The 53,950-nt window shown below is 50.7% G+C and overlaps 2 protein-coding genes across 3 annotated transcripts; one reads left to right on the top strand and one right to left on the bottom strand.

Annotated features, from left to right (window-relative positions):
* The first annotated feature begins 5,903 nt into the window (after positions 1-5,903).
* DLX4 (distal-less homeobox 4) lies at positions 5,904-11,529 on the top strand. 2 transcript variants are annotated; one of them, XM_029212960.1, is made up of 3 exons: positions 5,904-6,319; positions 9,740-10,005; positions 10,345-11,529. In XM_029212960.1, exons 1-3 carry the CDS (start codon positions 6,055-6,057, stop codon positions 10,585-10,587), a joined length of 774 nt encoding a protein of 257 aa, XP_029068793.1. In that variant the 5' UTR covers positions 5,904-6,054; the 3' UTR covers positions 10,588-11,529. The 2 variants fall into 2 exon arrangements, with proteins under 2 accessions (XP_029068793.1, XP_029068794.1); XM_029212961.1 differs by having other exon boundaries at positions 6,055-6,319; positions 9,740-9,936; positions 10,345-10,587.
* A 13,557-nt stretch (positions 11,530-25,086) lies between these two features.
* Positions 25,087-30,288, bottom strand: DLX3 (distal-less homeobox 3). Its single transcript, XM_029213005.1, has 3 exons — positions 29,743-30,288; positions 28,512-28,702; positions 25,087-26,937 (listed from the first exon to the last, which is right to left on the bottom strand). The coding sequence occupies exons 1-3, from the start codon at positions 30,065-30,067 to the stop codon at positions 26,590-26,592; spliced, it is 864 nt and encodes a 287-aa protein (XP_029068838.1). The 5' UTR covers positions 30,068-30,288; the 3' UTR covers positions 25,087-26,589.
* Between the last annotated feature and the right edge of the window lie 23,662 nt (positions 30,289-53,950).

Raw genomic sequence — 53,950 nt, 5'->3', positions numbered from 1 at the left:
AGGGGAGGGGAGGGGAGGGGAGGGGCAAACTGGTCCCAGAAGATGGAAAGGATAACTCAGCTCAGTTCAGCTCCCCTTGGAGGCCACGACCAGTGCAGCCCCCACCCCGTCCCGCAAGAACAAACCCCTCCCCCTCTCTGCCCACTTCTGTGTCCTCCAGCCTTTTCCAGGCAGCAGGCGATGAGCCTCTAGTGTGTGATCCTTTTCCAACGGGAATTAATGAGGGTGATTGACGACGAGGGTAGATGTGGGCGGAAGTAGCTGCGCGAGCCCCCTCCCCGTCCTTGAACAGATGGGAGTGGGCTGGGCTCCTGCTCTCGGCTTCGTGCCCCTGCTCCCCTTAGCTGTGGCGGGTGCAGCAGGGTTTGGAAGAGCCTGGAAGAGTGGGGCAGGGACTGAGCTGCTTCTCACCCTCCCACCTCGTCCACCCTCCCCCCACACCAGGCCTGACACCTGGAGCCTAGTGCGGTGGTACCCAGGCTGCGGAGTTTGGTTTTGGGGGGTATTTTTGGTACTTGTGATTATTTCTCTCACTTTGGGGGTGCGGGTGCGACTGCGGCGACCGTGTGACGGTCCCGCTCCACCCCCCAAGGCAATATCCCCCTCATTCTCCCAGGCCGGGCCCAGCAGAGGTAAGGCTGTCCCGCTTCTCCCTGACTCGGCAGCCCAGATGAGACGCGGGGACAGGACCTACCCTTTTCTTATGAAAGAAAAACACTCCGGACCTGAAAAGGGTCTAGTCCCGGAGTCAGAAAGTGAAACCAATAACCCCACTGCTTAGACCTTCCACCAGATCCAGGGGGTCCAGAGGGATGTGACTGAGTAACATGCGTGTGCCTGTGTGGTGGGCGTGATGTGGTTGTGTGTGTGTTGCTGGTGTGGCGTGGTGGCCTGCGGGGTGAGCGCTGCGGCTGTTGGGTTATGGGAGTGTGTGTCGGTGTGCGCCCGTGCACGCACCCTCTTCGTCGGTGCTCTCTAGAGGCTCGTTCCCCCTCCAGCCACGTCCTACCAGCGGCTTCCCTCCGGGGTCGGGCGACGGAGACTGGCGGAACGCCCTAGTTTCTGTACAGGGGTCTGGAAAGGTCTGGAGAAACCGGCCGAGATGCCTTCTTCCCGGGCGCGCGAATTCGTTGCAGCCGGGCTGGCCTTGGGGCCTCCCGCCAGCTCTCCGCGCTCCCCGCGGGCATCCGGCGCGCCGTCCCGCCGTCTGTCCGCCAGACGAGACCGGCTCTGGGACACCCGTCCAGAGCTCCCGCGCTCCCCAGCCGGCCGTTTCCCGCTCCCGCGCGGGGCCGGGGCCAAAGCCAGGAGCATGGCTCCTTCATCGCTGAGGGCAGCGCCTCTAACGCATCTTCAAAACCTCTCCATTTTTTTTTTGCTGTTGTTGTTGTTAACCGTTTTCTTTTTTTTCTGGGGGGGGGGGGGGGAGTTATTTGGTCCAAGAGTGGTTAATGGTTTTGTTTTGTTTTTTATGTGTTTGGTGACTTCATATATGTGTGTACTTTAAACGTCTCAGTCAAACCCCAGCTGAAGACGTTTCCCGGAGCGGGTGTGAAATTTGGAAATAAAGCAAAGACGTGGGGAGAGTGGCTGAAGACCGAGTCAGCCGGAGACCCTCGTGCGGAGCCCGCCTGCCCAGCGATGCCCGGGCCTCGAGGTGGCGCTGACCCCAAGGCCTCCCCCTCCCCCTTCCTGGGAGCTTCTCCCAGGTGATCTGGAAAATGAGGCGGGGACGACAATCACAGAGACAGCTCTCGGGAGCGTGGACGTGAGCGCACCCGGAGCGCGGCGGGGCGGGCAGTGACCTCAGGAGCCAGCATGCCGCCCCGCCCGCGCCAGCGCTCATTCACTGCTCCATCACGAAGAAGAAAAGAGACAACAATTCATCCACATCTCAGGAAGAGTCAAATCCGAGTGTGTGTGTGGCGGGGCTCGCGAGCCTCTACAGACTGCCCCTTCCGCGGCCTCGTGGGCCTCACAGAGGGTGGGTCCTTAACCACCTCGCTCCCCGCCCAGCGGAGGAAGGATTCCTCATCCCCCCCATCCCCCCCAAACCGAATTATTCACAAAGTTTCCCCAAACCGAGTTACTACGAGAGCCCCGACAAATCGTACTTAAATTCCACGGAGAACAGACGAAACTAAACTAAAATTTCCTTCGGGGGTCAGTGTGTGGGATGAAGGAGAAAGGGAGCTGATAATCCCGCAATGGCCGCCAAGGGCCTTGGACTGGGGTCGCGATGGAAACTACTCCCCAGGGCAGATCCACACAGGTGCTGCGCGGAGAGCCTGCACCAGGTTGCAGACCCGACGCCCGGCTCCCCTCGCAAACGCCCCCCACTTTGCTCAGAAGCGCGCGGTCCGCCCGGTACCGAGTCCAGGGACTGTGCTGTGAGCCCTGAACCCACCAGGTGGCTGGGGTGTCGGGAAGGGGCACTCGTTCGGATGGAGCTCCCGTCTTCAGGGCAGAGTCCGAATTCGGGGGAACTGCAAGTGAGGCATACATCCCACCGCCTTGGGCGCTTATTCTGAGCCAAGAATCAATACCGAATCGGGTGGGATTGCGCTTGCCGGGCGGCTGCGAAGAGCCTGCAAACCACCGTGCACCGCACGGATCTTTCGCGTCCACTCACGAGCCTCGGCTGACTCCCCAGACCTCGGCGGCGCCGTGTCCCCCACTCGGGACCCCGCCCCACTGTCGGCTCCCAGCCCCTCACTTCGGTGCTGGGGCTCTCCAAGCTGGCCCCTTTTCGCTAAGGGAGAAGACCCGCGTGAGAAGGAGCTGGGAGAGCCACTTCTGGCTTTTGTGACAAACAGTGGGTTGAGGTATTGGTAGTGACAGGAGACAGTTCCTATGTTTTGCCTGCCTTCCTTCCTCCCCTCCTCCAACTCCCCCTTCTCCTTCATCTTGGTTTTATTACGTTTTGGGATTTTGGGTTTTGCAATTCATTCTGAAGCAAATGACAATGGCTTGGAGGTCTTGAGCGCAGCTCCCTCATTTTATGGGATAAAATAAGTCTGAGAGACTGTAAATGGCTGACCCAGGCTATCACAGCCAGCCAGCTCGTGGCTGAGCTGGGATGGGAACCCAGGCCTCAGGCCTCTCAGTCTCGCCCTCCCTTCCTTCTGATCAAACTCAGATTTACAGCCCTTCCTAGCCCCCGTGCCTATCCCTTCCACCTTTCCCCACTGTCCCTCCAGTCTCCAAAGTTGGTGAGATGTGGCACCTGTTGGAGGGGACCACTCCCTGGGGATTCTGCATCTGAGGAGACCATGAAGTTTCCCAAAGAGGTGTCGCAGCCCCACACCCTCCAGCATGTGGGAAGAGGGAGCCCTGAAGAGGGAGGTGGTGATGGAAGCAGAGATTTCCTCATCTGTAAACTGGGGATACTAACAGTACTCACTTCACAGGTTTTGGGTGAAGATACACAAGGTTTGTATGCTGTGAGTGTGCTTCATAAATTCTAGAGGGCTGCAGGATGTTTCCTACTGGTACGTGGAGGTGAAGATCCTGCATGAGTTCAGCCACGCCCCCTGAGCTTAGGAGATGCCCTCACTATGGGTCGCCTGGCTTTGGAGGATGCCCAAAGTCACTGCTTTAGGGGCCTCTGGAAAAGCTGACCCTGCCCTTTCTTGCTAGGTCTAGCATGGAAAGGACTCTGTGTACATGGCCCTGGGAGGAAGAGTCCTGCAACCCAAACTTTAAGTTCCACCTCAAAAGCACCTCTTTTGTGAAAGCTTCCCTGACAGCCCACCCCACCTCAGAGAGTGTTCTCTTCCTTTGGTGCATGCTGAAATGCAGTCCTTGAAACCCATCACGGTACTGTTGTGTGGCTGCCTCTCTCCAGAGGAAAATGGTGGTGGCAGGAAGGAAGATTTGGAAGGTGATATCCCTATAAGTTCTTAGCCCCAGCTCTAAGGAGGTGGTGGTGGCATGGCTAGAGTTGGGTAACAAAGGGGGAAGGGTGATCCCACGTGGAAATAGCATTTCTCAACCATGCAAACCCTGCACACCCTGTTGGATGAGAGGGAAGTGGGTTCCAGATATCCAGGGAGGGGGCTCCCTCACAGAGTTCCTTCTCCTGAAGCTCCAAGACTTCAGGCGAGAGAACTCAGAGTCAGGTGCCAGAGGAGTGGTTTCTTGGAAAAATTCATCTCTATACATTCCAGCAGGGCATCCAATTTGATGCCGACTTGCTCTTCCTTCCCTCAGGACGCTTGACTGCACACCCTTCCAAATCTCTCTGTCTCTCCTGGCTACCCCCACCCCCGAGTGCCTTCTCTTACTCTGCTAAGCTTCCCTCTTTCTCTGTTGTCCTCTCCTACTCCCCAATTCTAAGACTGCTGCCTTCACTCTGCACCCTGATAACGAGAGCACATGTGTGTACAAACACGAATTATCTGCACATTCTAGTGACAGAGGGTTTGTATGTGAGTATGTTGGGGAATCTGTGAGGACTGACAGGTTTCTGGGCGGGGTAGCTGTCCGCTAACATGGAGCAGCCTAAATGTGTGAGAACTGCATACAAGTACATAAATGTTTGTATGGTTGGGTTTTCTGTATTTTAGAGTGTGCACCAACAGTTTGGGTCTGTCGTGGGTCTGTGTAAGACAACCATAGTGCTTTTATTCAGGGGTGTTGCTATTCATCTTTGGGTGTGTAGGTGTGTACACATCACAGTCTGTGCTCTGCATTTGCAGATCCATAAATGAACTTCTGTTCATGGAGGGATGCTAATGTGAACATCGTTGTAGACACCTGTGTGCTGGTAAACGCTAGTGTTATCTGTTGTATTTGAATGGAGTCTCTGTGTAGTTGTGTACCTGTGGCCACAGAGACACCCACCCACCAAGATCTTAGAGGAAAGCCCTGTACACAGACTGGAAGATTTGGCCACGGAGCCCGGCTTGCCGTATTTCCTACGCCCTCCGAGGAGCCATCAAACTGGACTTGCCTCCCACTTTCGGATTTTGTCCGGCTTCGTGCGAGGCTTCAGTCTCAAGCGGCGCCAGGAAAGGCGGGGCGCCGCACTGGCAGAAGCTCAGACGGCGGACCCCTCCTTCGGCCTCGGGGGCCTGCGGAGCTGCGGTGTCGCAACCAAACCCTGGCCCCTGCCGGAAGCGGAAGCGACAGGGGCGGTGAGGCTCAATCGCGGCGGTCGCGGCGTGCCAGGCCAAGGGCGCCCTGCGGGGGTGTGCGCGCCGCGCGCGTGCAGGCCGGCTGGGCGCCGGGCGGTACCGCCTCCGACCCGGCGTCTGTTTACCAACAAACTGCCGGCGCTCGGCAGCGACGCATTCCGACGCGCTGAATAAGCTGCGGGGCTGGCTGGCTGGTCTCGACTCCTCTGCAGGTCCGTGGCGGCGGGATCACAACCGCCGCGCAGATCCCCCAGAGTCGGAGAGCGCGACCGCAGGTTCCTTGCGCCCCCGCAGCCGCAGCGCCTCCGCCAAGGCTTCGCGGCCCTGTCAACTTCCTTGCGTTTCTACGGTTATGATCGGACTGCCCCAATCGCCTTGCAACCCCGGCATCCCTCTCGGAGCTGATCCCGAGATGGCTGGGCCTGGGCCGTGCGCACCGCTCTCCTCCCATCTCCGGGTTCTGAATTTCCCTACCCAGGGCTGCCCCGGAGGGGCGGGCCCCGGCTGCAGCCCTCCGTGAGGTCACCGCGTGTGGTAGCCAATCCGCGGCGTTTAAGTGGGCGGGGACCCCGTCGGGTCCCGGGAACCGAAGCCAAGAGCGAGCCGGGGGCGGGGGGGGGGGGGGGGGGGGGGGGTTTGGGGGGGGGGGGGAAAGGGCGGGGGGGGGGCGGGGGGGGGGCGGGGGGCATGGATTTGGGGGGGAGGGGAAAAGCCATGGGGGCACCCCCCGGAACCCCTTTCCCAGGCGCGCGCTCTCCGCTGGATGAGGCGCAGAGAGACACTTTCCCCAGGATAAGTGTGGGGGAGGCTGATTGGGGGCTCCAACGCCCGAGGCTCCGAAAAGAGAGAGTTGGCGGAGGGAGCGGACTCCGTGCGGGGCCATGGCCTAGGCCCTTCGGCCCCGGCCCCGGCCGCAATGACCTCTTTGCCCTGCCCGCTCCCTGGCCCGGACGCCTCCAAAGCCGTCTTCCCGGACATCGCCCCCGTCCCATCGGTAGTGGCTGCCTACCAGCTTGGCCAGTCCCCCGCAACCGCAACTGCCTCCGATTTGCCCTATTCTGGGCCGTATGGCCACGTCCTGCCCTATCCCTACTCTGGGCCGGCGACCCCCGGAGACTCCTACCTGCCCTGCCAGCTACTCACGGCGCCGTCTCAGCAGTCTCATCAAGAGCGGCAGCCAGGTAAGTACGGCCGCAGCGGCTCTTCCCACCTCCGGGGTCCTGCTCCAGTGAGCCCCTGAACTTCGCCCTCGCCTGGTTGGGCGCAGCTGGCGGGATTCAGACCTTACTCAGATTCCACGGGATCTGGGGTTGGGGGGAGGGCGAAGGGATGGGGCGGGAGACAGGGGGGAGGGGCGGGGGCGAGTTGATCTAGGTCTCCTTTCAAGACCGACCTGGTTTCCATTTGCAGTTATGTGAAGGCGGGTGGCAGGACTCCCTACCCCACCCCCTTGGAGCAGCGGGGTTGTGTACCTACTTATAATGGAAAACTGAAACAATCCAGATGTGGGTATAGGTGCCTAGCCCCTTCCCTAGGATTCTCTCCATCATGCACTCCTTCTCTCCTCCATGTCGCCCCTCTCCGCGTTCTTGTCTCAGAAAGCAGTGCTCAAGCCACAGCCTGATAAGTAGAAATCAGGTCCCAGCTGGAGGGCAGTAGAAGTGGGGGTTTATTCGGGGCCCCTCCCCCTCTCCCCAGCTGGCACCCGAATGTGCCAGACCGAGACCAAAAGCTGACCTGGTAGAATCTGGGGCTAAATCCTACTACCCATTGTTCTAAGAATGTAGCCACAGGTGGGTCAGGCAGTCTCTCCTAGTAGATCTCAGCCTTCCAGCCAAAGGAACTGGCCATTCCTGTTATCTCCACCCCTTGCCTTTGGGGTAGGTCAGGCCCCAGTTACATTGCCTGGAGCAACTTTGAGCTCCTAAGAAAGTGCTCACTGGAAGGCCTCAAAGAAGCCAGGGAGCTGGCCTGTCTTCCTGGTCCTGGGCCTTGCACAGGCTGTACCCATGCAACACAGTACATACATCCATCTGTAGTGGCTTGGGTTTAGAGCTCAGTTCCCCTGCACTCCCTGTCCCCACCTAATTACCCCACAATTGTCCTTGGCACAGTTTCCTCTAAGGATGCACATCCACTGGGTGACTTAGCTGGACTCAGCCAGGACCAAGATGTCTCCCTCCCTTCCCTTGTTGCTCTGCTGAGACACATGAGTTCATAAACATCAGAGCCAGAAGTGACCCTAGAGATTTAGGAGCTTCTTAATGTAGAGATGGGCAAACTGAGGTCCAAAGAAAGGGTGTGCATGGGTCAAGGACACAGACTGTTTTCCAGGCTTGGCGCTTGCAAATTGGCTTTCACTGCATGAAGCCAGAAGAGAGGATTTTAGGGAACTTCCTCAAAGCCCCCAAAAGTTAACTGCCTTCTGTGCTAGAACTGGGGCTGCCTCTTTCCCGCTTCTGGGTCTGTGGTTGGAAGAGGAGCAGTTGGGGAGGGGGTGTTTCTACAAATGATCTAGTTTCTAAAAAACGAATCCCTTGGCCTCTTCTCTTCAGTATATGCTAATGTGGTACATTTGTGTGTGCGTGTGTGTCTGTTTAGTGGGGTGGGAATAAGATAACTTTGTCCTTAAGAGAATTCTTGGAATTGGGGTTGGTATTTTCAATCCTGTCTTCTACACTCTTGCCTTCCCTTTTCTTGGTTTAAGGACAAGAGAGTGGAGGGTTCCTTTTCTTTACAAAGTTTCCCCGGATCCAACGAAAACCACACATGTCCTTAGATTAGATTATAGCATTTACCTACTGAAACTGGGGCATTGGGCTCACTCTAGATTAAATGATTGGGGTGTGAGAGAGGGCTTGGGGGGTCTTCCTTTTGCCGCCACTCTTGTCCACCCCAGCCTCAGGGAGAGGTTTGGCTCCAAGTGAGCTGCATGCCACCACCCCGATGAGCAGGCAGGTGCCGCTATGGTTCAAGGGAGGCCCTTGGGTTCCTGAATCAAGACCTGGGCAGATCCAGTCGTGACTTCTGCAACTGCTGTGGAGAAAGCAGCTGTCGGGAAAGGAACTGGGAAGGGTCGGGGGGTGTCTGCTGGCAGAGTTAGGGCGCGGAGGGCTTTGAGAGCTTAGCAGCTGGGGTAGGCTCCCCGCTAGCTCTGCCTCACGGTCCGAATTGTTTCACGCAGCCAGAGAGGCACGAGTGGTCGCCGGGGCGGCGAGCAGACGGGTCTAAGCAGGGGAGGCCCGACAGGCGCGGGCGGGAGCGGAAACCCAACGGTTTTTCTGGGAATTGGCTGAGGCGGGGGTCGAGGGGGGTGGATCTGAGAAGCCCGCAGCGCCTGAGGCCAAGGTTGAGGGATGCGGGGGAGGTGAAGGCACAGGGTCACCGTGGCCGGTCGAGGGCGTGGAACCTGAAGTGCGGGGTGAGCCCGACCGGAGGAAGGGGGTGGGGGACGCGGTCGGACCCCCGCTGCGTCTGGGCACCCGGGCGCAGCGCTCTGTCGACTGAGGTCGGCCGGCAGCCCTGCGAGGAATGCAACGAACCCTAAGCCCTCGGGCATTTCGGCCGCTCCGTCCTCCCCAACACTGCTCTCTACACGAATGGTCCCAATGTCCCCGTAGAGTGGCGTAGTTGGGGCCTCCCGGATCGGAAGAGGGGAACCCCTCGCCCACCCCCATCCCGGGGCCGAGCTGTTCCCAGACCGAGATTCCTCGAGAGGCTGGGCCGGGAGGCCGGAGGTGACCAGATCTCCCGCGGCGGCACCGCAAGCGCGATCCAGCAGCGACCCAGAGGGCCTGCGCTGCCGGCGCTGCGCTCTCTCCGAACCCCGGTCACCTTCCGTGCTAGCCGGGAACCCCTCCGTGGGTGCGGCCGGGCGGAGGAGGGGGCTGCCTTGCACCACCGGGCTTCTAGGGCCCCTGAAAGCCACTACTCTAGCCAGCCAGCCTTGGCGGATGGAAGAGACGGTCACTTTTCTGGAGGCTGTGCCTCAGGAGAGGGAGGCCCTTACAATAGGGGAGGTGATGGCAAACCCTGGGGCACTTTCCATACTCTGAAGCTGGGAGGAGTGCTCATCCTGGCGTTCAAGGCCCACTCTGCCGGGCCCCTCTGACCACCCCTCTTCCAGCAGCGGGGAGGCTGCCACGCAGACGCTGTCTCGGGTCTCCGAACAATGCTTTTGAGTTCCCCCTCGTCCGGAACGCCCTTCCCCCGTGCTCTCCTGGCCTCAGCCCAGCCCTCGACCCAACCCTTCTTCCCCGCCCCGCCCCAAGCTGGCGCCACCGCACGCGGCTGAACTCTGTCATCCCGCCGCTGGGCGCCGCCCCGACCCTCGCTCCGGCCAGTGACGCTGTCCCCCTTAGGGACACATGAGCGTTAAGAGTGGGAGCTCCCTGAGGGCAAGAACTGCGGCTAGTCCCACGTGGCACACAGTGGACGTGTGGGGTTTGAAAGGAGGGTGGAGCGGAAGGTAGAGAAGGGCCGAGCCCCAAGCCCGAGTTTTTGCTAACCCGTGGCCGGAATGCAAACGAGATGCAGATGAGCCGTGAGACGGCGCGTCAGCCCCTCTATGCGTGCACACATCGTCTCGGGCCGCCCCCCAGACTCGGAGAAGCCGCCGCTGTCCCCGGAGCCCTCGGAGCGGCGCCCGCAGGCCTCGACCAAGAAGCTCCGGAAGCCGAGGACCATCTATTCGAGTCTGCAGCTGCAGCACCTGAACCAGCGTTTCCAGCACACGCAGTACCTGGCTCTGCCCGAGAGGGCCCAGCTGGCCGCGCAGCTTGGCCTCACCCAGACACAGGTGGGGCCAGTCCCATCCTTCCTGCATGCTAACCCTCCCCAAGTGTGTTCTCTGGGAACTCACCCTCGGGTGTGAACGACTCATGAGTCCCCAAGCCCTGTTTTCACAGTTCTAGCTGGCCCCCAGGAAATTGGGGGAATGTGTTAAAAGGTGTGTGCGGGGGGTGCGGGGGAGGTAGGGCGGTGATTCAGGGGGTAGAGGAGGGTACCCAGACTGGGAGAACTGTATTCTAACTCAGATGCAGGAACTCAGGGCCTTCAGGAGCTTATGGAGGGCTGGAGCAGATGTTCCCAACTTCTGCTCTTCTCCCAGGACGGCTCCCTCCCGCGGGGTCCCTTTCCCTTCGTCACTCCCTTCCACAGGCACACTCCTCCTGACCTTCCATTCTTTCCCCTTTTCTCCCCATAGGTAAAGATCTGGTTTCAGAACAAACGTTCCAAGTACAAGAAGCTCCTGAAGCAGAACTCTGGGGGACAGGAAGGGGACTTCCCTGGGAGGTCCCCCTCCCTGTCTCCCTGTTCCCCACCCCTTCCATCCCCCTGGGATCTACCCAAGGCAGGGGCCCTGCCCGCCAGTGGCTATGGCAACAACTTCGGAGCCTGGTATCAGCATCACTCCCCTGATGTCCTGGCTCCACCTCAGATGATGTGAATCTGGGGAAGTGCAGGTCAGGCTCCCAGCCCTCCTATAGCGCCCAGGCAGGACCCAGCCCACCTGCACCCCTCCTGGGCCAGGAGGAAGCCAGACCCAGATGGGTTTTCTCAGGAGGAGGAGGAGGTAGAGGAGAAAAAGGATGGGGTGGAGTCCTTTCCTCCTTGCCTCATAACCCAGACAGCCTTGGCCATTGCCCCCCACCACCACCAAGGACTGGACACCTTCCCTCCAGCTGGTCAGAGGCTCTGGAGAGAGACTCATTGGCTGGAGTTCAGACTTCCCAGGACCCCTAGTCTTGCCACTCCTCCTTGAAAGGACTGCAGTCCCACCACAGCCTGGGGTTCAACCAGCAACAAACACTGAGTGTTTTTTCTCTTTGTGTGCCTTGGGCCCTGCCCAACCCATGGGTGCGTAAAAGCAGAAGTGAAGTGGACACCCAGAGTCTCCAAGTTGACCGCCATCGAGACCCACCCACTGATTTTTCCTGATTTTTCCCCCATAACTGATACACCTACTCACCATCCTATGATGTAGATGGGATGGAGTAGAGTTTTGTGCACCTATGGGTAATTTTTACCCTCTTCCTAAAAAAGCCCCTTTTCCCCATGTCTACCCACTATGAGTAGATAATGGACCCAATTACCCATCTGGTTCAATGAGTATTTATTATTAAGCGTCTGGTTCCTATTCCTAATACCTAAACAAACCCACATGCACACACTCTCTGGAAGCCAGCAGGGTAACACTTTGGGGAGAATGGGGACAAGTGTAGGTAGAGATGCCCCCAGATAGGTGGGGTGAGCCCAGCAGTTTAGCTCCTCACAGCTGTCTCTGTCGAATAGAACTGCTCGTATTTATAACCAGTCTGACTAGCAGCCCCCCAAGCTCTTACCAGCCCCATATCATAAGCACCCAGAGATTAAAGTCTGTGCAGAAACCTGGGCCTTGGCTGTGAGGTATGTTCATCTCATGACTTCTGCTCAGCTTTCTCTTCTCTCCCATCTGACCCTTCCAGCACTGAACCAGAGGCACTGGATCCTCCTCTACCACTAACTGGCTATCCGGTTCTAGCTCTGGAATGTTCTAGTAATATCCATATTTTCAGACACTCCAGTGTGAAACCAGAAGATGCTAATACAGGGAACGATCAAAGTCTGAGTGATCCTCACAGCAAATTCTCTCCTGGCCCAGTTCTGGAGGGAGCCAGGCACTTCACAGGCCCCTGTGCCCACCTTCAGCCCAGGGAGAGCACCTGCTCACCTTGGGGGAGGCCACACCTACTGACCCAGTCCAGTCCTCCCCTGGGAGAAGTGAGCTCCTTGGGGTGGAAAGGCCCCAATTCACCTAGTGGAAGGGGGAGCAGGAGGGAGAGGAGAAGGAAAACCCCAGAAGGAACTGGACTTCTCCATCCAACGAACATTTGTAGAGCCGCTGCTCTGTGTTAGATCCTGGGGATATCAAGGTGACCTAGGCAGGGTGGCAAATGGCACAGGGTGGGTCAAAGACAAGCTCTAGGAGCAGTGAGGAATGAGGATGCCGGGAAGAGAAACGCCTTCCTCTTCCTCCCCACCGATGCCTTCTCCTGCCCCTCGCCACACACCCCATCTCCACCGGCTCTCTTGGTAGCCCCAGCCCCAGATTCCTCCTCTGGGTCTTCTCTGAAGGCCACAGGTCCTCAAGGCAGCTGTTCCCTCCCACGGCAGGTTGCACACTCTTCTTTCCACAGACCTGAGATAAGATCTACCGCTCCATCTCGGAAAACCTCCAAAGGCGAGATTAATTGGACAGCCCGACAAGAGTCGCATCGTTAAAACAACAGCCCAGATTGTAAACTTAAGTAGCAGAAGGAGTGTAATTACTCTTCCAGCCAGCGGCCAGCTGAGCTGACGGTGCCCCCTCTTCCCTACACCCATCCATCCTCCCTTTTCAGTGGAAACAGGAACCCTTGTCCACTTGGGAGCTGGTCCAGTTTCCCTGGGCTCCTGACTGCTGATGGAAATGAACCCCAGTGGAAGAGGTACCCCATTCCCTTCCCACAAACCACTGGAGCTGCAGAAAGGGAGGCTGTGGTTTCTTCCTGTGAGGACACCCCTCTGGGAAAATTGGGTCAGTAAGGCAGGGGGGACACTACTGAATGGTTTAGAACTGGGGTTTTGGCCTCCAAAGAGTCCTGCTCTGCTGTGTGACTTTTGGAAAGTTGCTTAACCTCTCTCTCCGCCTCCTTTCTCTCCCCCCTAAGATGGGAACACTAATAGGACCTGCTTCCCAGTGCGGTCGTGATGATGAAATGAGATGGTGCTTGTAACATGCTTGACATGGTACCTGGAGCATAGTAAGCACTTAATAAGTGGTGTTCATAGTTGCTGTGTGATTATCGAAGAGGAGAGGTCACAGCGATGCTGAATTCATACTGCCACGGCCATCCATTCACCTCCTGCCTCCAGCCCACCTGCCCCCTCAGGGCAAGGAGGAGAAAAGGGGCTGGAGATGAGAGAACTCCACACATCCCGGGTCATCACCTTTGAGAGCAGGACACAGGCGAGGACCTAAATGCAAAAGCGCCGGGATCTAGAAGCAGCTGAGCCTGGAGCCCACTCTCTCACCTGCACGGGTCTTAGCCACAGGAAAGCTGACTGGGAGCTGTCCTGCCCTCTCCCAACGTGCTATTTTAAGACATGTCCCCCATCTCTCCCCCCAACAAAATGAGATTCAATTAATTCAATTAAAGCAATTTTGGGAGCAGCTCCTGAAGGCTTTCAATGCGAGATAATTACAAGTAATTTGCCGCTGTGAAGAGGAGAAGGGCACACTGGGTCTGGGGGGAAGGAGTCAGCCCCCTCCCCACCAATCACACACAGATCTAGAGGGATTCCACACTGCCATCTGAACTGCCCTCCCATTGGCCAAATTACTTGCAGGTGGGAAGAGGGAGCTTGCGGTGGTGGGAGGGGGCTGGGAAGACCGAGTGACAGACCGCCCCTCCCCCACCACACATCTGCCCCGCAAGGTGGGGTGCGGAGCCGGCTGTTCCCCCGACAAAATGTCTGCATAGCCCGAGTAGCTGATTACTCAGCTCCAAGCCTCACTTGAGTTTGGATGCCTAAACTTGCCTCTGGGACTGTATCCAGAGTCAATGGAATGTTATCCGGGTAGCTGAGGCCTGTGTAGATGAGGCCTTAGAGATCAAGGACTTCCCCAGAACTTATAAAGGATGTGGGTAGAGTGGGGAAGGGCCAGAGGAGACATACACTGACTTCTTGCTTCCAAGGAGGTGATGATACACCCACTCTCTCTCCTCCCCTGATCTGATAATCAGCTTTTTAGTTCTGTCTGGCATCTAACCTCAACTCTTGCCATTGTAGTGGTGGCAGATCTCCTCCCAGCTTTCTGTCCTTGGGACCACTGAAGCCTCTTCCTTCAGAGAAACATCCTGCAGGTGTTTCCCACCCCTAATTCACCTGGGATAACTCTTTCCTTGCCAAGGCTCATTTGTCCTGGGAGGAGGTGGAGGTGGGTATGGTGCCTAGAAGGGACTGGGGTGGAAGGTAGGAGGCTGGGACCAGTGTGTGGGGATGGGCTTCAGGCCTCTGCAAAAACTCCTCTGAACCCTGTTCCCAAAATACCTGGTTTTCAAGGGTCGAAGGTCCCCCTTCACCTGGGATCCCCTGTTCCAAGAGATGAGTAATGTTTTAACAATAAGGGTAGAAAAGAAAAATTCACTGACCCTAAAGTATCTCTCTTTCATATCTTCCCTTCTCTCCCATCTGTCTCCTGGCTTCTGCCATGCCAAGGAGGAGTGAAGAGGAGGGGCCCTTCAGCTCTAGTCTCCCCTCTCCAGCCCTTTCTCCCACCCCTTCTCTGAGTAGCATTGCTGTTGGACCTGGGACAGCCAGGGAGAAATCCTATCAGCGAGTCCCTGGGCAACTGCTGTCTCTCCCCTTCCAAGATGAAAAAAGTTAGAGAGAAAAGTGGCTGCCTCCTCATGCCTCCCCTTCCCCCTTTCCTGGCCAGCTCGGATTGGTTAAAAGGGGGGGAATTAAAGTTTCTTCTATCCCAAACCTCAAAGTACAAAGGCCCCAGACAAATGCACAGAGACAGGCAGATGCAAGGACCCAGGCACAGGGACATCATAAGGGCACACACATTGCCATAGAACAAAGTGCATGCACACACACACCAGCATACGTGGAGTGGGCAGAGCTGCATGCAAGACACACGTGAGCATGTGTACAGGAAACCTTCCATGGTTGTACATGGACATATACAGAGAGGTACACTCCCAGGTTATGTATTCACAGACTGAAGCACAACACAAAGGGATGAACCAAGAGGAAATGCCCAGGGACTTAAACACATGCGAAAATAGACTGAAACATCCCCAGAAATGCACAGACTGGCTTCCCTATGTGTGAGCTTCTCCTGCTCCCTTCTCGTTCCCACCCCCTTTTCCTGGCTGTCCATCTCCTATTTTCTGAGAATATTTCCCTGGTAAGCAGTTGGGGAGAGAGACTGAATGGCCAAGAACCTGATAATTTGATTATAACTTTATTTTCTTTGTTCCCTGAAGCCCTGCCTGATTCCTTTCCTGAGCTCCAGCAAGAGCTCCCGTCCCAGCCCTTCCTGGCACATCCTGTGGCTCCCAGATGTAGCCATAGATTCCAGCCCTGGCACAGAAACCCAAAGGCTGTCCTCTCGGAGGGCTCCACTGAACCCTCTGCGCCCCTGCCCTGACAGCAACTCAAGGAAGAGGGATCTCAGGGGTCACAGGGTGGTGAGGAAAGCACTGCTTTGGTTCCTACTTACTGTGTAACCTTGGGCAAGTTACACACCCCCTCTGAAGCTTAGATAATTTCTCTTCCTAAATCCTCTGTGTGTGTGTGTGTGTGTGTGTGTGTGTGTGTGTGTGTGTGTGTATAAGGGGTTGATGTGTATCCACCACCACTTTTCACTCCAGTCTGGGGCATTGTAAAGCACAGCCTGTCTCTCCCATCAGACTGGAGGCTCCCAGAGTACAGGGCTTTGCTTCTCCCACCAGAATGGGTGCCTTCTGCAGCTCTTTTCAGTCCCCATAGTTTGATGTCTCTAAGGTACTCAGCCCCAGTGGCATCCTGGGAGACGTGTCTGCCAGCCCAGGAAGGGAAAGGAGTTGGCTTCAAGCTTCCTCCAAACACCAAGGTTTCTGATTCAACTCCGCGCAGTGCCAGGCCTTCAGTCTCTCTGGCCCCAAAATGGAGAGGTTACTTCATTTCCAGGGGACGGTTCTACTTTCTGTGGAATATATGTGGAATATATTCCTCCGAGCTTCATCAGAACCATGCCCTTTCAGAGTCAGTTGAATTTTGGGTCAGGTCCTTTGGCCAGCCTGAGGACTTCCACTCCGGCTCGTGGCCCCGTTCTCTCCCTCTCCGCACTTCAAGCTGATAAATAACATACAGGCCAAATCGTGAGGCCAGGAGCATGGCATCTAGATGATCCCACCCCAGTCATGAGGCTCCCTGGAGGGCATCAGTCCTTCCCCTCTCTGCTCAGGAGTCCCCTTGGCCTAGAAGCCTATGGCCGCGATCACCTTTTCTGTCCTGTTCTGCTGACCCATCGGGACTAGTGCTTCTTCCTCAGACTGGAGGTTGCCAGGGAGCAGGGCACTGGCCTCCCCTCTCCAACTGGGGGGCTCTCCCCTCGGTGGTTCATTTCTCTGCCTGACCACCCCTTCCCCAAGCCTGATGCTCCCACTCTCTTTGGGGTGGAGGGCCTCAGTGCGTGGGGCTGGGCAGAGGACTAAGTGTGAGTGGGGGCATGGGATCCTTGCCCAGGTCCCATCCCTCCCACCTCCCACCATGTCTGTCACAGAACCACCAGACCACTCCTCTCAGGCTGGCCCCAGGAGCTGCTTTTTCTGCCCCTGCAAGCTGGGGCCTGCTGCAAACTCCTCCTCCCAGCCCTGGAGCCACCGGGAATTCTTTGCTCCAACAGATTCTGGGGGAAGCCAGACTGTGGGAGGCTGCTGACATGCCTCTGCTGGGCTCCTGTCACATTCCCCAAGCCCAGGGGGATCAGCTGGATCCACCAATGCAGGATTCTTCCACCCCTGGTGACGTCCTCAGGTCCTCTTACCTCCTTCTCCAAAGCCTGAATCTGCCCTGGGACCATCCCTGGCTTCAACTTCCTCTCACTCGCAGCCCCTTGGCAGCCCCGTCCAAACAATAAGAATTATTCCCCCAGCCCCTTGGAAAGTAAAATGTGTCTCCTCGTCCAGAGAAACTTCATGGAGTCTCTGGAATGCAGATGCACAGCTGAGAGGCCTTGGGCAAGTCCCTTTACCTTTCAGGATCTTTATTTCCTCACTGTGCAGTGGGGATAATGATCAGAATGATATCTCAGAAGGTCATGGAGGGGCTTCCCTGGTGGCACAGTGGTTGAGAGTCCGCCTGCTGATGCAGGGGCCACGGGTTCGTGCCCTGGTCCCACATGCCGCGGAGCGGCTGGGCCCGTGAGCCATGGCCACCGAGCCTGCGCGTCCAGAGCCTGTGCTTCGCAACGGGAGAGGCCACAACAGTGAGAGGCCCGCGTACCGCAAAAAGAAAAAGAATCTGCCTGCCAATGCAAGGGACACAGGTTCGAGCCCTGGTCCAGGAAGATCCCACGTGCTGCAGAGCAACTAAGCCTGTGCGCCACAACTACTGAAGCCCGCGTGCCTAGAGCCCGTGCTCTGCAACACAGACAAGACACCGCAATGAGAAGCACACACACTGCAACGAAGATAGCCCCTGCTCACGGCAGCTAGCAAAAGCCCGCGTGCAGTGACAAAGACCCAACGCAGACAAAAATAAATAAATTTATTTAAAAAAAAAAAAAGGGAGAAGGTCATGGAGACAGGGAGAGTGCACTCTTGGTGCATTGTGAAATACACCAGGTACGCCAGGGATTCACCAGGTATGCCAGGGGATATGGTGACCTATTCCTTTGCCCCAGTTCCCCCATCTGCCTAAATCCTCCTCTGTCCCACCAACTTACCACATAAGGGTGAAGAGTATAGCCATCCCCAGGAACATGCACACAAGAAAAAAATGAAAGCCAGAGGCCATAGTTCAAGTCCAACTCTATGACCACGGTCAAGTTCCTCCCCCCGCCTTTTTCTTTGTTCTAATTGAGGTAACATCGGTTTATAACATTATATAAGTTGGGGACGTTTCCTAACCTCTCTGTACCTCACCTTCCTCATGTGGGAAATGAAGATAATAATTCATAGCATGTACTTCTTAGGGTGGTGAGAACTAAATGAGTTAAAACAACAAAAGGCACTATAACACAGTCAGGATTCAGCCAGGATTAGTTGTTAGTATTATCTCTGACTGCCAAGCGAGAAAAACCTTCTCTGTCCCTGAGATGTCTTGTGCAGATATCCCTGTTCCTCTGTTGGTCTCCACCTGTGAGCAGAACCCTAGTCTGACTGTCTTCCCCAAACACCCCACAGCGAGAGGGGTGGGCTGGACAGAAGCTGCTTTGTGAAGAGGGGAGGAAGTTGTGCAGGACACTGGCTAAAGGGTGAGGACTTCTGACTGTGCTTCCAGGACAGCCCTCTGAGCAGCCCAGGTGAGAAGGTGCCTGAAGAGGTGAGATCATCCCATACCTGTCTGGATCAGAGTTAATGCAGAGGCAAGTGAAGTTCCCGACTTCTTCATTCATGGAAGATTACCTCTGCTATAACCCCAGAATCCCTCCTGCCAGACAAAAAAATCAGAGAAAAAGCAGAGAAAAAACAAAAAATTTCTTTTTAATGATATTTGATTGTATACCTAGAAAACTCAAGACACCTTAGGGGGGAAAGATCTTCCAGAAGTAAGAAAATTTTGGTATAGTGGCTAGATACGAGATAGATACAGGATGCTGTTCACTAGTCTTACAATAAATGAGGGGAAATATTCCTGTTACAGTGGAAACACAAATTAACGAACCACTGCAAGTACGGAGATGTGGAGAAGCAGCTCTTTAGCTGGTTAGTAACTGAAAGGTACAGGCGTACCTCGGAGATGTTGCGGGTTCAGTTCTAGTCCATCACAATCAAAATGAATGTTGCAATCAAGCGAGTCACACAAACTTTTTGGTTTCCCTGTGCATAGAAAAGTTAGGTTTACACTGCACTATAGTCTATTAAGTGTGCAATAGCATTATGTCTAAAAAAATAACGTACCTTCATTTAAAAATAATGTTTTTGGAAAAATGGTGCTGATAAACTTGCTCAACTCGGGGTTGCCACGACCTTCAATTTGTTAAAAACAAAAGATGGCAATATCTGTGAAGTGCAACAAAACAAGGTGTGCCTGTGTTAAACCCTGCCCTCTTCCCTTCTGCTGGTGCTAAGGCCCAGCACATGGGTCTGTCCTGGGTGGCTGTCCTTCCGTTACATCTGAAGCATGTGGCAGACTTAGGTTGGAATCAAGAAAGGACTTTCCCAGTAGAGGGAGGAATTCTATATGAGACTCCCCCTCATTAGGAGGAAGGGTCAACTTTGGGCCCATTGAGGGCACCTAGAACTTGCAAGGTCAACTGAGGAGTGTCCTAACTGCATAAAAGCTGGTTTCATCTAGAACCGACAGTATAGTTTATTGAGCTCCATCACTGGGCCAAGCTTTGTGTTAAGCCCTTTATATGTGTTATTTAATTTCCTCAGAAATCCTGAAAGATACATATGATTAGCTCCATTTTATAGATGAGGAAAGTGAGCCTCAGAGAGGGCAAATGACTTACCTGAGGATACACAGTGAATAAGCGTCAAAGTCAGGGTTAGAGCTCAGAAGTATTCATACATGTGCCTGGGTGTTTGCACATGTGTGTCCTACTTTATGACACCCTGGTGTCTCTAAGGGCAGAGGGCAGATCTGGGAACAGGAGGGAAAGCTGAGCCTGGCCCCCTCTCTGCTTCCTCTCCATTTCAGTCTTAGAGGCCATGGGGTGGTGAGAGGCCCACAGGCCAGGGATTCAGAAGGCTAGACTGGAGGACTTTAGGGGAAACTACTGAACCTCTTGAACCGCAGTTAACTCACCTGGGAAGTGGGATAATAATGGCACTGCCCTTGCCAGGCAGTTGAGACGGTGCCTATAAAAGCACCTGGCTTGGGGCTTGGTGCACAGTAGGTGCTCCATTAGCATCTTCACTGCTCAGATCTTGGGAGGATCTGAGACTGCACTTGGGAGACTTCCCTTCCTTACCAGCCAGCCTCCTGCTTCCTCTGGCCTCCTGCTTTCCTCAGCTTTCCCCCTTACCCTCCCTTAGCTGAGGGCATGTCACGCCCCCCTCCCCCATTGGTGATTCCTGAGCTCAGGGCAGGCCTGACTGGCCCCAGGGGTGGGCATGGGACAATGCCACACGCATTGCATGATGTGGCCAGACGCCCTCAGTGCGAAGGGAAGGACACGCTGCTGCTTCTGCCACTGCCATTTGCCAGGTGCAAGATGAACTGCCCAGAGTGGGGGGATACCCCCTCCCCCGCCCCCACTAATCCTCCAAGGTGCGGAGTCTCTGGTCCCTGCCTACTCAGCAGACATTGCCAGTCCTGCCCCCATTTGCTCCAGGAGACAACCCAGGAATTTGGGCCTTGAGGCCCCGCCCCGTCTCAGTCCCCTCCCCAGCTCTGCCTCCTACCAGGGTGTCTATCCCAGCTGCCCTGGGTCCCTAAGTCACTCATTCTCTCAGACAGCCCACCTTGGGGCTCAACAGGCCAATTCCACACTCTCTCCTCTGCCAGGAGGTCTCCTAAATTCACTGCCCCTCCTTTGCTGTGTGACCTTGGGCAAGTAACACAGTCGCTCTGGGGCCACTTCCAAAAGAGATGATGCCTAGTGAGGGTGCAGTCACTGTTCGTTCCTTCAGTTGCTCAGAAGCAGAGATTGGTGATTGGGTGCTAGGTGCTCCTCTCCTTGTCTTGGTTGACCCCTAACAGCCAAGAGAGGGGGGCAGTTACCATTCCCCCCTCAGCCCCACACTCCCTCATCTGATGGGAGTGGGAGGGATTGTGTGAGGGGTCCCAAGAGCTCTTTTCACTTACTCATCTGGGCAGTTGATGTCCACTGAGTATCCTGCTCTCCAGTCAGCGCTACGCGCATGGGGTGGACACACCAAAGCCCCTGCCCTCATGCTTGATGTCCCAGTTCAAACCCTGCCCAGCTCTGCCCCCAGGGACCTTGGTATAAAAGACTTCCCCAGGCCCCTTGCTCTGCAGCCCAGCAACCCTCCCCAGGGTGAACAAAAATTCTCCACGTGGTCCATGCCCAGTGCTATAAGCGGGGGACGAGACAGTAAAGGTGAGACACAGGCTCTGCCTCCACAGAGCTAGGACTGGGGGCCTGGAAAGAATCACTCAGCTAGCAGTGACCAGCATGGCTGAGTGACAAAGGAGAAAGACAGGGGCTGGCGACCCGGGCTGGAGGTCCAAGAAGGTTTCCCTGAGGAACTGACTTCTGGGGGCGGGGGACTGGGCCCCTGAAAAGAGCTGGAGGCTGGCCTTCCTGACTCCCTGGCTCCAGCCTTCTCTGCCATCCCCCCAACCTGTTCCCTCTGGCCCAAGCCGCACCAGGGCCCCCATAAACACGGTCCTCCCGCCCCCCCTCCCTGGGGCCAAGGAATCTCATCTCCAAGCACGTTTTGGCTTCTAAGCCTCCCAGCCTCAGGCTGCTGGGTGGTTGGTAAACAGCTTGTTAAGGTGATTAACGCTGCAATTAAAGCTGGAAAAACCGAGGCCAGGGTGCTGGCTGAAGGCTCTCCCTTCCCCTCCCCCTCTCTGTTATCCCCCCCGCCCTCCTCTTCCATCCCTGCGGGGCTTGGTTGATGCAACTCAGCCTGACTTGGCAAACCAAAGCCCTCCCCTAGGCTGGGAGGCTGCACATCAAGTGTCCGGTTGGCCTCAGCTGCCCAGAATCCCTTCCCTGCGGAGGTTGGGGGCTCTGCTGGCCCGGGGAGTAAGTGGTAGTGAAGGTGTGTTGCTCAGGCGGGTGGTGTGCAGAGGCTGATTTGGGGTGAGGTCTCTAAGATCCACTAGTACCTGGGACCCCTTAAAGGGAGGGGCCTCAAGGACAGGCCTTCTCTTCCACTTCCGCAAGTGAGAAGGGCAGGGGCCGTCTCCTTCCAGTAGAGGGGCAGGAGTTTCCTTTCTCCAGGCTCTCAGAGTCAGGGTGGCTCCCAGCACATCTGAGGGTCTGGAAGTGCCAGACTCTGAGCCTTGCATCCGGGGAAGGTTTTAAGGACCCACTGGGTCCGTGCCTCCCCTCCCTTCAGCATCAGCTCTAGCCAACCCATGAGGGCCCTCGAGGCTTCTGCTCTCAGGCTCCCCCACAAACCTTCCTCTGCACCCCGTGAGTCCTAGGACAGGAGTTATTCTGCAGTTGGGGTCTCCAGGGAGTATGTTCGCAGACCCCCATCTCTGCCTGTCATGCTGCCATCCTTCTTTCAAGGCATAATTCAAATCCCACCTCCCCCGTGAAGGCTTTCTACATTTCCTTCCCACCCACCACCACCTGCCCCTGCCCTTTCCTCTGACAACCCATCCAGTCCCTCTGACTGCGTCAGGTTTGCCCAGCTGGGGGCCTGTCCAGGGTGGGCCCCGCTTCTGGCCATGGAGCTCGTAGCCCAGGTCTGTGCCTCCCTTCCCCAGGCTTCAGTCATCTGTGGTACCAGCTCCTAGAACAGTGCGTGGAATAGAGCAGGTGCTCAATAAATGTTGGTTGAATCCTTTTTGGAGCGCACCTAGAGATCGGTGGATCGACCAATGGGGTAAGTGCAGCCAGGGGCCTGGGTCTGAATCAGGCACATTGAGGGTGGGATGGGGCAGGAGGCTAGGTGGGCAGTAAGCCCCATCTCCACTGTCACCATCGTCAACAGCAACTTTGATACACCGAGCAGTACGCACCATGTGCTGGGTGCCTTGTGAAGCGTTTTACACATATTATCCATTTAGTCCTTGCGACAACTACCTGCCAGGCAGGTAGCATTATTCCTATGTTACCGATGAGAAAACTGAGGCTTAGAAAGGTTAAGTGACTTGCCCAAGATCACACAGTCAGTAAAGCAGTGGAGGCAGGACTGACTCCAGGTCAGCTGACTCCAGCGTGCACATTCCTGACTACAGCATTAAGCTTTTCCAAGCATCAGCCCTGAGGAAGAAGCCCAGCCCCTCCCGCCTCCACTTCTCCCAGGGAAGAACTCAGGGAGGAGGCCTGGAGGGTTGCGGTGGGCACAGCTGCCCAGCTCTCTGACATTCTGCCCTGGCGTCTTAGTAACCTGAGCTGCAGAAAAGCCCATGAAGAGCACGCATTCTCCAGACAGACCAGGGTTCAAATTCCCAGCATTGCCATGTATTAGGTAGGTGAACTTGACAGAGATTGGACCTCTCTGAGCCTCAGCTTCCCCATCTGAAAATTGAACACTATACCACCCCCTCCCTGGCTGTTGCGAGGATAACATGCAAAGTGCCTGGCATGGAGTAGGAGTTTAGCAAATCCAGCCCTTATTAAGGTTTGGAGAACAGTGATCCTCAGGGCAGACTGGGGTTCCCTCGCCCCCCTCTTCTTCCCTTCTTCCCCCTTCCCCCTCTTCTTCCCTGTCACGAGGCAGCGGGTGTAGTCAAGAAGCACCTGGCAGAAGATGGGCTCAGCTGCCCCACCTAGGCACTCTGCCAGGCCCCCCACCCAAGTCCCTGTCCTCGTGGCTCTCCTACCCACCAGGGCTGTGAAGAGGGCCACCTGCCTGGCCTGGAGGTGAGGAAAGGAGGAAGGGGAGGTGAGGGGCGGGGCTGACCCTGAGGGAGGTCACCCGGGCAGTTAATCCAGCCTGACAGAGCAGGGATGAGCAGGGAGGAATTAGGGAGCTTACAACATCCTTTCATCCCGCAGCAGCCCGCCCGCCAGCCTGCCCGCCCAGCCTCCCTCCTTCCTTCCTCTCTCTTTCTGCCCTTTTTTTTCCCTCTCCCTCCCTTTGCTGGCAGCCCAGTCCTAATAAAATGCAGTGTCTCCAGTAAGTCTGCCCGGCTGCCGCCTCGCTGCTCCTGCCTGCACGCAGCCCTCAACCCAAACTGCTCAGCTCAGCCCCGCCTGGCAGCTGCCACTTAACCCTTGCCAGCCTGGCTGGCGTCCGTCCGTAGGCTGGAGGCCCTCCTCCCTTCCACCACCCTCAGGCGTGGTGGGAGGGGGGAGGCGTATTTTCTGAGAGGCAGAAGGGTGAGGTGAGGGCTGGAGGGCCCCCACGTTCTGGAGCCCTGCTGTTCCACAAGGCCCTTCTGTCTTCTGCCTTCTCATCCTTATTCTGCTTTGTGCCTCACCGTAGCCACAGAGGCCAAAAGGGTCGGGATTGTTGTTCCCATTTGACAGATGAGGAAACTGAGATTCTGACGGAGAGGTTCCAGGCTAAGCTGGGTCACCTTGGCTGCTAGGTGGTGTTGCTGACTCTCCATCCTAGACTTTTTCCAGTACAGGGAGCTGCCTACACCTGCGTGTGTGCGTGTGTGTGTGTGTGTGTGTGTGCGCACGTGATGCTCGGGTGACTTGAGCGATGTGTGTGTGCACCTGTGTACCCCCTGGAATGTACGATTTGTATATTTGTGTGATGCTACCATGTCTCAGGTGTGCGTTTGGGTCTGTGTACTGGCCTCAGAGGGCAACACGTTTGCCTGAGGTGGGAGTCCGTGTATGTGTGATGGTAGAGAGATGCGTTTCTTGGTACGTGTGTGTATAAGCGAGAGAGGTGGCTTCACAAGCGTGTGCGTGCATTCACGCTGTCTCCCATCTGTGCCAAGATGTTTGTTCACACACACACCCCTCCGTTCCTACTGCCACCTCCAGCTCTCTGTCCCCAGAGTCTGGCAGCTGGAAGAGGAGGGTGGCGGCACTGCTGGCCCAGGCCGGCAGCCGCAGCAGCAAGAGGGCTCTGAGTCAGGGCCCGAGCACTCCCAGGGAAGGTCAACGTGGAAAACCCTTGTCTGTTTCCATGGTCCAGCCTGGATCCCAGTGGCCTGGGGTCCCTGCCAGCTGTGGGACCAGTGGCGTTCCCCCTGCCTGAGGCCTCACCCTCACCCCCAGCTGAAAGGGATAGACAGGAGGGTGAGGGGCCAGGGCATGGAGGCAGGCGGTTTACACGCGTGTGCAAGCGTGTCTGCGTGTGAGCCCAAGATCACAGAGCAGCCCTGAGATGACCCGGTGGCAGTGGCGGAGGGCTGCTGGCTGGCAGGGGACGCCAAGCCACCAAGCAGAGTGGAGTCAGGGGGGCCAAGGGCTGGGAGCCTCCACTCCCCAGACCGTGGGGGCAGCCATGGGGTCAGAAGCACCTACTACCCGGCGCCAAGCTCAGCCCAGTCCTCGAGCCCAGAGCCCCAGCACTAGGTCCCCAGGGCTCTGACTCCCCCAGGAGACCCTGGAGGCTCAGAGGGCTTTCCCCACCAGACACCTTCCCCAACTCCCGGCCCTCCGCCGAGAGCTGCCTGCCTCTAGCCTCCAGTTCAAAGAGCTCAGTGGTTATTTTCTTCTTTTTTATTAATGTTATATATAAAGATGGGTCCAATAAGAAAGCAGAAATGAGAAGGCTGGGAGGGGGTGGGACTTGGCTTCGTTCCTCTACCCCTGGGGTGGGACTCTTCGAGATCCACCACGTCTCTCCTCTTGCCTGCGCCTCCCACAAACCCAAATCCAGCCGGAGCCCACATCTGTTTCTCTCAGCTCACGACGCACAGGCACAGGCAGGTACATCCAGGAGGAAAGGGCCACATAAATAGGAAACCACAGTAGGGAGGAGGCTGCTTCTCTCTGTTGCTTTAAAAAAAAATACATACTATATATATATATATATATAGCTACAGTCTTCTACCTCTCCTTTTCTTCGATGTTCGACCACATCAGGGGTGGAGGAAAGTTAGCTCTGGGGGGCGTCTGGGCCAGGAAGGGGCAGTGCCACTGACCCTTCAGACAGCCACCCCCTCACCCCTAAAGGCACCGAGTTATAACCCTTCCCATGTGCCCCGTGCACCTCACCCGACATTCTCCGTCTTGGTGGGAATTATCTGTTTCCAAGGCCACCGGAAAGGGGGTGTTTGGGGGTTTGTCTTGCCTTGGAGATTTGGGGTTTGGCGCCAAAACTCCCAACTTACTGGAGGAGAGGAATAGGTGGGGTGCGGGTGAGCAGAGGCACCCACGCAGGGGAGATTGGTCCTATCTGTTAACAATGCCCTTTGTCTTCCTGTTTTTCAACAGCTTTTGAAACCAAAGTTGTGCAAAGTCCTGTACATGGAAGAAGAAATGGGTCCTCGGGAAGGATGCCTGGGATCCACCCCTCCTCTCCGACCAAAGCGGGGGAGGGGAGGTGCTCCTTGAGTTCTCTCTAAAGCCACAAATATTAAAAGCTTCCCTTACTTGGGGGCTTTTCTTTGGTTTAACCCTCAAACCCTAAATGAGGGCTAAAAGTTCAGGGCGGGCTCATTGAGGTCTCCACCCTGAGTCCCAGTCTCAAGGTTCAATGTCTTTTTGGCAGAGGGAATGCTCAGTTAAGGGGCAGCCCAGGTCCCCATGGCAGGACCTTAGGCCTGGCAGGTCCCAGAATCCACAATGCCTGGTGCCCCAGCCCAGGCCTGACCTGAAGACGCTCCGCGGTGTCCCCAGTGCCCAAGGAATCCAGTCTAGGGACTCGGTACTAAGTTTTAGAATCTGGAAGGTGATGAGCCATTTAAAGCCAATCCAGGCTCTTGGAGCAGAAGGGAAACAGCTGTCCCAGCTGGAGTGAAGTTCCCAAACATCTGGAGGGGCACCCCAGTGTCTAGGCAGGGGAAGGGAAATTCAGGGGGCATCCTTGGTCCATGCAAATTTCATCTGGAAGCTCTTGGGTCCCTGGAGGAAGGGGCAAGGGAAGGGGGGAAAGGGGTGTCCTTTCCCCTGTGCTCCTCGATGATTCCTGAGTGTCGGCTAGGACGGAGGCGCCTTTTGCTTGGTCCTGGGGTTCCTTCGTGAGAGTTCAGGCCAGGTGGGTGCTCAGTACACAGCCCCAGGGTTGGGCGGGGGCCCGGGGGAGGCATGGTGCAGGGCGGCTGGTTGAGGCGGTGGCTGCTGTAAGTGGGGTCCACTCAGGTTCTGTGCGTGGTACCAGGAGTTGGTGGGGTCGTCCAGGTAGCTGGGGGAAGCACTGTACGGGAGCGGCGGGGGCAGCTGGCTGCGGGCGGGGGCTGGAGTAGAGTGGGAAGAGGTGTCCCAGAGGGCGGGTGACGGTGGTGAGTTGCAGGCCATGGAATCACTGTTATTGGGGCTGTGCTCCAGGGGCGCCTCCCCGTTCTTGTACAGCTTCTTGAATTTGGAGCGGCGGTTCTGGAACCAGATTTTCACCTGCCCCAGAGAAGAAAGGGGGAGCTAGTTAGCCTCGCAGAACGCTGAGTGAAAACCCATCGGGGAACCCAGCCTAGAGAGGGCAAGGCCAGCACCCACCGTCACACGAGATCCAGGCAAAACCCAGGCACCCGAACCCCCAGGCCAGCATCTTTTTTCTGTCGGGGACAGAACTTCGGCCAGGAACTACTGACTGCCTAGGTCCAAAGCGTGTGACCTTGGGGAAGTTACTTAACCTCTCTGGTTCTTGCTTTCCTCATCTACAAAATGGGGATGATGGCAGCACTATTACCTACGTCCTAGGGTTATTATGATGCTCAAATAAGTTAAGACAAATAAAGAACTCAGAACAGCCAGCCATACTACTGACATAGTAAAGCACTGAAGAAAAGGCAGCCCAGGTGGGAGATGGGCGGTTTGTGGTATTTTGTTCACGTTGGAAAGCCGGAAGCAGAGGTGCACAGATACACAGAGACAAATGCACACCCACATAAGCATCTCCATGCGCGGCAACGTACGCACTCACAACTTCACACACGAGACACCAGGCTATAAAGACACACACATGCACAGATACAGCCAGATAAGCACCCTGCAAAGGTGAGCACCCACATTCACACACTCAGGAGCCCTCCAGGGCTGGCTAATGGGGGTGACCTGGGGACTCGAGAGCAGGTGAGCCATGATTTCCCCAGATTTCCCTTGGGGTTTCTCCCCCTCCCCCTGCTGCTCTCCACCCCATGACTGGTACAAACAATGAATCAGCTCCTCACCGGGTGACCCAGATTCCCAGCGGACCAGGCCCCACACAGCCGCAACCCAGGCCCGTCTGTCAACACCTGTAGGGAGCCAGGCGTCCGCCACTCCTCCCCTGAGCAGTGACAGGCTGCTGGGGGCTTTAGGGACAGACTGGGGGTGGGGGAGTCCCACCTCTGAGTTCCTGTCCGCCTTTGTGGGGAAACTCTGCTCTTGGCTCCGGGCACACACAAAGGGGTGGAGCATTTGGGTGCTGAGCAGGAATGCAATCTTTTGATACAAGCACACATTTTTGTACATGCACTCACCCCTGTGCCCAGTCAAGTACATCTGCCTTGCCATCTATAAGCACAGTGACCCTTGAAAGGTCTCACTCCTTAAGTGTGCTTTCCCACATGTACACAGATCCATTAGCCTGTGTGCAAATATATACATGAATACACGTATATGTACACCTCTTACACACACATGCCTAGCCTGGGGGGAGACACGGTGTAGACTCCTATCAGTAACCAACCCTGTGAGTGACCCACACTGTTGGGGGCCTGTGGGAGCTGTCAATTCTGGGGTACAGGGAGGCCACCTCTCCTTGTGAGAGGCTCAGTCGCACAGGTTCACAAATATGCACGCCTGTACACGTGCTAATGCACAAACTTCTAACAGAGGTTGAGATCTGGGGGTCCCTCCACCCACAGGCAAGGGTTTCAAGGCCCTGAGGGGAACTTAAGAGGCCATCTAGGCTCAGCAGCGCCTGGGGAGTCCCGGGGTCCCGCGGGGCCCCACCGAGTCCTCGCGGCCCTCGACCGCCCACCACTGACCTGCGTCTGCGTGAGGCCCAGCTGCGCGGCCAGCTCGGCGCGCTCGGGCAGCGCCAAATACTGGGCCTTCTGGAAGCGGCGCTGCAGGGCGGCCAGCTGGTAGCTGGAGTAGATCGTGCGCGGCTTTCGGACCTTCTTGGGCTTCCCGTTCACCATGCGCACCTCGGCTTCCGGTTCCTCCTTCACGGACACTGAGGGCAACGCACGGGGCAGTGGGCGGCTCAGCCTCGGCCTGCGACCCCGGGGCCCTCGTGGGCCCCGCGGGACACCCCACCCTCCGGCCCACCTACTCACCCCGGGACTTCCCGGCTGCTCGCTCCGCCGCCGGCGCCCCGGGTGGGAGCTGCGTCCACAGTGCCGGGCCGGCGGCCGCCCGCGACGCGGCGCTCCGCCGCTCCCAGCTCCGCGCCCCCAGACCGCGGTCCCGGCGCCAAGCTACCACCGGACGCGCACGGCCGCCGCCTCGCTCTCCGCAGCTCCCGCCACCGTCTGCCCGCCGCCCTGTCACCCGCACCACGCTGTCGGTCGCTTCTCTCCCTCTTTCCCTTCCGTCCTCCCTTCCTTTATTGTTCTTTAAACTTTTTATTTTAGCATAGTTTTAGATTTTCCGAAAAGTTGCAGACACATCAGACTCCCTTCTTCTTTCCTTCCTTCGCCCTTTCCTCTGTTCCTTTCTTGTGTCCTTTCTCTCACTTTGTCTCTCCACTTTTACGCTGACTCCACTTTTCTCTTTTTCAGTTTCTCCACTCTCCGCTGCTGCTTCCTTCCCTGTTCCGGTAATTCTGAGGGGTCTCTCTCCGTGTCCCCCTCACCTTTCTCCCTCCCCCCCCAGCCCAGATCCAAAGCGGGGTCGCAGAGCTTCCAGCGCCCGCTGCCTACCCGCCAGCCCTCTACAGCCCGATGGAGGACCGCCTGCTGAAGTGCCCGGAGAGCACCTGGAGCAGGAGGTTCTCTGACATCCACAGCCCCTGCGTCCTCGCCTCGCTCACCCGGATCCTCACCCAGGACCACGGCGCCGCACACGCACCACGCCCCGAAGGCGCGCAGTCTCGGGACTGGAAGGTCGTCTGTCCCCTCTGGGGGTCATCTAGCCCACCTTCTCTAACTTCGGACAGGTACATTTCTTACCCGGGGCGCCTCCCTAGATTTCCGCTCCAATTCCTCGCCTTTCTCTCGCTCGCTCGGGAACCTCCCCGTGTCCCCCACTCTCCCGCGACCCTGTGGTCCTCACCTGGGTCCTGCGCGGGCAGTGGCTGTTCCCGGTAGGCTCCGTATTGCCGGTAGGAGGTTCCGTAGGTATACTCGGACTTGGGCGAATACGCGCCCGTGCCTGCAAGCCCGTTGAGGTTGAACTGGTGGTGGTAGGTGTAGGGGTTCACGGTCTGGCCATACGGCTGGCCCGAGTAGTAGTCGTGCTGGGGAGCGCTGTAGTAGCCCAGGTCAGTGACGGAAGACTCCGGCAGGGTGGGCGAGTCCTTGGAACCCGCATGGCAGCTGAGCGAGCTGGAGATATCGGTGAGGATGCTGCTGAGCTTGCGATCGAAGGAGCCACTCATCCTGGCGGGCGCCGCGCCACCCCCCGGGCTGGCCTCGGCCGGAGCGCCGGAACCGGCAGGAGCGCGGGGGAGGCGGAGGAGACGAGGCGGGGGTGCGTGTCCGGAGGGCAAGGGGAGGTCCCGGCAGCGTCTCTGGGGAGGCTCGGCCGAGGGGCGCTTAGACCGTCGCCGGGCTTCCGGCGGTCGCGGCGCGCCTCTTGTAGCGTCCCAAGCCACAGTCAAATGCTACCAGCTCCGCCCGGCCAGCCGGTTATAGACTCAATAGTGGAGTCGCGGAGGGAGGCCCCAGCGCTCTGATTGGCTGCAAGTCTTGCCTTCCAGGCAAAACATGCTCTTGAGCTCTTTGGTTCCTCTCTCTCTCTCTCTCTCTCTCTCTCTCTCTCTCATTCTTTGTTGTTACCCAACACACACACACACACACACACACACTCACACAGACCCCTCTGTTCCTCCTCCTGTGGGTCCCTCCCTCAGCCCAGATAAACCCCCAGTGTCTCTGAAGGAAAGAGTGGGAGGAGGGTGTCTATCTGTAGAGTCCCCAGGATCCTTCAGTCTGTCTGTCTCTCTGGCTGTGGGTGGAATGTGGGCTCAGGTGCGACAGAGAAGGAGGGGAATTTGCCTATTGGGTGTTTGTGGAGGAAGGTGTTCCAAGGTGTGTGTGTGGGGGGGGAAATGACAGGCAGATAAACACGCCCAAAGTAGAAGGACCCAGGGCTCCTGATAATGTTCTAATTTCTTTTAAAATCAGAAGAAAGGAGAACATTTTAGGTTGAAGAAAATGGTTGAGTGTATATTAATATATTTATTGTCTTGACAGCAATGCAGTCATAAAGTGTAATTTAAAAATATATATTCTTAATGGAGGAAGGGGCCCATCAGGCAAAAGTGCCCTGGGCCTATGAAAGTCATCATTGGGTCCAGGGAGGGTCCTATTGGAGAGGGCCTGGTAGGCAGGTGTGTGGATGAGGGGCTTATGGAGAGGGTGGAGGTGCACAGCCTGTGTGTGGCAATGTTAAAGTTATCTCCAAAACTTTCAGAGATGGCCTAGGCTTGCTGGAGGGAACAGGGAACCTGGGGTCCCCATGAGGATGGGTGGGACACAGGCTGGATATCTGTGTGCTTCGGTAAGTTTGGGGGCAGATTATGTGTATTTGAGACAGCACTGGGGGAGTGTGGGCATTTTTAGAGATCAGGTGTAGGGGATGGGTGTACTTGAGGTGTGTGACGGGAGGATTTCAAGTGTTCCGCAGTAGATACAGAGTTCATTTACATGCAGAGAATGTATGTGAGTGCAGGAGTGTGAGTGTGAGAAAGTGTACCAGTGTATATGGGGGGGGCTGTAAGCAGTGTGAGTGGAGGACCATGGGATGGGGTGTCTGTGTGTGAATGTGTCGTTGTAAACCTATGTACATAAAACTCAGCACCTTCCCGATCTCCGGTAGTTGGGAACCATGATGCTCCACTGAACCCCCTCCCCCCAAGAAAGCTCTGAAGAAGAGGCTCTGCTCCCTGGGGACCCCCACCTCCTAGTTCTGTCTAGCCCACAAGGCCAGGCCTCTAGGGCATCCAAATTGTTCCCAACGCTTTAGCGCATTTATCCATCCCACTCTCAATTCTGTTTCTCTGCCTTTCTTGGTGGTGGGAGGGGGAGCTCCTCCAAATATCATTTCCTCGCTGCATATAACGTTCACGCAGGGCTCCCCGTCAATTCTTCTCCTGTCCCCTTTCCCTGCCTGGCCGGCTGACGCGTCCCAGGGACACGCAGTGCCAGCGCTCCACCTTCTGGTCAGTCCTGGCCTCTGCGGCCTCCCCAAGTCTCGCCCAGCCCCGAGGAAGGGTCTCCTTCATAGACTGTCCGGTAGAGAAGCGTGCAGGGGGCTCTGTGCCCCTTGCCAAAGTCAGACCGCCAGGGCGGGCTGCCAGGGTTCTAAGGGCTTTGAGAGCTGCCGTTGGCTGAGACAGAGGGCCACGGTCCGCGGGCCGAGGGGCAGGAGTGCCTGCCAGGTCCAGGTGGCTCCGGGGAGACGTGGGAAAGGTGGGGGCGGGGGGCGGGCTAGGGGAGAGCTATCTGTCTATCTCCGCGTCCTCCCAGCGCCTATCGCCCGCCGCTCCGAGCCCGTGGCGGGGCGAGTTACCACCCGCTCTGGATGCCCTCTGTTCTGTTGCCAAGAGGGCGCCTAGAAAGCCCGCGGCGCTGGGGGCAGGAAGGGCACTGGGCAGGCCGGCTCCCCCTCCCAGGATGAGAGCGGGGGAGGCAGGCAGGGCCTGCTTTGGAGCCCCCAGCTCTCCAAAGCGTCGGATAAGCCCCTTCTCGGGGGCTCATTCATTCATCCATCCATCAACTGAGACAGAGAAGGGCCAGGTAATTCAGAGAAAGCAGAGTCGATCTTCCTCACACGGTTCTCACAAAGACCTCACTCCCTTCCCTCCTCACTGCCGCTCCTGAGTAAAGTGAAAGAGCACTGGGCTGGGAGTCCGGAATCCTGGAATCATGAAAGGGTGGTGGTGATGGTGGGTTATGTTAGGATAATTTCTATGCTGCATTCTGCTCTGAAAGTCCAAGAGTTCTAGAAGTGGATTAAAACTGCAGCATTAGGGACTTAAGCGAGCAATTAAACAATTGTCTGGTAATGTGAGGTTAGTATCTGGTGCCCCATTGCCTTCTGTGCTCCAGGACACCAGGGACTGCATCTGTCCAGTTCACTACTATCTTCCAGTTACCTAGGGCAGGTCCTGGCACACACAACCTCAGTGCTCAGTAGATGTTTGTTGAATGAATAACTGAGACTCCCTAATACTGGAGAGGGGCTGAATCATCTTGGCTGGGTATGCTTGTGGGGTTAGGAAAAGGGGCGGCATGGAGCAGGCACCGGCGTCAAGCTGTCCCACTCTAGCGCAGAAGCAACTTCCCAGATGGGGCCATATGACCCCAAAGGGGCCTGTCAGACCAGCAGGACTGAAGCCACCAGCCACTGGGCTGGCACCTGCCAGCTCAGGGTGACGAGGTTGCCAGAGGATACAGTGGGACCAGTGCCACCCACTGCACCTCGCCTGAGCCAACAAGATGAGCAGGTGTCAGTCTGGCCAGAGTCCTGCCCCTGGTGGAGGGGTGATGGAGGGGCAGTCAGTCAGGTGCCTCTGGGAGGCTGGTGGGAGGGAGAAGAGGCAGTGCTGGCCAATGCCCAGGTCAGAGTCCATTGCCCACCCTCTCTCTGGCATGAAAACAGGTACCTTGTTGAAGCAAGCTGTTCCCTGAAGCCTAAGTATTATGCCACGTGGGCACGGCCGCAACAGCTGGTCTCACAGAGCGCCAGGTCTGAGGGGAGGAACTTAGGAAGGAGGATGGAAGCAGAGGGTGAGCCGGCCAGCCCTTGCTCTCTTCATTGCCTGGTGAGCTGGCGCCATCTAGTGGTCACTGTGAGGAGGCGAGTCCAGCTCTACTGGGGAGACCTGGGAAGCGGGCCACCTGTGGGACCCCACCAACATACCCAGAAGGAATGTTATCTTTACTTATCGTAGGAGCCCTATCAACACTAAATATTCACTTTCACCATCACCTTGCCTTACTCTGCAGCTGCCGCCTCTCCCTCCTCCCACCCGTCCTTGTCCAGCCAGTGGCTCCTTCCTTTAGGTTTCTCATGAATAAATCAAAAAGTGGATTATTAGGGGCTTCCCTGGTGGCGCAGTGGTTGAGAGTCCGCCTGCCGATGCAGGGGGCGAGGGTTCGTGCCCCGGTCCGGGAGGATCCCGCGTGCCGCGGAGCGGCTGGGCCCGTGAGCCATGGCCGCTGGGCCTGCGCGTCCGGAGCCTGTGCTCCGGCCACAGTGAGAGACCCGCGTACCGCAAAAAAAAAAAAAAAAAAAGTGGATTATTAGATGGCCTCTGAGGTCCCTTCAAGCTCTGATGTTCTAAGATGTTTAATTCTAGAGCTCTTGTCTCTTAAGGGGGAAATTCCCCTTACCTTTTCACCAGCTCCCTTGGAGATCCACCCCAGGCCTTCAGCACTTTGCAGCCTGGGTGTTTTTCTTCTTTCTGGGGTCCTTTCATCCATCCAACAAATCCTTCCTGAGCTTCTACCATACTAGGTTCTGGGGATGGAGTAGTGAACAAGGCACACACAGTGGCCTCCTCCACGGAGCCCAAGGTTTAGTGGGGGAAGTGGATACACAGGCAGCCAGTTTCACTACAGTGAGTGTGGTATGTGCTGGGATGGGGGCAGCACACGCTGCTGTGACAGCCCAAGGGGGCCCAAACCCTTTGTGGAGGTGGGAGGATATCTGAGCTGAGGCTTGAAGGATGTGTGGGCCTCCGCCAGGAAAAGCAGGGATGAGGGGATGGAGAGGGTTCCCTGCCAAGGGAAAAGCCTGTGCAAAGGCTAGTGAGACTTCCTGGGGCATAGTGCTGGGGCTGGAGTGGAGTCAGAGCCCCAGAACACAGAACCCCTGGGACTCCAGAGCAGGAGGGTGGGCTTCATCTGGAGGCTTTAGGAAATCACTGAAAGTTTTTAACCAGGGGAGATGGGATTTTCATTCCAGAAGAGTCCCTCTGGCAGCTGTGTGGGGTTGACTCAGAAGGACAAGATTGGAGGCTGGGAGGCTGCTGCAGAAGCACAGGAGAGGGGAGAGCTGGGTCTGGGTTAAGGAAGAGGCAGTGGAGGTGAAGAGAAGTGGGTGAATTTGAGACATGGTTAGAAGGTAGAGTGATAGTGCTTGGCTGCGAATGACAAGGAGCGGGGAACAGCAGGGAATAACATTCAACTTCTGACTTGGGCAACTGTGTGGAAAGTTGGGACCATTCTCTGAGAGAAAGAACACCAGGGAGAGGGGGTGCTTGATGGGGAAGAGGATGTGTCCTGTTTTTTTCGACTTCTCATCGGAGTATAAAATTTATGCAGAAAAGTGCACAAACCACAATCAGTGATTTGCACAAACCAAACATGGCTGTGTAACTAGCACCCAGGGCGAGTACCAGGTTGGGAAACATCACCGGCACGTCACTCGGATGCCCCCTCCTGTTCCCTTCAGCTACTGCTCCCCAGGGTCTTAATGCCTAGCACCACAGCTCAGCTTGGCATATGATTGGAAGTGTACAGTGTATACTCCTTCATGGCTGGCGTCTTTTGCTCAACATAATGTTTGTGAGATTTATCCATATTGTTGGATAAATCATTCATTTTCGGTACTGTAGGTGGGTATTCTAGCATAGGAATGTGCCAACATTTATTTATCTGTTCTACTGCTGATGGGCATTTGAATAGTTTCCAATTTGGCGTCCTCATGAGCAGTGCTCCTGTGAGCGTTCTTGTACATGTGCTTTGGTGCACATATGTATACACTGTTGTTGGACACGAAGAGTGGGATTGTGAGCCGCGGCATGGGCGTGCATTCTCCTTTGGAAGATGCTGCCAAGTAGTTCTCCAAAGTGCTTGTGCCATCAGCTCCATTTTTTTTTTTTTGCGGTACGCGGGCCTCTCACTGCTGTGGCCTCTCCCGTTGCGGAGCAACAGGCTCCGGACGCGCAGGCTCAGCGGCCATGGCTCACGGGCCCAGCCGCTCCGCGGCATGTGGGATCTTCCCGGACCGGGGCACGAACCCGCGTCCCCTGCATCGGCAGGCGGGCTCTCAACCACTGCGCCACCAGGGAAGCCCCTCAGCTGCATTTTGATCCTACTGAGTCTGAGTGTTTCTGAGACATCTAGGAGGAGCTGTCCAGCAGGCAGTTGGCTACACGGATCTAAACAATCAGTAAAGAAGCTGGGATTGGAGATGTAAATTGGGGGCTTGGGACTTGTGGTAAGTGAAGTTCGATGGCATGGGTCTGATGGTCCAGGACGGGGCCGTGGAGAGAGAACAGAGGGTCGAGGGTCTCAGGGCAGCACCTGTGAGAGAGTGACCAGAGAGTGTGAGGCAATGTGGAGGGAGGTGGCCCTGAGTTTGTGGGGGGCTGGGAGAGTGTTTCAAGGAGGATGGAGTGGTCAGCAAAGTCAAACCCTGCTGTGAATGGCCAGATGGGGACTGAGATGTGCCCACGGGATGACATCTCAAGGAGGCATTTGGTGATTTCAAGGAAGAGTGGGTGCAGGGGAAGGGAAGTTTATGGCCGGCTGAAGGGTAAGTGGGAGGGAGGGTGTGCAGAGAACAAGTGAAGTTTGACTCTGAAAGGAAGAGGAATGGAGAGGGTGGTTGCTGGAGGGGCATTTGGCACATGGGGAGGGGTGTCTGTGTGCTTTAAATGGGAGGAAGTCTGTTTAGAAGTCAATTACAGCAGCCAGTAGAGGGGACTTGGGAAAGGATCTGGAAGCCCACCCAAGGGGTTAGCCTTACAGCAAGTTCTCTCTTCAGTTGAGTCAAGAGGAAAGATGACCCGATAAGAGCTAGCTTTCACTGAACGTTCTACGCATATGAGTTCGTTCACTCCGCCCACCGCCCTGTGAGGTGGAAACTGAGGCACAGAGTTGACAGAGGGGGAAACTGAGGCACAGAGAAGCTAAGTAAATGCTGGATTCACAGTTTGAGCCCAGGCAGTCTGACTTTTCACCTCTGTGGTAGCTACTCCGTTCTCTGTACTTTTCTGGATGCTTGAAACATTTCAGAGGAAACAGAGCTGTTCAAGACATCTGGGGGTTCCTGTATAGGTGTGTATGCAAAGTAGGTGTGAAGTTAGTAGCTGAGGAGAGGGGAGATGGTGGCTGGTCCCAGAGGTTTAAGGACAGTGGAGAAAGGTAGGTCCCAACTGTAGCTGCTGCCATGGGGACCGGGGAGAGGACTGGCCAGGGGAAATGGAAGAATACCCAGGGCCCCTAGAGCCCTCTTGCTTGTGAGAGGTCATGGGGTTGCAGTGACCCCCAGGAAGCATGGTGGGGGTCCCAGGTGGTGGGCTGCTCTCCAGCTGGGCTCAGCACCAGCTGTGGGCAGATTGTTGAGTTGACCAGGTAGAGGTTGCTTAGCAGGCAAGGGAGGAGCAGACCTTAGCGAGGGTTGCTCAAGTGGTTTCCAGGAGACTCTTAAGTTGGGCAAGGAAAGAAGTGGAGGGTAGAGTGATTGGTGGAAGGTGGAGGAGAGTCCAGGCTGGGGTTCCCACGAGGTCAGAGGGAGGCAGCAAGGAGATCACAGAGGGGACGCTCTTGTGGTCAGAGAGCCAGAGATTGGAGTCTATTCAGACTGTGGGGGAGGGGGCCGTGGGGAGAAAATCTTGAATGAAGCTGGGGAGGGAGGGTACAAATATAAGAGTTACACCACACTTCTCAGAAACCGTGCGAGCAAAATCAGAGTGGGGTGAAATCTTTTTTCAAGTGTGGAAAGGAAAAACAGTAACAACATAGAGTTTTTTCTTTAATTAAGTAGTGTTGATTTAAAATATCATGTTAGTTTCAGGTGTAGAGCAAAGTGGTTCAGATATATACTTTTTTCCAGATTATTTTCCACTATAGGTTATTACAAGATATCGAATATAGTTCCCTGTGCTATACAGTAAATCCTTGTTGCTTACCTGCTTTATGTATAGCAGTTTGTATCTGCTAATTCCATACTCCTAATTTATCCCTTCCCCCTCCCTTTCCCCTTTGGTAACCATAAGTTTGTTTTCTATGTCTGTGAGTCTGTTTCTGTTCTGTAAATGGATTCATTTGCACTATTTTTTAGATTCCACATATAAGTGATGCCATATAATATTTGTCTTTCTCTGTCTGACTTACTTCACTTAGTATGATAATCTCTAGGTGCATAACAATATAGAATTTTGTTTGCATTTTGTTTTTTTGTTTGGATTTTGGTTCCATTTTATAATTTCTGTCTCTTTATTGATATTCTCTATTTGTTCGTACACCATTCTCTTGGTTTTCTTTAGTTCTTTTTTTTTTTTTTCTTTAGTTCTTTATCCATGCTTTTCTTTAGCTCTTTGGGTGTATTTTTAAAACAGTTGATTTCAAGTCTTTGTCTAGTTAAGTCCAATGTCTGCTTCCTTAGGGATGGTTTCTGTCAATTTCTTTTCCTGTGAATGGGCCATATTTTCTGTTTCTTTGTATGCTGTGTAATTTTTTTGTGGTTGTTGAACAGTAGACATTTTGAATTTTATAATGTGGTAATTCTGGAAATCAGATTCTTTTCTCCTCCCGAGTTTGCTGTTGTTGCTTGTTGAGGGATATAGTCATCCATTTGTTTAGTAACTTTTCCAAACTATTTTTGCAAAGACTATGTGCCTTATCGTGTGTGGTCACTGAAGTTTCTGTTCTAATACCTCAGTGATCAGTCAGTGACTTGATCGTTTTTTTTTAAACTGTGTTTTTAATACTAACTTTATTTATTTATTGGCCACATGGTGTGGCATTTGGGATCTTAGTTCCCCGACCATGGGTGAAACCTGTGCCCCCTGCATTGTGAGCATGGAGTCTTAACCACTGGACCTTCAGGGAAGTCCCAGTGACTTGATCTTAAATGTCAACATTTAGCATCTCCTTTCTTTTTTACACACTCCTCTGAGAGCTGTAAGTATTTACTAGATTTCAGAGTTCCAAAAAAGTTGATTCTGTCAATTGTCACTGGTTGCTTCAGTGGAAGGGCTGATTTTTGGAGCATCCAACGGTACCATTTGCCTTGATGTCATCCCTGATTTGTTTTTGAAGCTTACTCTCTCCAAGATATATTGTTAAGTAAAAAATAAAGTAAAAAAATAAAGATGGAGAGAAATGTGTATAGTATGTTACCAGTTACCTAAAAAAAGGGGGGGTATATTTGCTTATAAACAGTGAAAGATAAACCGTAAGATTAAAAAAAGAATAGTTTTTAAAAATAGAACTACCATATGACCCAGCAATCCCACTCCTGGGCATATACCCTGAGAAAACCATAATTCAAAAAGAGTCATGTGCCACAATGTTCACTGCAGCTCTATTTACAATAGCCAGGGCATGGAAGCAACCTAAGTGTCCATCGACAGATGAATGGATAAAGAAGATATGGCACATATATACAATGGAATATTACCAGCCATTAAAAGAAACGAAATTGAGTTGTTTGTAGTGAGGTGGAGGGAACTAGAGTCTGTCATACAGAGTGAAGTAAGTCAGAAAGAGAAAAACAAATACCGTATGCTAACACATATATATGGAATCTAAAAAAAAAAATGGCTCTGATGAATCTAGGGGCAGGACAGGAATAAAGACACAGATGTGGAGAATGGACTTGAAGACCTGGGGAGGGGGAAGGGTAAGCTAGGACGAAGTGAGAGAGTAGCATTGATATATATACACTACCAAATGTAAAATGGATGGCTAGTGGGAAGCAGCTGCATGGCACAGGGAGATCAGTTTGGTGCTTTGCGACCACCTGGAGGGGTGGGATAGGGAAGGTAGGAGGGAGACACAAGAGGGAAGGGATATGGGGATATATGTATGCCTATAGCTGATTCACTTTGTTATATAGCAGAAACTAACACAGCATTGTAAAGCAATCATACTCCAATAAAGATGTTTAAAAAAAGGATAGTTTTTAAGTGACTCCTTATTGAATATAGATACAAAAATCTTTATCAAAATATTAGCAAATAGAATTCAGCATTACACAAAAGAATTATACACCATGTCCAGATGGGACTTATTCCAGGGAAGTAAATATAATCCAATATTTAAAAATCAGTCAATGCAATCTACCATATTTACAGGTTAAAGAAGAAAAATCACATGATCCTATCAATTAAAGCAGAAAAAAGCATTTGACAAAATTCAACACCCATTCATGATGAAAATTCTAAGCAAACTAGGAGTAAAGGAATTTCCTAAACTTGCTAAAGAACATCCAAAAAAAATCTGTAGCTAACATCATATTTAATGATGAAAGGCTGAATGCCTTATCCCTAAGATAAGGAACAAAGTAAGGATGTGCACTCTGTCACTGCTATTCAACATAATGCTGGAAGTTTTAGCCACCTCAGTAAGGCAAGAAAAGGAATTAAAAATAAATACAGATCAGAATCCAACAATATATTAAAAGGATCATACACCATAATCAAGTTGGATTCATTCTGTGGTCACAAAGATGGTTCAACATATGCAAATCAATCAATGTGATATACCACAATAACAAAAGAAAAGACAAAAACCACAAGATCATCTCAACAGATGCAGAAAAAGCATTTGATAACATTCAACATCCATTCATGATAAAAAAAAACCTCTCACCAAAGTGTGTATAGAGGGATTATATCTCAACGTAATAAAAGCCATTTATGACAAACCCACAGTCAACATAATACTCAATGGTGAAAAGTTGAAAGCCTTCCCACTAAACTCTAGAACAAGACAAGGATGCTCACTCTCACCACCTCTATTCAACATGGTATTGGAAGTCCTGGCAACAACAGACAAGAAAAAGAAATAAAGGTATTCAAATTGGAAGGGAAGAGGTAAAATTGTCATTATATGCAGTTGACATGATACTCTATATAGAAAACCCTAAAGACTCCACACAAAAACTTGTAGAACTAGTAAATGAATTCAGCAAGGTTGCAGGATACAATATTAGTATACAGAAATTGGTTGCATTTCCTTACACTAACAATGAAATATCAGAAAGAGAAAGTAAAAAAAAAATTCATTTAAAATTGTGTCAAAGGAAATTCCCTGGTGGTTAGGACTCCATGCTTGTCAGGGAACTAAGATCCTACAAGCCACATGGTGCAGCCAAAAGAAAAAGTGTCAAAAAAAAAAAACAACCCCAAAAAACTAAGAATAAACCTAATCAAGGAGGTGAAAGATCTATATGCTGAGAATTATAAAACATTGATAAAAGAAACTGAAGATGATTCAAAGAAATGGAAGGCTATCCCATGCTCTTGGATTGGAAGAATTAATATTGTTAAGATGGCCATACTATCCAAAGCAAGCTACAGATTTAATGCAGTCCCTATCAAATTACCCATGACATTTTTCACAGAACTAGAACAACAATCCTAAAAATTTATATGGAACCAGAAAAGACCCAGAACTGCCAAAGCAATTTTGAGGAAAAAGAAAAAAGCTGGAGGCATAACCCTCCCAGACTTCAGACAGTACTACAAGGCTACAGTAATCAAAACAGCATGGTACTGGCACAAAAACAGACATATAAATCAATGGAACAGAATAAAGAACCCAGAAATAAAACGCATACACCTACGGTCAATTATTTTCAACAAAGGAGGCAAGAATATACAAAGGAGAAAAGACAGTCTCTTCGGCAAGTGGTGTTGGGAAAGCTGGACAGCCTCATGTAAACCAATGAAATTAGAACACTCCCTCACACCATATACAAAAATAAACTCAAAATGGTTTAAAGACCTAAATATAAGACATGATGCCATAAAACTTTTAGAAGAGAACATAGGCAAAATGTTCTCTGGCATAAACCATAGCAGTATTTCTTAGATCAGCCTCTGCTCCCTAAGGTAAAAGAAATAAAGGTAAAGATAAACAAATAGGACCTAATCAAACTTAAAATCTTTTGCACAGCAAAGGAAACCATAAACAAAATGAAAAGACAACCTACAGAATGGGAGAAAATATTTGCAAAGAATGCAACAGCCAAGGGGTTAATTTCCAAACTGTGCAAACAGCTCATAGAGCTCAATATATATATATATTAAAAAACCCACTTAAAAAATGGCCACAATACCTAAGTAGACATTTCTCCAAAGAAAACACACAAATGGCCAACAGGCACATGAATAGATGCTCAACCTCACTTGATTTGATTTGATGCAAATCAAAACCAAAATGAGATATCACTTCACACTGGTCAGAGTGGCTATCATCAAAAAGTCTACAAATTATAAATGCTGGAGAGGGTGTGGAGAAAAGGGAACTCTCCTACATTGTTGATGGGAATGTACCTTCCTGCAACCACTATGGAAAACAGTATGGAGGTTCCTTTAAAAACTAAAAACAGAGCTACCATATGGTCCAGCAACCCCATCCCTGGGCATATATCCAGAAAAGACAAAAACTCTAATTCTAAAAGATACATGCTGTCCAATGCTCATAGCAGCACTATTTACAATAGCCAAGACATGGAAGCAATCTAAGAGTCCATCAACAGATGAATGGATAAAGAAGATGAATGGATAAAGAAAGTAAATATAATGGAATATTACTCAGCCATAAAAAGAATGAAATATTGCCATTTGCAGCAACATGGATGGGCCTAGAGATTATCATACTAAGTGAAGTAAATCAGACAAAGGAAGACAAATATTATATGACATCATTTATATGTGAAATCTAAAAAATAGTGCAAATGAATCTATTTACAAAACAGAAAGAGACTCACAGGCATAGAAAATAAGCTTATGGTTACCAAAGGGGAAAGGGAGGGGTGGGAGGGATAAATTAGGAGTATGGGATTAATAGATACACACTACTATATAAAAAATAGATAAGCAACAAAGATTTATTGTATAATATGGGGAACTATATTCAATATCTTGTAATAATCTATAATGGAAAATAATATGAGGGACTTCCCAGGTGGTCCAGTGGTTAAGAATCTGCCTGCCAATGCAGGGTATGCAGGTTCGATCCCTGGTCCAGGAAGATCCCACATGCTACAGGGCAACTAAGCCCGTGCGCCACAACTACCAAGCCTGCACTCTGGAGCCCACGAGCCACAACTACTGAGCCCGTGTGCCACAACTACTGAAGCCCATGTGCTCTGGGGCCCACGTGCCACAACTGCTGAGCCTGCGCTGCAACTACTAAAGCCCACGTGCCTAGAGCCTGTGCTCCACGACAAGAGAAGCCACTGCAATGAGAAGCCTGTGCACCACAATGAAGAGAGTAGCCCCCGCTCACCTCAACTAGAGAAAGCCTGCACACAGCAACGAACACCCAAAGCAGCCAAAAAAATAAAAATAATTTTAAAAATAAATTTTTTTTAAAAAGAAAAGAATCTGAAATATATGTGTGTGTGTGTGTGTGTGTGTGTGTGTGTATATATATATATATATATGTATCTGAATCACTTTGCTGTGTACCTGAAACTCACTATTATAAATCAACTCTACTTCAATTAAATAAATACATACAGATCAGAAAGGAAGAAATAAAGCTGTTCCTATTTGCAGGTGACATGATGTGTTACAAAGAAAATCCAAGGAATATATTAAAAAAAAAAACCCTCCTAGAACTAGTGAGTTCAGCAAGGTCACAGGATATAAGATGAATATATAAAAATCAATCATACTTCTATATAATAGGAATGAAAACTGAAAGTAAAAATACAATACCATTTACAATTGCTAAAAAAAGAAATACATAGGAGTAAATCTAACCAAAAAAAAGTAGACATAAATTTAGCTAATGTTGTGTTGTCAACTGTGATTTATGGTTCACTCTAATGGATCATCATCATTGCATCACTCTGAGTGACGGCACTGAAGTGAGTAACATAAGAGACTTTAGCAGTCTACCTTTGACTTGGCCTGTGGATTGAGATGGTGATAGTCTAATTTTTAACAATGTGAATACTGTGACCATGTATTTTAAGAGTTCAGATAATGAAGATGAGAATAATTACAATACCAATGACACCACCAGGTGAAAAAGGCTAAAGGACTGTGGGTTTTTTTTAATTATTTATTTTGAAGTCTACTTAATTTACAATATTGTATTAGTTTCAGGTGTACAGCAAAGTGATTTGGTTATACATATATATGTGCCTATATCTATATTCTTTTTTTAAAAATTCTTTTTCATTATAGGTTATCACAAGATATTGAATATAGTTCCCTGTGCTATACAGTAGGACCTTGTTGTTTATCCCTTCTATATACGCCAGTTTGCATCTGCTAATCCCAAACTACCAATTCAACCCTCTCCTACCCGCTCCCCCTTGGCAACTATCTGTCTGCTCTCTGTCCCTGATTCTGTTTCTGTTTCACAGATAGGTTCATTTGTGTCATATTTTAGACTCCACATAGAAGTGATATCATAAGGTGTTTGTCTTTTCTCTTTCTGACTTACTTCACTTAGAATGATAATCTCTAGCTGCATCCATGTTGCTGCAAATGGCATTATTTCATTCTTTTTTATGTCTGAATAGTATTCCATTGTATATATGTACCACATCTTTAACCATTCATCTGTCGATGGACATTTAGGCTGTTTCCATGTCTTGGTTATTGTGAATAGTGCTGCTATGAACATAAGGGTGCATGTGTCTTTTTGAATTATAGTTTTGTTTGGATATATGCCCAGGAGTGGGATTGCTGGATCATATGGTAATCCTATTTTTAGTTTCCTGAGGAACCTCCATACTGTTTTCCACCAACTTACATTCCCACCAACAGTGTAGGAGGGTTCCCATTTCTCCACACCCTCTGTAGCATTAGTTATTTGTAGGCTTTTTAATGATGGCCATTCTGACCAGCATGAGGTGGTACCTCATTGTAGTTTTGATTTGCATTTCTCTAATAATTAGTGATGTTGGGCAACTTTTCATGTGCCTATTGGCCACCTGTATTTCTTCTTTGGAGAAATGTCTCTTTAGGTCTTCTGCCCATTTTTTGATTGGGTTGTTTGTTGTCGAGTTGTATGAGCTGTTTGTATATTTTGGAAATTAACCCTTGTCAGTAGCATCATTTGCAAATATTTTCTCCCATTCTGTAGGTTGTCTTTTCATTTGGTTTATGGTTTCCTTTGCTGTGCAAAAGCTTGTGAGTTTGATTAGGCCCCATTTGTTTATTTTCATTTTATTTCTATTGCCTTGGGATACTGGCCTAAGAAAACATTGGTACAGTTTGTCAGAGAATGTTTTGCTTATGCTCTCTTCTAAGACTGTTATGGTGTCATGTCTTATGTCTAAGTCTTTAAGCAATTTTGAGTTTATTTTTGTGTATGGTGAGAGAGTGTGTTCTAACTTCATTGATATACATGTGGCTGTCCAACTGTCTCAGCACCACTTGCTGAAGTGACTGTCTTTTTCCCATTGTATATTCTTGTTTCCTTTGTTGAAGATTAATTGAGCATAGGCATGTGGGTTTATTTCTGCATTCTCTATTCTGCTCTATTGATCCATATGTCTGTTTTTGTGCCAACACCATGCTGTTTTGATTACTGAAGCTTTGTAGTATTGTCTAAAGTCTGGGATGGTTACGCCTCTTGCTTAGTTCTTTTTTTTTCAGGGTTGCTTTGGCAATTCTGGGTCTTTTGTGGTTCCATACGAATTTTAGGATTATTTGTTCTAGTTCTGTGAAAAAGGTCATAGGTAATTTGATAGGGATCACATTAAATCTCTAGGTTGCTTTGGGTAGTACGGCTATTTTAACAATATTAATTCCATAAGTTTGTTTTCTATGTCTGTGAGTCTGTTTCTGTTTTATTCATTTGTACTATTTTTTAGATTCCACATATAAGTGATATCGTATAATATTTCTCTTTCTCTGAATGACTGTGTTGTTTTAATGACAGAAAGACATATAGAACTGGAATGGGGAGGTAAATAATCAAAACAGAGCACCGCACAATATGCAGAAAAGAATTTGGGCTTGAAGAAGGGGCTGTGAAGCAAACACAGAGACTCATATATATGGAATCTCAACAAATTTGGGATGAATCAGGCAAGTAATTATAAATCAATCAAAAGTTTTTCATCTCCCAAAAGACACAATCCTCACTCACAAATAGTGGCTCAGGCATCCTACACGAATGAGCAGGTGTCATCATATAGTTTCCTTGACAGCTCTGTGAAACTGAGTGAAGTTACATTACCTGATTCAGAGGGTGCAACTAAAATGTCCCCTGGGAGAGCAAAAGGGGATTTTTCAATAACCTGCGTCATGACCTCCAACAGTAGAGAGCTGATTTTGTCAGATCTCACCAACAGTCATGCCATGTATTTCAAGTCTGAATCATGGCAACAAAAAGAGGTTCCACCCCAGCTCTTAGGTACCTTGATTTGAAAAACAGAGTTTCAAATGGTCATCTTGATTTCTATGAAGGTTTTTAAAAATCCACAGAAAGCACAAAACGAAAGGTTGTTGATATCTTATCCACATACAAACTAATCTTGCTCATCTATCTTGGATATTCAGCAGACAGGGCAAATGTAAACTTTGGCAAATTCCATTCATTCTGGAAACTTCTTACCAAAAACTAGAAAAGATCTTACCTGCTAAATGGACCGCACCTCCTGTGCACAGTGCTGTTGAAAGGAGTGTGATTTACTTTTCTGTGATATTGAGGTTTTCATAATGAATTTTTTTCAATCACTTTTCAGTTTTCTCAAAATGTGCAGAAGCAGTTAATGAGATCGCTTCCTCAGGCATGTGCCTACAAAACAGCTCAATTGCTGTCCATGGCAGAGATATTAGAATGTTGACCTGCTGTAAAATCGTATTTTTAAAGGGTGAGATAAAAAGAATGTCTCTAATTTGGAAGTACATTAAAGATGAGCATGGGTTTCCCTGGTGGCGCAGTGGTTGAGAGTCCGCCTGCCGATGCAGGGGACACGGGTTCGTGCCCCGGTCCAGGAGGATCCCACATGCCGCAGAGCAGCTAGGCCCGTGAGCCATGGCCACTGAGCCTGCGCGTCCGGAGCCTGTGCTCCGCAAAGGGAGAGGCCACAACAGTGAGAGGCCCGCGTACCGCAAAAAAAAAAAAAAAAAAAAAAGGTGAGCACAGAGAAAGGGATTACAGTAAAACAGATGTTTATGCCGTTTCTCCAGAACTACTTGATGATCTTTGGAGGGGCCATGAGGAGCCTAGAAAAGGATGAACCAACGGCATCTGAGTTGTTCAATGTCATGTGTACGTTGTGACAAAAACTCATATACAGAAAAAAACCCCTCATACTTTGGAAATAAGACTGCTTCAAGAATTTCTTAATTTCTCTACTAAAACTTTAACTTATTTGAAAACTGTATTAGTCTGGGTTCTCCAGAGAAACAGAACCAATAGAACAGAACCAATAGAACATGCCGTGGAGCGGCTGGGCCCGTGAGCCATGGCCACTGAGCCTGCGCATCTGGAGCCTGTGCTCCGCAACGGGAGAGGCCACAACAGTGAGAGGCCCGTGTACCGCAAAAAAAACACAAAAAACAAAAGAATACACAGTAATAGGGACATCCCTGGTGGTGCAGTGGTTAAGAATCCACCTGCCAACGCAGGGGCATGGGTTCAACCCCTGGTCCAGGAAGATCCCACATGCTGTGGAGCAACTAAACCTGCGTGCCACAACTACTGAAGCCCGCGCACCTAGAGCCCTTGCTCCACAACAAGAGAAGCCACCCAATGAGTAGAGCACTGCAATGAAGAGCAGGCCCCACTCACAGCAACTAGAGAAAGCCTGCGCGCAGCAAGGAAAACCCAACGCAGACTTGTACAAGCCTCTTAGATAGCCTAATCCACCAGAGGGCAGACAGCAGAAGCAAAAAGACTACAATCCTGCAGGCTGTGGAACAAAAACCACATTCACAGAGAGACAAGATGAAAAGGCAGAGGGCTATGTACCAGATGAAGGAACAAGATAAAACCCCAGAAAAACAACTAAATGAAGTGGAGATAGGCAACTTTCCAGAAAAATAATTCAGAATAATGATAGTGAAGATGATCCAGGACCTTGGAAAAAGAATGGAGGCAAAGATCGAGAAGACGCAAGAAATGTTTAACAAAGATTTAGAAGAATTAAAGAACAAACAAACAAAGATGAACAACACTATAACTGAAATGAAAAATACACTAGAAGGAATCAATAGCAGAATAACTGAGGCAGAAGAATGGATAAGTGACCTGGAAGACAGAATGATGGAATTCACTACTGCAGAACAAAATAAAGAAAAAAGAATAAAAAGAAGTGAAGACAGCATAAGAGACCTCTGGGACAATATTAAACACAACAACATTCGCATTACAGAGGTCCCAGAAGGAGAAGAGAGAGAGAAAGGACCCGAGAAAATATTTGAAGAGATTATAGTCAAAAACTTCCCTAACATGGGAAAGGAAATAGCCACCCAAGTCTGGGAAGCATAGAGAGTCCCATAAAGGATAAACCCAAAGAGAAACATGCCAAGACACATAGTAATCAAATTGGTAAAAATTAAAGACAAAGAAAAATTATTGAAAGCAGCAAGGGAAAAACGACAAATAACATACAAGGGAACTCCCATAAGGTTAACAGCTGATTTTTCAGCAGAAACTCTACAAGCCAGAAGGGAGTGGCATGACATATTTAAAGTGATAAAAGGGAAGAACCTACAACTAAGAGTACTCTACCCAGCAAGGATCTCATTCAGATTCTATGGAGAAATCAAAAGCTTTACAGACAAACAAAAGCTAAGAGAATTCAGCACCACCAAACCAGCTCTACATCAAATGCTAAAGGAACTTCTCTAAGTGGGAAACACAAGAGAAGAAAAGGACCTATAAAAACAAACCCAAAACAATTAAGAAAATGGTAATAGGAACATACATATCAATAATTACCTTAAATGTGAATGGATTAAATGCTCCAACCAAAAGACACAGGCTCACTGAATAGATACAAATGCAAAACCCGTATATATACTGTCTACAAGAGACCCACTTCAGACCTAGGGACACATACAGACTGAAAGTGAGGGGATGGAAAAAGATATTCCATGCAAATGGAAATAAAAAGAAAGCTGGAGTAGCAATATTCATATCAGATAAAATAGACTTTAAAATAAAGAATGTTACAAGAGACAAGGAAGGACACTACATAATGATCAAGGGATCAATCCAAGAAGAATATATAACAATTATAAATATATATGCACCCAACATAGGAGCACCTCAATATATAAGGCAACTGCTAACAGCTATAAAAGAGGAAATCAACAGTAACACAATAATAGCGGGGGACTTTAACACCTCCCTTACACCAATGGACAGATCATACAGACAGAAAATTAATAAGGAAACACAAGCTTTAAATGACACAATGGAACAGAGAGATTTAATTGATACTTCTAGGACATTCCATGCATAAACAGCAGATTACACTTTCTTCTCAAGTGCACATGGAACATTCTGCAGGAATGATCACATCTTGGGTCACAAATCAAGCCTCAGTAAATTTAAGAAAACTGAAATCATATCAAGCTTCTTTTCTGACCACAACGCTATGAGATTAGAAATCAATTACAAAGAAGAAAACATAAAAAACACAAACACATGGAGGCTAAACAATATGTTACTAAATAACCAAGAGATCACTGAAGAAATCAAAGAGGAAATAAAAAAATACCTAGAAACAAATGACAATGAAAACACGACGATCCAAAACCTATGGGATGCAGCAAAAGCAGTTTTAAGAGAGAAGTTTATAGCAATACAATCCTACCTCAAGAAACAAACATCTCAAATAAACAATCTAATCTTACACCTAAAAGAACTAGAGAAAGAAGAACAAACAAAACCCAAAGTTAGTAGAAGGAAAGAAATCATAAAGATCAGAGCAGAAATAAATGAAATAGAAACAAAGAAAACAATAGCAAAGATCAATAAAACTAAAAGCTGGTTCTTTGAGAAGATAAACCAAATTGATAAACCATTAGCCAGACTCAAGACAAAGAGGGAGAGGACTCAAATCATTAAAATTAGAAATGAAAAAGGAGAAGTTACAACAGACACTGCAGAAATACAAAGCATCCTAAGAGACTACTACAAGCAACTCTATGCCAATAAAGTGGACAACCTGGAAGAAATGGACAAATTCTTAGAAAGGTATAACCTTCCAAGACTGCACCAAGAAGAAAAAGAAAATATGAACAGACCAATCACAAGTAATGAAATTGAAACTGTGATTAAAAAGCTTCCAAAAAAAAAAAAAAAAAGCTTCCAATAAACAAAAGTCCAGGACCAGATGGCTTCACAGGTGAATTCTATCAAACATTTAGAGAAGAGCTAACACCCATCCTTCTCAAACTCTTCCAAAAAAATGCAGAGGAAGGAACACTCCCAAACTCATTCTATGAGACCACCATCACCCTGATACCAAAACCAGACAAAGATACTACAAAAAAAGAAAATTACAGAGCAATATCACTGATGAATATAGATGCTAAAATCCTCAACAAAATACTAGCAAACAGAATCCAACAACACATTAAAAGGATCATACACCATGATCAAGTGGGACTTATCCCAGGGATGCAAGGATGCTTCAATATACACAAATCAATCAGTGTGATACACCATATTAACAAGTTGAAGAAGAAAAACCACATGATCATCTCAATAGATGCAGAAAAAGCTTTTGACAAAATTCAACACGCATTTATGATAAAAACTCTCCAGAAAGTGGGCATAGAGGGAACTACCTCAACATAATAAAGGCCATATGGGACAAACCCACAGCAAACATCATTCTCAATGGTGAAAAACTGAAAGCATTTCCTCTAAGATCAGGAACAAGACAAGGATGTCCACTCTCACCACTATCATTCAACATAGTTTTGGAAGTCCTAGCCACGGCAATCAGAGAAGAAAAAGAAATAAAAGGAATACAAATTGGAAAAGAAGAAGTAAAACTGTCACTGTTTGCAGGTGACATGATACTATACATAGAGAATCCTAAAGATGCTAGAGCTAATCAATGAATTTGGTAAAGTTGCAGGATACAAAATAATGCACAGAAATCTCTTGCATTCCTATACACTAATGATGAAAAATCTGAAAGAGAAATTAAGGAAACACTCCCATTTACCATTGTAAAAAAAAGAATAAAATACCTAGGAATAAACCTACCTAGGGAGACAAAAGATCTGCAGAAAACTATAAGACACTGATGAAAGAAATTAAAGATGATACCAACAGATGGAGAGATATACCATGTTCTTGGATTGGAAGAATCAATATTGTGAAAATGACTATACTACCCAAAGCAATCTACAGATTCAGTGCAATCCCTATCAAATTACCAATGGCATTTTTTACAGAACTAGAACAAAAAATCTTAAAATTTTTATGGAGACACAAAAGATCCCAAATAGCCAAAGCGGCCTTGAGGGAAAAAAACAGAGCTGGAGGAGTCAGACTCCCTGACTTCAGACTATGCTACAAAGCTACAGTAATCAAGACAGTATGGTCCTGGCACAAAAACAGAAACATAAATCAGTGGAACAAGATAGAAAGCCCAGAGATAAACCCACGCATCTACGGTCAACTAATCTATGACAAAGTAGGCAAGGATATACAATGGAGAAAAGACAGTCTCTTCAGTAAGTGGTGCTGGGACAACTGGACAGCTACATGTAAAAGAATGAAATTAGAACACTCCCTAACACCATACACAAAAATAAACTCAAAATGGATTAGAGACGTAAATGTAAGACCGGACATAATAAAACTCTTAGAGGAAAACATAGGAAGAACACTCTTTGACATAAATCACAGCAAGATCTTTTTTGATCCACCTCCTAGAGTAATGGAAATAAAAACAAAAATAAACAAATGGGACCTAATGAAACTTAAAAGCTTTTGCACAGCAAAGGAAACCATAAACAAGACGAAAAGACAACCCTCAGAATGGGAGAAAATATTTGCAAACAAATCAACAGACAAAGGATTAATCTCCAAAATATATAAACAGCTCATGCAGCTCAATATTAAATAAACAAACAACCCAATCCAAAAATAGGCAGAAGACCTAAATAGACATTTCTCCAAAGAAGACATACAGATGGCCAAGAAGCACATGAAAATCTGCTCAACATCACTAATTATTAGAGAAATGCAAATCAAAACTACAATGAGGTATCACCTCACACCCGTTAGAATGGGCATCATCAGAAAATCTACAAACAACAAATGCTGGAGAGGGTGTGGAGAAAAGGGAACCCTCTTGCACTGTTGGTGGGAATGTAAATTGGTACAGCCACTATGGAGAACAGTATGGAGGTTCCTTAAAAAACTAAAATTAGAATTACCATATGACCCAGCCATCCCACTACTGGGCATATACCCAGAGAAAACCATAATTCAAAAAGACACATGCACCCCAGTGTTCATTGCAGTGCTATTTACAATAGCCAGGTCATGGAAGCAACCTAAATGCCCATTGACAGATAAATGGATAAAGAAGATATGGTACATATATACAATGGAATATTACTCAGCCATAAAAAGGAACGAAATTGGGTCATTTGTATAGGCGTGGATGGATATAGAGACTATCATACAGAGTGAAGTAAGTCAGAAAGAGAAAAAGAAATATTGTATATTAACGTATATATGTGGAACCTAGAAAAATGGTACAGATGAACTGGTTTGCAGGGCAGAAATTGAGACCCAGATGCAGAGAACTAACGTATGGACACCAAGGGGGGAAAGTGGCGGGGGCTGAGGGTGGTGGTGGGATGAACTGGGAGATTGGGATTGACATGTATACACTAATATGTATAAAATAGGTAACTAATAAGAACCTGCTGTATAAAAAAAAAAACCCAACGCAAACAAAAATAAATAAATAAAATTAAAAAAAAAGAATACACAGTAATATAGCCCACAGAAGTTTAATATCCAATGAAAACTTTTCAAGACTTAAAATAAATTTATAAAATTATATGAGGACAAAAAGAGATGTTATAAAAATATTGTTATATTTTTCTCGCACATATTATTTGTTTAATTGGTCTCACTATCAATTAGTACTAATCTCCTCTTTTAACTAGTCCTATTGTTGTTTTGTTTACATAACAGCATTTATGGACCAGAAAAGTAAATAACAGAGAATAACATATAATTTCAAATAAATAACTATTTTCATATATTAATGTTTAAGTCATAAAACATGTATATACTATATATGATTTTATTATGCCCTTATACATTTTGTCTGGTATGACTGTGTCCCAGGTTGACTTTAAAAAATTGGTCACCCACACATGAGGTGATTCCCTGCCTTCTGAAAGCCAGGGCCCAGGTAGAATTCATTTCACAGAGCTCAGATGATGTTGCCAGGTCCACTCTCTTTCTCTGTCTGCTTTCTCTGGTTCCTCCTGCAGCCTGTGCTTACATTATCCTCACCCAGCAGTCCTAACCAGGAAAGTACTGGGACTGGGCTTCAGCAGATGCCCTGGACCACTTGCATGGTGGTGTTCAAAGGGAGTTGCCAAGCCTGGATGTGCTCACTCGAGTGGGAGGGAGGCTGGAGGGAGCCAGCTCCCTCAAACACTGGTTACGAGAGTGGAGAAGTGCTTCCCTAAAGGGAAACTGAGGGGCTCTTACCAGAAGGGGGAATAGATGATGCGCAGGCAAAAGCATCCTCAACTGTCCATTACCCGGTCAGCTGCAAGCCAAAGTGCTCCCTGGAGCCAAACAAACACGCATCCACTTTATCACTTACCATATTATATTGAGATGATCTATCGATGTGTCTCTCTTACCGATTTGACAGTGAGTTTCTCAAGGTCAGGGACTACGTCTGATTCCTGCTCTGTCACCAGGGCCTTGCACTCAGCCAGGCACATCGTATATGCTCAGTAATGTCCCTGGGATCCTGCTCTTGCCTCTGTTCTCAGCTCTCACATCACATGTGCCTTGCACAATCTCTTCCACTCCTATGGCGTTCAATCTGTAGCTCCAGCACAGACCTTCCCCCTGACTTGGTTGTCCCAAAGGCAGCTCAAACTCCATCTGTTGGAAGTTGAACTTGCCGTCTTCATCCTAAACGTTCTCCTTCACTGCTCCTCTTCTCAGCAACGGCACCATGTCACTCAATGCACTACGCTCCCATCTGCCACAATCAGCCATTCCCTGAGTGTAGGATCAGTCCTGCCTCCCAAATACCTGTCAATTTTCCCAACATCCCCATCTCACTGCCCTGCCCCCCACCATACCCAGGCCTCAGCATCCCTCCCCAGATGTCCTGCACCAGGTCTCCCTCAGCCTGCCCC

Source organism: Monodon monoceros, unplaced genomic scaffold (assembly GCF_005190385.1).
Source record: "Monodon monoceros isolate NGI ecotype Baffin Bay Population unplaced genomic scaffold, NGI_Narwhal_1 Super_Scaffold_9, whole genome shotgun sequence".
NCBI classification, from domain to species: Eukaryota; Metazoa; Chordata; class Mammalia; order Artiodactyla; family Monodontidae; genus Monodon; species Monodon monoceros.
The sequence above is the reverse complement of the archived record's forward strand: the minus strand, read 5'-3'. Positions and strand labels throughout refer to the sequence as shown.

Coding starts and splice junctions, on each gene's coding strand:
- DLX4 (XM_029212960.1), top strand. CDS start 6,055: ATGACCTCTTTGCCCTGCCCGCTCCCTGGCCCGGACGCCTCCAAAGCC. Junction 6,320..9,739: donor TCATCAAGAGCGGCAGCCAG/GTAAGTACGGCC, acceptor GCCGCCCCCCAG/ACTCGGAGAAGCCGCCGCTG. Junction 10,006..10,344: donor CTCTGGGAACTCACCCTCGG/GTGTGAACGACT, acceptor TTCTCCCCATAG/GTAAAGATCTGGTTTCAGAA.
- DLX3 (XM_029213005.1), bottom strand. CDS start 30,067: ATGAGTGGCTCCTTCGATCGCAAGCTCAGCAGCATCCTCACCGATATC. Junction 28,703..29,742: donor ACTGCCCGCGCAGGACCCAG/GTGAGGACCACA, acceptor CGTTGCCCTCAG/TGTCCGTGAAGGAGGAACCG. Junction 26,938..28,511: donor TGGGCCTCACGCAGACGCAG/GTCAGTGGTGGG, acceptor TCTCTGGGGCAG/GTGAAAATCTGGTTCCAGAA.